Source organism: Dioscorea cayenensis, chromosome 3 (assembly GCF_009730915.1).
Source record: "Dioscorea cayenensis subsp. rotundata cultivar TDr96_F1 chromosome 3, TDr96_F1_v2_PseudoChromosome.rev07_lg8_w22 25.fasta, whole genome shotgun sequence".
NCBI classification, from domain to species: Eukaryota; Viridiplantae; Streptophyta; class Magnoliopsida; order Dioscoreales; family Dioscoreaceae; genus Dioscorea; species Dioscorea cayenensis.
The window spans coordinates 12,873,632-12,945,720 of NC_052473.1; the positions used below are offsets into that span (position 1 = coordinate 12,873,632).

Below are 72,089 nucleotides of genomic sequence, written 5' to 3' on the forward strand. Positions count from 1 at the left end.
GTAAGGCCACAGCGAGCCAGGGGATCTAAAAACAATTCCATGATGGTTAAGTTAGTGAATGTTGTTGGGGAAATGGCCTCTGCAGTTAGGTGCTCCACCCATTAGCTCGAGATTTTGTATGCAAAGGTAATGGAGGTTCAAGGATTCACCCATTCAAAATCTTAAAGCGGGTGTTCAACCCATCTCATGGAGATGGAAAATGAGGCCCGTAAGTTCATGGCAAAGAAGATTGAGGTGCGCAACTTTTGGGTTGAGAAGTTCCTCGATTCATGATGAAGACTACTTTGGGGGGTTTTAGATCATTGGACAAGTGTGGACCTAACTAGTCTCTCGACTACTTTTCATCGCCTTATCTTCATCCACTAGTTAAGTTTTTGCACCATGCTATTACCCGTATAGTACAAACATGCCACTTGAACTTTCATGTGTACCCTATTTTGTTGAGTTTTCTACTCATGTTGTGCGTAGCTATTATAAACTATGGATTGTTTTTATTGGTATTCATGTTTAACTTTATGTGTGTGTTTTCATTAGATTCAATTCCTCTTATCATATATCTATCATTTATTATTGCTTTCATTTATTACTATTTATTAATATACCTTGACTGAATGTTATCAAGTTATTACTCTTTACTCATTTACTTTTAATTCCCTTATCCTCGATGAATGTTATCAATTTATTGGTTTCATTTATTATTTATTTCCATGCCCTGATTGAATGTTATCACTTTGTTTGTGCAATTTCTGCAGGAGTTGCTGTTATGGCTATGATAATGACACCAGAACATTGTGCACTGAGGCATTGGTTCCTTGCATGTTTATGTTAATTTTCAAACGACTGGGTGCACTGGTGAGGCAATGCATTGCAGCCGGAAGGCATAACCAGTTCTGGTAAAGTGAGTCAATGGTGTGTTATCTGTTTGCTATTGTTGTTGGGAATGAGTGTGGCGGGGCGGTGGATATCCAATACCTACACTGCAGTCAACTCATTACCAAATATGAGCATCCAGTGGCATAGGCCAACTCATTGCGTGTTTGGTCTACTTTTTTTTTGTTACTTTTGTTTTGAAGTTCATATGGGACCCTATAATGCCAATGAAGTGTTGTATGCATATGTTTTTGTCACTTGAGCCAAGATGACAAAATGAAGTGGACACTGGATGGCAAAGCTTGAAGAGCGTTTCGAACTAGCCTTTGGTGTTATCGTTGTTGTTAGTAGAAAACAGGCATTCAATTAGTTACCTATGTTTTCGGTTTTTGTTTATTTTCTTAAGCTTTTTGACTCACTAACTAGGAAGTGGGCATGGTTGTATATTATAATAGTTGATCATGTATATAAAAACTCCATCAATAGTTGTTTTTCAATGAAATATCAAAGTTGTATCTATTTTCATAGTGCAACTTTTACATTTGATGTATGGTCATGACTATGCAGTGAAGCAACTACAAACAAACAAAATTAAAAAAAATAAAAATTAAAAACAATTACAAAATTAAATTTAAAATTCAAATATATGGCAATATTTAAATAGAAAACCAACAAATGAACAAAAATTTAAAAATTAAAAATTAAAAACAATTACAAAATTAAGTTTTAAAATTTTAAATCAATGATAAAATTTAAATAGACAACACCAACAAACAAACAGCCAAAAAATTAAAAATCGAGAAACAATGATAAAATTAAGTTTAAAAATTCAAATCTATGACAATATTTAAATAGGAAACCAACACAAAATTTAAAAATAAAATTTAAAAACATTACAAAATAAGTTTAAAAATTTAAATCTATGACAAAAAATTTAAATAGAAAACCAACAAACAAACAAAATTTTAATAAAAATAAAAATAAATAAAAATTATAAAATTAAGTTTAAAATTTAAATCAATGTTGAAATTTAAATAAAAACCAACCAACAAACAAAATAAAATATATATCTATATATATATATATATATCTCTATATATATATATATATATATATATATATATATATATATATTAAAAGATTCAACTCTAACACATTCTTCAAACATATTTGAAGGGTAAGCTCACCATATCTTGAAGTGGTGAGTTGGATCCCCACTCGTGCGAACCAAACACCATGAACTCCCGAGCGACCAATTACGCGACTTTCACTTTCATTTTGTCCAAAACACAAGCCGGTCACTATTCTCCACTTCCTATTGCAACCAAACACCTTTTGACCTACCGGGGACTTCACTCGAACTCTTTACTTTCCACTTTGAGTGCCACTCGGACTTTGGACACTCGATTGGAACACTTCTAAACCAAACATGCCCTAAACCACCAAGAGCTCCTTATGTCCCGCATAGAGACTGGGAGATCAGGTAACCTAAAGAGTCACAGAAAAGATTCCAAACAGAGTCACAAAAGCGACTGAGCGAAAGAGATGATCAAACAGACTCAGCTGTCCGCAGTGACAAAGAACACCGTAGTTGTAGGGAGCTTGTGACATCGTACCGAAAGCTAAATTTTTCAAGGAGGGGATCTTATTCCTCCAAACGACCCAATTGAAGATGTTGACGCTTCACAGGCATAAGAATTCCAAATGGCCTTGGAAACCAGGACAACAAAACCCCTCCCCGTCGATCGGGGAAAGAATAAAAAAGGATTTGACAATAAAAAGCCCTATTAGATGTTAAAATCTACCATTTCCCATCCTCCTCCTGATGGCCCTCATGTAGAGCAAAGCGTTCTAAAAAACACTCAACCTCTGGATCCTCATGAATGATTGCAAGATCTAACGTTGATAAGCTCCTAACAATCTGTGTCAGGGAAAAGCCGTCTCTCGAAAACACCTCGAGCTAAAATATTCATTGGAGCACGCCCAAATAACCATACGTTTCGCAAAATAATGACCGAGCTCTATTCTAAATAGTTTGATTGATACACCCCCTAAAAGCGGGAAAGTAGCTAAAGATACCACTCCAGAAGAAGGATACCTGACTCGGATGTCAGATAAACAAATTCAATCGAGCTCCATAGGTTATAGTGCATGATCGACTAACCACACCGGTTCCCATCATTAATCAACTTCTCCACCATTTCACGAGAAGCGGCGAGGTTAAAGTCATTCAAGTCAAGGATACCCCACCCGCCTAACTCCTGTGGTCGACAGATGTTCATCCAACATACCAACCGACATTTGGGGTTATCAATGTCTGGACCAGACCAGAGGAAGTCTCTTCTAATACGGTCAATAGCCTTAATAACCCAACTCAGTAGGCGAAATATGGACATCCAATAAGTTGGAATAGCAGACAAAACAAAATTCATCAGGGTCAGTCTACCACCCATCGAAATCTGGCGAGATTTCTAGGAGTTTAGGTGCCATGAACTTTTGCAATGAAGGCTTCCAAATCTTACTTCCACGGCCTTCTTCCCGAAATTGGAATTCCCAGATAAGTGATCGAAAGCAGACCCACCACACAGCTGAGGATCAATGAAGCAACAGAATTCGGGAGTTGGTCTGCTCTCCAGGAGAAGAGACAAGTCTTACAAAAATTAGTTTTCAATCTGGACAAACTTTCAAAAAGATATAACAACAATTTGATGATTCTGAGGTCCTCTAGAACCCCCGTGGTCAAAATTAACAGATCATCGGCATAGTGCAGGTTACACATCCGCTCCTGGTCACCCAAAAGGACCCCAACCAGAAACCCAAAATTCAATGCGTTCTTAAACATAGACCTAACCACATCCGTAATAAAACAAAAGCGAAGAAGGAGAGTAGGGGTCCTCCTACCTCGGGTCCTGACCCGAGTATCTCATATAACCGCTTTTGAGAACCATTAACGACAATAAAGGCCTTGAGGAGCAAACTAAAGATTTAGTCTAGCCAACCCAACGCCTACCGAAGCCCCTCGCCTCTAGCAAATCTAACAGAAAATCCCAATCCACTATGTCGAGGCCTTAGAAAATCAACCTTCACTATATAGACTCGCAGCTAGCGCTGTGGCGACTGAACATAAGCTCCTCAATCGTCGGCAATATTGTCGATAATGCATCTATCTCTAATGAAGGTCGATCGAGAGTTATCCACCAACGAACACAAGACCTTTCTCAATCTTGTGGCTAAAATTTTGGAGATGATCTTCAGTGTAGAGTTGATCAGATTAATGGGCCCATGAATCGAGAGGGAAGACTTGGGCTCTCAACCCATAGAATTAGAGTGATATAGGCCCGAGTTAATCATTCACGATTAGCCCTTCAGTAGAAGTCCTCACAGGGACATATAACTCCGTCTGACCACATCCCAAAATCGCTAAAAGAAAAAAAGAGCTAAAAACCCTGTTTCGGTCCAGGCCTTTGTCTCGCACCCAATTGAAAAACCACTCCTTTGATCTCATCTAAGGAGAAAGGGGCCTCTAGGTGTGAGAGATCCACCGATCTTTAAAAGAAAGAAGATGCTACCAATTAATCTTGCACCTATTTTCTCTCTGCTGTCAAAACTGGTATCTGAATCCCGTGGCGAAGATCTGACCAATATCCCGAGTATCTACAAACTGGGTCCTCCTTGGGTTAAACTAGGAATGAAATTCCTAATCCTTTGCGACTTAGCCACAACATGAAAACATTTTGTATTAACATCACCTTCTTTAACCAGTTCACTCTAGACCTTTGTCTCCAATAGATCTCCTCACATTTTCTTGATCTCCTCGAGCTCTCGCAAGAGGGAGCACTCTTTAGCCAATTCCTCCGTGCAGACAGCAGTGGTTTCCTCAGACACATATAGGGAATCTAATTCGTTCGGCAGTGCAAGCTTTTTGAGCTTAATAAAACCAAAGCAGGTATGGGCTAATGTCAGCATCTTTTTCATCCACGCACTATTTTTAGAAATAACAAAGGCACCTACAACGGTAGGGTGTCAACACTCCACCACTTGCTTGAATTAGCTCAAGGAACCTATCTTGCCATGTACCAAGCTAGCTCAAAGCGGAAAGGTCTCGCCTTTTGGATACATGCTTCCCAACTTCAAGACAAATAGGGACATGATCCGAACCCGACTCGATAAGGATGTCTAGATGCCCCTAGGAAAGTGCACCCCTAGTCAAAATTATGAGGTAAAAGATCCAATTTAACCCAAATAGGGTCCAGGATTGCCCATTTGTCCAAGTGAACCTTCTATCCATAGAGGGCGGTTCTAACAAGGATAAGTCGTTCAATAGGTAATTCGTTTAACGAATATCTTCCAAGCAGGGGGGTCCCATCATTTTATAATTGGCTAAAAAAATGGCATTGAAATCTCCATAAATCACCCAAGGACAGTTAACACCACTATAGCTCCTCCTAATATCCTCCCAAAACAAAGCCTTGGGATCGCGAGTGTTGGGTCCATAAACCGAGGTGCAAAGCCACTGAAGATTGTCTCTCTTGCAACGAAATTCTACCATCATGTAGAAGGAGCCAGAAAAAATCACCTTACCATCAAGGAGTAAACTATTCCACCCAATAACCATCCCTCTCGCCAACCCACAAGACGGCAGGAAGGAAAAGTTATCCATCCTATGTCCCCCAACCTCACTCCAAATAGCATTGGTGAGCTCCACCTGCTTGGATTCTTACAAGCAGCACACCTCCGCACAGTGCAAAAGAAGAAAATATCTAACTAAAAAATGTTTGGCTGGTCTACCCAGAACCCTAACATCCCAAGAGATAATATTCATAAAGCACCAAATAAGAACAAGTGCACCTAGGAGGTCTCTGCACACCCTTTGGAAGGGGCAGATCTACACTTTTCTAACATGCGAATATGAGTAATGCAATCATCTCTATGGGAGCATGAATCGGAGAAATGAATACCACAAGCAAAACAATAGCTATCAATTTAACGGCCGGGGTAGGGGGGATAGAAGAAGTACCTTCGCGAAGCTCATCGCGAGTACATTTCTTCTTCACCGATTGAGGAGGCTCAGGAACAAAACCCGCATCTTCAGTCCATCTAGAGAATGGCTTCTTCTATCTCTCGCTTCTTCTGGCCTCTTAGGATTGGACCTACTGACTATCAACTACCTCAGATCGCAGACCATGCATTAGGGATCTAATAGTTTTCTCAAATTTAGATTCAGATTCATCAATATTGTAATCAACTTCACGTAGATCCCCTCCAGAAGCCAAATCACCTAGAGAGAGATCCTTATTGGGATCATCATCGGTGCCATCAACTGTGATTAGACCAACAGTACCATCGGTATCAACAACTGGGTTCAGACTGGTAACTGGAATAGAAGTATCAGGTCGATCCACTTCTAATGGCAACGACAGAGAGATCTCCTATCGGTACCAAGGACCACTATCCGGCGATAAACTACTACTTAAATCCACTAGGAGGAACTACATCAGGTAGTTTCGAAGTGATACGCAAGTCAGACCTAGGGACCCCAAAGAACAAGTCCCCATAAGGAGCATTAGAAGAAATCATAGAACTATGTACCTCCACACCCTTGTTAAGACAAACCTCAATCAAGCCACGACCCATATTGGCAGACACCTTATTTTGTGAAATGGGCTTCCCATGCGGACCATCATTAACCAAATCAGCATGGGCCGGATCATGAACAAGAATACTAGGCTCGAGTCGGTCCGTAATGGGTCCGATCTAATTGGATCCACCGAGCTAACAATAATTGGGTCCGATCCAATGGGATCCATAGAGCCCAACAAAGATTTCCCTTTGTCAAGAAGAATTATAGAGCTAACCTTAGCTCCATTATCATCCACTTTGGGCTTAGGAGAGCCCAGATGTATCTCTCCCATATTGGAGCCAATATCACGTGAAGAGGAATCTTTCTTCAAGATCCAAAAATTAGCATCCTGTTGGCCCATTGTATGGTCAACAGGTCGCCAATGATGGTTAAACTAAGAAGGAGCACATCGCTCGTGCCTGTCTAATGGAGGGTCGACACGTTACTCGCGCTTATCCAACGAAGGGTCGACACGTCTCTCCTTTAGTTTCCCGTGCAATCCTGAATTATCCACACGTTCTTTCCAAATACCAACAATCTGACCACCAACCATATTTTGCCCATCAGTCCGATGTGGTCTCTAGCTCAAGCGCCTGACCTCCCCGACGTTATGTGGCAGTGCCACCGTCACTGGACGTCGGTGACCATCATCCTCTTGGGAGTTATACTCCATCGTGGGTAAATGACTCCACTATTCAGCGGAGAAATGAGAAGCTTTCGTTTGAACATCACCAAGTACTCCATCCTCTCCGCCTTTGGGTAATCCCGTCGTATGAGTGACTGCTGGCGGTTGCACCTCCATGGACGATGACTCCACTGTTTGCCGAGAAGCCCCAAATGTAGATAAATTCACCGCCAGGTCCTCCGCCGAAGGAAGGATCCAAGGAGCTTTCCCCTTATCAACAACACGTTCAATCGGGAGGCTCCGTGACTCAACCCTTATCATCAATGATTAAGAGAAGATAGCGCCTCATGCCGAAGCGGAGGTCCAATTCTACCGGTAATGTAACTTCCAAATGACGACGAACCAAGGCAGTGGTAAAACTCTTGTTAGGTTTAGACATCTTAGAAACCGCCACAAGCTCACAAACTAGTATGATAATCTCAGAGATAACACTCCAACACCATCCATGCATCGGCATGTTCCAGATGAGCATCTATTGGTCGAACCCAAACGCCCTCCTAAGCGCACCAAAATTAGCCGACCAAGGAGATATAGACATAGAGCATAAGCCTTGCTTCAAGGAAAGCTCAAAAACTCCTAAAGCACTAGCCGATTTCACCTCCTCAAGGCTAGCCATCGGCAACAAATAAGCATCGACATTTATCGGAGTAATAGGGCCCAATCAATCGGGCGCTAAGAATAGAGGGATAGCTTCCTCTAGGACTTTCACTGATCCGCCCACTGGCAGAGTGAGAACACCAATCGATTCCAAATCCTCACGGATACCACCGACCTCCGGGAGGAACAAAGATCGACTAAATTGCACTTTTAGAAGGAAGAAAAAAGGCTCGCCGACTTTGAAAGAAGATCCTGGAACTCTCGACAACACACGACTCCCCAAGATCTCCTCCTAGGGTTGATTTTGAGTCGCAAGCGATTTTTCTCCCCGTGAGGGGCTCCTCCAAGGTTCCAAGGCGCTGATCGCAACATGATCCGTGCACTCACAGCCGATAAAACAACCCGATGATGGCACTCAACAATGGAATGAGAAGATCTAAAACATCGTGCGCACTTGCCACTAGACGCGGGCGACTGAGGTCAGTTAACACCTGCCACCATCTTGCCCAGAATGGCCTCACCGTCACCCTGAGGGCTAACACTCTTCGTTTCTGCGATCGAACAAAGGTCCAACCAAGGTCACCCTAACTCCTTCCCTTAGGCGACTGCCATGTCACCGAGCATGAGGGTTTAGTTCTCCGGGAGGCGATCCCTCGAAATGAGGAGTTAACGCGCTTGCACATTAGAGAGGTTCTGTCATCATATACCCTTCCCACCATGATCTTCGCTGCCAGAAGCCTTCCGAGAAGCCACACCGCCACAGTCGACCACTCCAGAGATCTCTAAAGAGTGACATTTCCCTCCCCATCTTTGAGTTGTCAATTGTTTCTCCCCTCAATGTTTTAAATAGAGAAACACAAAAATAAATAAGAAACTAAGATATTAAACATCAAAAACAAATATTATATAAAAATGTTACATATTAAATGAAACTTATGTAGTCACGCGTAAACACACAATATTAAATAAAAATATATACTTAATAAACAGGAAGCACATTTCGTAAGAGGGTCAAAATTAGATTTTTTAAATAGAATAATCTGACGGCATGAGTTGCAGGGACTGAAAAATAAGTAAATTGAAAAAAGGACTATCTGAGAAATTAAAATGTCAGAGAGATTGAAGCGGATATTTAAAACGTTGTAAGGACTAATAAATAATTTTTTTAATTAGTAAAATAACTACATACGAAATTTATTCACCAACATGTTTCAAAACATCACATCAAGCCTACTAATCGCCTAGGTGACCTTTTAAAAATACTAAGAGGGCGTTTGATTCACAGTAATGACATATTACCATGGTAATGAGATTACCGTGGTAATGTGATCGGGAATGTTATATGTCCGGGAATGTTGTGGTAATGTGAAATTACTATGTTTGGTTGAAAAATTTATATTATCGATAATCTTTCAATACCATGTTTGAGTTAGTCATGGTAATCACCTCAATGAATATATCAAATTTACCAAAAATACCCTTTACATATAAGATTTTTGAAAAATATAATTTAAATTATTTAGATAAATAAATAATTAAATTATAATATTAAAAAAATTATTTTTCACAATTTTTAAAAATAACTTTGTATTTACTTAAAAATACCTCTACGTATAAAAATTTTGAAAAACATAATTTAAAGTATTTAGATAAATAAATAATTAATTAATAATATCAAAAATTTATTTTTACAATTTTTAAAAAAATACCTTTGTATTTACCAAAAATACGCCTACATATAAAAATTTGAAAAAAACTTAATTTAAAAGTATTTAAATAAATAAATAATTAAATTATAATATCAAAATTTATTTTTTTAACAATTTTTAAAAATACCTTTGTATTTACCAAAATACCCCTATGTATAAAATTTTGAAAAACATAATTTAAAGTATTTGGATAAATAAATAAATAATTAAATTATAATATCAAAAAAATTATTTTTTTCCATAAATTTTTAAAGTACCTTTTGTATTTACCAAAAATACACTCTATGTATAAAATTTTTGAAAAACATAATTTAAAGTATTTAGATAAATAAATAATTAAATTATGATATTAAAAATTATGTTTTTACAATTTTTAAATACTTGTGTATTTACCAAAAATACCCTCACGTATAAAAAAATTTGAAAAAAACTTAATTTAAAAGTATTTAAATAATTAATTAATTAAATTATAATATCAAAAAAATTATTTTTGTACAAATTTTTAAAATATCTTTTATTTACCAAAAAATACCTCTACATATAAAAAAATTCACAAAAACTTAATTTAGAGTATTTAGATAAATAAATAATTAAATTATAATATCAAAAATAATAAGGGAAAAATAAAAATTAGAGAGTGTAAGAAGGAATTGAATTAAATGAGTAAGAGCATAATTGGAAAAACAAAAACATTACACATTACCACCAACTTAAGAATCCTGGATGGACACCTATTTTCGCTGAGAATCACAATACTCATCTTATTTTGGTAGTATTCACTATGTAATCTCACATTACAGCTCAACATTCACCGATGCTACATGATCTAAACATGGTAATCTCATCCGGATTACCACTGATTCCCGATATCGAAAGATTCACTGAACCAAACACCCCTAGAGGCCGCTTTGGTTCGCGGTAATGTCAGAAAGATTATCACGTGCTATGCGAATACGAAAAATATTACCACGTCTAGGGTATAACTCGCAGGTAAATGCGGATAGTGAATATCACATTACCAACTTATAAATATTACAAGAAAGTGGTAATCTTATTACCACTAAATTTGGTGTCTCATCTTGATTACCATGGTAATCTTATAATTTTTTATATTTTAACAAATTGATTACCATGACAACCAAAAACGGTAATAAACTATTCATGTAATAAGAGTTCCCAACCAAACACTGGTTATATTAAATTATCAGTAATATTTCCAACCATATAATATTCCAACTCTATATCGCTACTAATCTCATTATGCAGTAATATACTCAAATCGATTATTTTTATTTGTACTTAAATACAATTATTATTGTTTAAATTACAAACAAGTTATTCAACTAAAAAAATAATAATAATAACATATCTAAAATAATTGACGTTGAAAAATTATTTTTTAATAATTAATAATAACTTAACATTTGTTTAAAAGATAAGATATTTTTATTTGTGTGATTGTTTACAAACGAATGGTGTTTACAAGATCCACGTATCAATTAGGTCATAATTGATATATTATATTATATTATTTATTTTAATAAATAATTAATATATTATATTTTTATTATAATAAATTAGTATATATTAATTATATTAATTATTCATAATTAATTACACTATAATTATATTTTATAAAATATTAAATAAAAATATGATTATAGTGTAATTAATATTAATAATATAATATATAATTAATATATTATATTATATTAATTATTTAATAAAATCTAAATTAAAAAATCTCTCAAACCAAATACAAAATTTTTAATTTAGCATTACAAATACATCCAACCAAACACTGAATTTGATTCTCCTGAATTTTCAAATACAAGAATTTATAAATACAAATTCACTGTATTTTCAACTACATCTAACCAAACGCCCCCCAATAGTATTATGTTAAAACTCATGTTTGGGAATAAATTTCTCTTCCGGAATATAACCCAGCAACCGCAACCTAACACCTCGTTGACTATTAAGCATTAAGAATCAAAAACAGTGAGGCAGAGGGAGAAAGAGAGATAGAGAGAGATGGGATTACATACGATGCAGCAGCAGCAGCAGCAGCAGCAGCAGCAGCTCCCCATGGTTAATCTCTCGGGCTGAATCCCAGCCAGCCCCACAGCAGTGACTGGGACGCTGCGCGCACGGCAGTGTTCCAGGCACTGGAGAAGTTCGGCTGCTTCCAGGCTGTGTACGACCGGATCACGCCGGAGCTGAAAGGTTTGATCTTTCGTGAGGCGATGGAGGATGTCTTCAGTCTACCTCTAGAGACTAAAATGGGCAACAACCCCAAGTTTCCTTAGGGGATCTCATCGGCAATCTCCCAGACATGACCTTTGAGAGCCTCCGGGTGGATGAGGCTCCGGCCTTGGATGCCGCCGAGAGGTTCACACACCTCATGTGGCCGGAGGGCAACCCTAAATTTTGGTAAATTTTTTTCCTTTCTATTTTTCTATCTTTCTTTTTACCAAGTCTTTTAATTTGTAGGAGTAAAATTTGAAGAAGTAAAACATGCATATGGAAGATTGTAGAAGGATACAAAAATAAATAAATATTTTTGTTGTTTTCAGCAACATAGTGTGGAGTTTCGCCAAGAAGTTACAGCAGTTGGAACGAATGGTTATGAGGATGATTTTTACAGAGACATGGGTGTTGAGAAGCACATGGATTCTTTCACTGTGGAATCTGAATTGCGGGCTGCGATTATCAAAGTATTGGATTTCTCCGGATCAAGTGTCCAAGAGCGGAATGGGTTCTCATACTGATGTGAGCTTTTTAACCATCGTTTGCCAGCATGAAGTCCAAGGGTTGAGGTGCAAACCACAGAAGACTCTTGGATAACTGTTATGCCATTACCAAACACTTACACTGTCATGTTGGGGGATGCCTTGGAGGTAAGATGAGCATATATTGTTCTAATAGTCTCACATAGTCTAAGTACACAAATGGTTTCTATAAGGGAAGATACGCAGACAAACATGTATGTTTCTGTTGATTTATGTTTAGTACTTTTGTGTGTGTCTAACATGTTCAATGAAAATGGTAGGCTTTGGACAAACGGAAGACTGAAAGCTCCTGTGCATAGGGGTGACAATTACAAGCAAGGAGACAAGATACTCTGTCCTTTTTGGGTCTCGACCAAGGGATGGGGGCTCTGTGCAAAACCCCTGGAGGGAGTTGGTGGATGAAAAAGCCATCCTTTATTGTTTTAGGCCATACAATTATAGTGAATACTTAAAATTCAGGTTTTCTGAAGAAGGGACGAAGGCAAAGAATGCATTGAAGGCATTTTGTGGTGTTGGAGAAGTGGAAAAAGAGTAGTGCTGTCAATTTTAGATTTTCTGAAGGAAGAGAGAAAGCCGAAAATGACTCGAAGACATTTTGCTAGTTTCCGGAGGTGGAGAAAAGTAAAGTCTAATTTATTTTCCATCTGATATTGTGATGTTGTGCATGGAGAACTGCTACTGTTGTACTATTATAAGTTGAAGATACTTGTTTGGATGAGGCGTAGTGAACCTTTTTCATAAAAGTAAGGTAAGAAGAGGGAGGATTAATCCATATCTTGTTTGCAGGCAAAGGTAAAGTAAAAATAAAAGCAATGTTGATAAAAAAGGTGAATTCCAGCTTCCATTGTCAAATATACCAGCTTACATAAGGCTTTGTTTGGTTGGGGGAGGAGGAGGGGTGAGGGTGTGTGGGGGTGTGAGTGTTGCTTTGGTTGAGGGAGTGAAGGGGGTGAGAGGGGTGAGGAGGGTGCCCCTCACCCTCCTCACTCATAGTCCACTCCACAAATCGGGGCTCTTTGGGGAGTGGATGTTTATTGCTTTTTAATTTTTTTAAATAATGCAAAATCACCATTAACGCCTTCACCTATATGTAAATTCTATCAGATCCTAAGTGATTGCTTTGTTTGGGGTTGTGAATATGTTTATCATGAAAGATATTTTTGTTAAATATGATAGAGTATGTTTTCCAAAGTATGTTTTTCACCATAAGTTTATAGAAAAAATATGACTAAAAAATAGGGTATGTTTGAATGATCATTGGGATGTTCACATTTTAACCAATATTTTCATCAATTATAATCGAGATGTTATGACTCATCATATTTTTTCTGAATAAATATTTTTTTCCCTAATTATCATGTGTGTTTTTATAATGTTTATCATATATTATATATTGTGTTATTATTATTATTCTACAATTGATTATTATATATATTATTACCTATTTTTATTGTACAAGGGCAAAAATAGTCAAATACACATTACACTCTTTCTCTCCTCCCACTCCTCTTTTTCAACTAAACAAAAATAAACTACTCCTCCACACCTCCATGAACCAAACACAATATTTTCTCAAACCCTCCATACTCCTCCCTCACTCCCCTCACCCTCCTCCCTCCTCCGAACCAAACAGGGGGTAAAAGAGCTTGTTACATTGATGTTTACTCATCATCGGGAGCTAGCTGTGAAGACTTTACAGGAGTATGTGTACATTTTAGCTCGTGTGTAACCTGTCACTTTTGTCTTCATTTGTCTCACTTGGTCAGAGAAGCCCAATTCCCCCTGGAAAGAGGATTCATGGGTTTAAGACTCAATCGGTGGAATTTCATTTGAGATGTACATTCTATGATGATACTGATATCTTCTACCCAGTCCTTTTCTGTTCTTATTAGATATTCCTGTTTCCTACTGTTCTCAGCCAGCTTGTCTGGTTACAATTTCATCTTCTTGTTACATGTTAAAAGTCTCTGAAACTGGTTGGCTGGTGAGTGATGACCCATTTATGTATCATTTTGATAACTTATTTGAATGTGAACTGGTTTACATTTCTATCTTGTTTAAGTCATTTGAGATTGAAAAAAACCTCTATTGTCAGTTGATCTTCATGAATTTAGTTGTATTTGCATTTTGTTAGTATTTTATGTTTAACATATTTGTTTGAGCCTCTCTTTTGTAGGAATTGATGAATTTATTTTATTTGTCCGATTCTAGGTTTAAAATTTTTTTTATGTAGCATGTTTGTATAATTTACAGGGATATAACTTTTATTTTTATCTTGACTTTTTAGAAATGAATTAGAATTGAATTAAATTGTTTCAATATTTTTAAATTAACTTTAGAAATAGATTCGAAAACAAAAAAATAGTTTTGTTTCTAATGTGGTGTTACAAAAATAAAACAAAAATATTTCGCTTTTGAAATCTGCTTTCTATCTTTGTAACATTAACAATTATGTTTCAAATATGTTTCTAAATTCGAAAATGGAATTACAACGGAATTTACAAACGGATTACCAATAGACATTATTTCGTTTAAATTTTCAAAAGTTAGAAATTGATTGGTTTTCGCTTCCAAATCTGCTTTCTAAATTTAAAAACGAAAAACTAAGCTTTTTGAAACAGATAAATTCCATTTCAAATCTATTTCTAAACCTGAATTAGCAACGGATTAGAGCGTAAAAAATGTTGTTTCTAAACAATAACTTTCTTATAGTGTAATCAATAACCTCAATTAAGTATGCTAGAGAAATGATAAATTATATAAAAAATAAGTTTAGATAAATATGTTCAAATCTTTCCTACAACCCCATATATATTAATATATATGTAAAAAGTTTTATTGTTCAATAAAAATTATAAGAAAAAAATTCCTGTAGATCTCCAATAATGGAAGGAGAGGAAGCTCAATGCAAGGATTTCTTTTTTAAAAAAAAAATTTTTGTATTCACTTCCAAAATATAAGGATATTACTAATTATTACAAAGTTATTATAAGCGTATTTTCATCTATAAAATTATCAACTCTTCTCAAACTTCTAGAAGTAGACGTGAAATGAGGTGTTTTCAAGCCCTCCATTTACCTCCTAAATTTTTACCTTCCATTTTTTTCTTCATGTATGCACAATAGCTATGCACTGTAACATATAATGTTGTAGTATACAAGTCACTGTATTGTCAAATTCTCTTTTACTTCAGAGCATTAGAAAAATGGCTGGATGCCTTCATTTGCTATCAGAATTCATCTTTGCCTTTAATGTATGGGCTGGGTTAGACAAGAGAATTAGAAGAGAAAGAAGAAGAAATGGGAGAAGAGAGGAGGCAGACAGAGAGTTGAAGGAGCTACTACCGAACAGCCGGACTTAGAACATGTTGGAGTAAGAAATCGCCATAGGCAATGTGATGATGATGATGCTAGTGAGTTCATAGGGTACATATGGACTCTACGTGGTGGTGCTACTGCTAATTATGTTAGGTACTTGTTTATGTGGTTATTTGTGGTTAAGGAGCCGTGGAAGGAGAGGAGGCAAACAGAGTGTTGAAGTAAGGAGCTACTACCGAACAGCCGGACTTGGAACAGGTTGGAGTAAGAAATCGCCATAGGCAATGTGATGATGATGATGCTAGTGAGTTCATAGGGTACATATGGACTCTACGTGGTGGTCCTACTGCTAATTATGTTGGGTACTTGTTTATGTGGTTATTTGTGGTTAAAGAGCCATGGAAGGAGTTCTAAATTAAAGCTTCAAGAGTCTCGCGAGGAGCATCGAACACTATAATTTATAAGTGATCTAAAAGTGATCTAATAGTGATCTAATAAGGTATTTCGGATAAGTATTTATTTTTAAATATTTAACAATATTTGTTAAATATTATAGAGTTTAATCATAATTCACTTTGGTGGAGAGTACATGTGTTATAGAACTCAGCTCATATGTATGCTTTGTACATATTTGTCAAAAATAAATAAATAAAAAATAAAATAATTGTAAATGGCCACGTGCAGCTACTTTTAGTAGTTTAGGAAGTTCAACAAGGTTCTGAATTTTTGCACATTGTGACAGTTATATTTTGAAAAAAATCAGTATCTTCCTAATATTTCTCTTAAATTGGGTGTCTTCAATCTTGGATTTTTAGTTAAATTTTGACTAAAAAAAAACTATTTAGTTAGAAGCATAAAAATGTCTTATACTCCTGAATTTTGTTTAACAACAATAGATAAACTCATCATTAGCATGTAATTAAATAAAAATTAATGATATCACCATTTATATGTAATTAAATGAATACTTTTGGATTAGTTTATACTAATCTCAAAAAATTATGATTGGTTTATGCCAAATCAATCATTATAATCCATAATAACAATTAGATGTATTTCCAATACGCAAAATTGAAAAAAAAATCTAAAAGTATAACAACAAGCGGATGGTTTAATGTTTCTTGTAAATTAGGCATTATGCCAATAATACACAAAAAGTAACTAAAAACACTTATACCAGGCATTGTACTAAAGAAATTATACATGTAAAACTAAATTAAAATTAAAAAAATTTATCCAAAAAAACACCTATTACAGCCCATGTGTATCTTTCTAACGAACTAAGCATTTTATTTCTAAAATTAGACATATCTAAAAAATCAACAAAATACATAATTTTTATTAAAGCGACCTAAAAACCAACTAGACCAAAATATAAATAATAAAGTGCCACTGCATTGCCATGAGTCCATAGATTTTTTAAGTTATTTCACCTCCTCAATATCAGTATTTTTTTTTTTAATAAACACGCATGACAATTGACCATGTCCCATTCAGCAACAAAAACAGACATTAAAAGTCCAATTTAACACAAAGATGACAACAGGGCGGCAAATTATTTTGCAGGATTCAGTACATGAGAACTACTTCACCTGAACCATAGCACTTCAAACACAGAGCTAGTTCGCCATCATATAAAAAATGAGGTGGATACCATCCTCATGATCGAAGCCAAAGGAACTAGCATACCTCGATCCAATGCACATTACAACTTCGACGGAGGTGGATACCATCCCCATGCATCATTTGAGATGTATTCAGTCACCTGTTTCACACTCAAGTAGTTTTCGAGACCCCTGTGAAAAAATGAGGGAATAAGCATGAATGATGTATATTGACGAACTCTCCCAACACCTTAATTGACAATTAAGAACACTGAAAGTACACACCATTCTCCGAGTTCACGCCCAAATCCACTTCGTTTCGTTCCCCCCCAGGGTGCTTGGGAGAAACAGGGCTGTGAACAATTAATCCATACAATCCCAGATTGAAGAGCCTGCGAAGAATGCTATCAGTCTAAATTGTCACAATGATTTCAAAGTTTGATCATGCTTTATACAATAAAAGAAAATGATTAAACAATGTTTATCAACCAAATGAGGGATTGTCTTCTTTGCTAGACATCTTTGCACTACTATTTTTTCAAATTTATGCTCATAAAACAAGGCAAAGAATTGAACACAAGAAGGAACAAAACATGAACGAAAAAGAAATAGCTAAGTGCCAATTATGGTAAAAATAAAATGCAGGGTAAAAACAAGTAGAGCCAAAAATCATTGAATACGGCTTTCTGGATCAGCACAATGAATACACAGTGGATAAAGTAATTATGGGAAACTCACCCAGCAAGCTTTCATTTAATGAATCTTCAGGATCAACTCTGTTATTTTCCAAAAAGAAATATATATCTATATATATATATGTATATATAGCTTAAAAATTCTACACCTACCTCAGTTATCGCTGGCACCTTCCAGCATCTTTGGAGAGTACAGCACCACCCAATCCGTAGCTGAAGAAAAATCATAGAAGAGGAACAAAAAGGAATCAGCTCTTTACCATTTCCACAGTCAGAGATCTAAATAACCACATTATGTTACATAACAAGTAACTCACTGAGTATCATTTGCAATTTCAATAGCCTCATCTTCTGTTTTGAATGTTTTAACACACAATACAGGACCAAAAATCTCCTCCCTCCAAACTTGCATGGTGGTATTCACACCAGCTATGATCGTTGGCTCAATAAAAAATCCCCTTCCAAGATGCTGCAGATAGCTTTCAATTTTAACAGGACAAGAACAGTAAAAAGATGACATAAATGAAAATAGAATATCATTTACCTGGGGCCGCCCACCGCCACATAGAATAGTGGCACCCTCACTTTTTCGCTGTAGAAATAAATTTGTTTACCTTCTCATACTGAAATAAACAGGAAAACCATGAGATAATCTACCCAAGATAAGACTTGTATGATTATCAGATAATAAACGCCTCAAGAAGGCAGATTTTCAATGCAGGAGTTGAAAAATAGTTAAGTAAAAGAGCTTCCAAATCATCAATATTATAAGTAGACAGAAACTGAAATAATTGGCTTCCAAATCATCAATATCATCAATATGACAATGTAGAAAGGATCAGAAGTTGTTTGACCATTTCTCAGATAATAAGTATAGCCTTCTGTCAAATAAAGAATCCATATATGTGGTAAACCTTGGCCTAGAAGACTCCCTTCCCTTAACTTTAATGCTCATAGGAGATTGAAAACTGGTCATTGGGGATATCACCACCAATGTTTTTTCAATTGATCAACCGGCAAATCAATAATACCTTTCTGCATTTGCTTGTCCATTAAGTATCAACAATGACAATTTTAAGACAAGAAAGGTAATTTTCCCAATTTCAAACTAACTCATACCTGCCCAGCACTGACGACAGGGCCAAGCCTGCAACCTTCTTCAAATGGATCAGAGATCTTGATGCTCTTTGCCCAAGAAACAAGTCTCTCTATGAACTCATTTGCAATGTCCTCCTGCAAAAAATTACAAAGCAAAATTGCATGCCTATAAAAAACAATTATTTATAATTCAAGTCACCAGTCAAATAGGGCAATATGGATACTAGAAGGTTTAGTTTAGTACTTCAATTAAAAATTAAATCCACAAGTATCCTATATATTATTTGTCACTATATTTACCCTACAAAATAAAAAAATTCTTGATAAATAGATAGCGAAATATGTGATGCTTCACATAATGTAATCAAGCAATTCCAACTATTTTGCAGTGACTTTATTGATCTTTTCACTAGTTATGCCATCCTATCGATTATTGCAATGGGATTTTAACAATCCTCCCAGCAACTTCCATCCAAATAATTAGCCACAAACTCAACAGCTTCCTATTGCAATAACTAGAAGCTATCCTCACATGTCACAAGTCTAAAAATAGCAAAAGAAAGGAAAGGGTTCAACCTATGACTCTATAAAGAAATGGTATCAAAGGTAAAATGAAAAATAACCTATACATCAAGGACCCAGGAAACACTCAAATAAGTTGAAGCTGTACTTCAAAAATTGATCAGCACAGTACAAATGGAGGAATCATGATTGATTGTTGATGAGAGAAAGCTATTCAAGCTATATATAGCAGCTGCCAACTATCATTACATATAATTGATTTTCTTAAAGCAATTTTCAAAACTACCAAAGCTATATCTAGCTCAGCTAAATATTAATTTCAAGCCTTATCAGTTAGCTCATACTACGCTTGTTTATTAAAAAATTAAGCTAATCTTAAGCTAAGCAGAAGTCCGACTCAAACTGCTAATTTATTGACCAATAAGTATGAGCTTTTTTGACCATATGTTGCTACTGAATTGTGAATGAAATGAAGCATTGAACAAATTACCTAAAAATAGCTCCTTTTAATATTTATTCATCTAATTACCTGCAGATATTGCATAATTTGGATTCTAATTAACTTCTTATTTTCTTATAACTGAGATTCTTCAGCAATTTTCCTGATTACCTGCATTCACTTGCTACATTGTACCCATATGTGCCTGTTGTCACCAATGTCTGCCATTAAATGCAGTGGTTCTGGCATTTGACTTTGACATCAGCCTTCCTTAAAGTCCAAAATATAGGTTCAACAATTAAATTTTCCCAAAAGACAACTAATAGGTCGAGTACAAACACCATTAAAATTTTAAACTGTTGAAAGCTAATTGAAACTAAAATCAGTTCTAAAGTTATTGAGACTTATAGTAAATAAATTGCTGCTTGACTGAAACTTCATAGTTTCACTACACCAGTTAATAAAACAATTAGCTCTATAACAGCATAATCTAAAGAACTGGACAATTTGTAATCTCCGAAATTCAATGATGATTTGAAAATTAAGCCATAGAATAGAAGAGGGAAAAAGATTCAAACACATGCATTACCAAATTAAAACCTTGCTAAGGTAACATCATAATCAGGGCAGCGCTTTCATCATGATACTTGCACTTACATGGACTAGAAGGCGTGAAGTTGCACTGCATATTTGACCATTTGTCCAAAAGCACCCAAAAAGAGCCCATTCAACAGCTGTATAAATTATGAAAAAAAAATCAATGAAACTAGTATATAACGTTTATAGATGATTTAGGCTTACTAGTATAAGATTAATGTTTCCAGCAGATTAGCAGTCTTTAAGTCACAATGAAAGAAAAATGCCAGCCAACGTGAAGTGCCCCAAAACAATATGCATTAATAATGTGTAGTTCAAGAGGCCTACCTTTCTCAATGTCCACATCTTCAAATACAATGATGGGACTTTTACCACCAAGCTCCAACGAAACAGGCTGCCATGGAGAAAAAAGCAATCAAACAACCAGATAATGTAAAGTACTTATGAATTGAAAGAGAACAAAAACAAGCTTGTATAGGAGAAGTTTCACTAAACATATAACACCAGAAGGAAAGGATAAAAGAAGACAGCATAAAAACTATCAACACCAAATCAATATAGGAATATGTCAAACCTTGACAATTTGTGCAGCAGCAGTCATGATCTTTCTACCAGTTTCTGTACTCCCAGTAAATGCAATCTAAACAAGAACAAATGCAGTAATTACACCCAAAGGAAGAAAGAGGTGGGTTCTCCGTTGATTCACAATTTGAATTAATTAAAGTACATATATGTATTAGGCACCTTGTCCACAAGAGGATGAGATGCTAAAGGAGCACCAGCTTCAGGACCAAACCCTGTCAAAATGTTTAGAACACCAGGAGGGAGCCCTACTTCTCTACAGATATCAGCAAGTTCTAGACAAGTCCTGATGATGAATGCCCATTTTGTTATTTATACTATTTAGAACAAAACATAGAAAGCCATAAGCTCTTTAATCTTACACTGAAGCCAATTCAGAGGGCTTTAGTATGGCTGTGCAACCAGCTGCCAGGCAAGGAGCAACTTTCCATGTAGCCATCAGTAGGGGATAGTTCCTTCAACATATGATTAGCATGTCACAAATAGCACTATCGGTTGACGATATGAACAAAACCAATAACATTTGGTAATCCCATACAAACAGACTCTTTATCTAGCTTTATTTATATGTACATTTTCATAAGCAGATATGCTGAATCTTAAAGCATAACACATACAAAATCACTTGCAGGAATCATAGGTCTAGCTTCAAAATAGAAATTATTGTACCTATTACAACTAATGGCTTCTACGGCCATAAAAGCTTTACATTTAAGGTTCTAACTTACCTCCAATAGGCTTGATTCATGTTGAATCAACCAAATTGATCTGAATTTAACAAAAAATAACACCCAGGAAAAACTAAGGATTTGGGCTTACCATGGAGTAATTAATCCAACAACTCCAATGGGCTCTTTTAGAACATATGATTTGAATGTTTCCATAGGAAGAGAGATTGGAGCCCTTTGCTTTCCATCTAAGGCTTCTGCAAGATCTGCATAGTACTCAAAACAGCCAGCAACATCATCCTGCACATGAGCAGCAAGTAAGATATCTATCTAGAGAAACTCATATTTTACAAGGTGGTTGAAGCTATCAGGTGTACCACGTCCCATGCGGCTTCATCCAAAGGCTTCCCACAATCAATTGCCTCTAACTTGGCCAGCTCAGGCTTCCTTTCTGTTATCTACAACCAGTGGAGAAAGAACATCCTAAAATGACAAGCATTTTAAATGATGTACAAAGGAACAAAGTTGGGAGATGGGATTTGCAATGACTCTCTTAAGAGGGATTAAGGACTTTCAAGTTAAGAAAGCCGAAAAAATTTAGATATGAAATAATATGAACAAGCTATCAATGAATAAGTCGATCAATAAAATCTGAATATAAGTTATCAAAAAGCAATAAGCTGACTCAGTAAATGAACGAATAAAGTTTTAAGTTTCAATATCATCCACCTTTTTACTGCAACGTAATTCTGCATTTAAAGCCACAACCAGCATGAAACACCAAGCATCTTATGATACTCAACTCACAAATCACTTGATTTTAATTCTAATTGCAGGCAAACTCCGCAATAGTTTTGCCAAATTTGAGTAGTTCTCCACATAGCTTTATACCATTCAAGTCCATCACAGAATTGCAAAAACCATGTCCTTCCGAGATCAATTAAAACATCAAAAGCAAAAACTAATGCTGAGCTTTCTTGAGGGTAACTTCTTAATTATGTCACAGGCAAACTGAAAATTGCACCTCAAAGAAATCCAGAAAAAACCATTGAGCAAGAAAAAAACCAGATCATGCCCTAAAAAAACTACTTTGTTTTCAATAGTATGTTTAGCAACGGAGAAATTATGAGGATCAGTTGCTATACACTATCACTTAATATTACTCGTGAAAGCTACTCCACTTAACCAAAGTGGAAAGAGGAAACAAAGGAATTTTATGGATCAAGAACTAAACTCGTAAAATTAAACAAGCTCATAATCACTATGCTATACTCCACTCAACCAAAAAGCGAAGAAAAATCAAGACTTGATTTTTACAGATCAAGAAAACTCCTACAACTGGACAAACTCATAATCACCATGCTAATGGTCCTCCACTGAACCAAAAAGGAACTAAAATAACACATCAAGAAAATGATTTTTACTGATCAAGAACTAAAATCTAATAACTGCACAAGTTCATAATTGATCAAAATAAACACCACCATATCCCTCACCCGATCCAGCACAATAAGCAACAGCGAACCCCGAGATCCTTCTTTCAAACCAAAACACCAAAGCAAAAGCCTGGATTGAATTACCTTAGCAGCGATAGCTCGAAGATACTTAGCCCTGTGAGCACCAGAGGCACGCGCCCACTCGCTGCCTCTGTTCCTGGTTAGAGCCCTCCGAGCAGCATCCACCGCAATATCCACATCCTCCGCAGTGGCTGCTGGTATATCCCCTGAAAAAAAAAAAAAATTCAATCAATCCACCATCAAATCAATAATCCAGCAAACTAAAAACAGAAGAAGAGGGTGGAGGGAGCACCGATTGAGGCTTCCGTGGCGGGGTTGATGATCGGAATCCGCTTGCGCTGGAATGGCTCCTTCCATTCGCCATCGATGAAGAGTTGCCTGCGAGGAACCGAGATCGACATGATTGGTACTATTCCTATCACTGATTGACACTTCAGACTTCTGACACTTTTTATAGGCAGCTATGTTGATAATTGTGATTGATTTAGGGAAAATTACCTATAAATCCTTTAAAGTTTTTATTTTTTATAAACAGTTCCTCTGATATTTCAATGTTTCAAACAGCCCTTATATTTTTCATGTATTTACTCATCCGTCCTTGCTGTTAACTCTATCAAATTTATTTTATGTAATACAAGAAACGTAAGAATCCAAAAGAGGGATTTGAAATAAAAATCTTCATGCATCAATGCTTTTGTCTTATCACATTAATATTTTTGTAATTTTTTTTTCATATTTTTTTTTTTATAAAAACCTTCGTACCTGTCTCTTTGAAAAGAAGCAAACTCCTCTCTCCTCCTTTTCTTCTTCACCACAAAAATATAAGTATATATGCCATAAATCTATGAGTAAAGCTCTTCTCTTCTCTCTTTTATCTCATCCTTTGTGGAGAGAAGTGCGGTGTAAAGATGTTTCCAAAATTAGAGGACCATAAAGCTATGAGCTCCATATCCTTATATGTTTCTCACATCTCAAGTCTTATAATAATTACCAATGTTATGCAGAATCCCAGAGTTATTTAATTCTACCTATTAATGGAGACCTTTTTTGTGAAAAGATACAAAAAATAAGAACGTGTTATAAATTACAGTCTTTGAATCCAGGGATAATAAAAATATAATTTTTAGAAAAAAACTAAAAAAATAAAAAAAGTAATCCAATAAATGATGGTTTTAGATTGTCCAAGTGGATATTTAAATTGGAGCAAATTTTTTTATACAATAATAATCTGCCATAATTTAGGTAAAAATTGAATTAATTTTTTTCTTTTTAAAAAAATGAGAATTTTTTTACATTAAATTGATGAGGAGGGAGTGGCAACTCGATAGGGACAAATGAAATTTCATAATAAAAAAACACAATTTTTTTGAAGAAAAAAATTAAAAAAATTAATATTAAATTCCTTCGAGAACTCCATCAAATCTGTGCTAGAATATCAAATTAAAATTTATATCCCCAAATTGAAAGCCATAACTCTAAAAATTTCAGGAGCACTTTGTGCATGTTGGCTCAGTGGAGCACAGCTAGCTTGTTAGATGCATAGAAAAAGGAAGCAAGAGGGGGTGGTAGTGTGGATGGCAGGAAAGTGCAAAGTCAAGATCGACCTCGATGTCATCGACGCCGGCGCCTAGGAGACAGAGCTTAAGCTTCCAGCCAATGCATGCAACATCGCGAGCATCCCCCGATGCTACGAGAGATATTGGAAAGTGGTTGAAAAGACACACTCGATGCTGTTGTGCAAACTCTTGCACATCAGATCGAGGAGACCATGGTGACAATGGCTCTCGTTCTTAAGATCGTCTTCTCAATTGTGACTTTCTGGCAAGTGAGCACCAAAGGTAGCATATGCGAGGTGGATGATGACAGTGACACCATATGTGTGTGTGAGAGAATGAGAAAGATAGTCGGGTTGAGGAGGGAGAGGATTCCATGTTAAGAGTTTAGAATGGAAATGTAATTATTAGCTACACAAATTAATTATTTTTAAAATTTTAATAATTAATATATCATTGGCTGGTAAATTAGAGAATACTCATTCAACTTGGGCCATTTTGGTCATTTTAATGCTTCCTTAACACCCTTACCATGCATGTGATGGGAATACGGATTGAAAAGTAAGAGCAATAAAAAGGAGAGATTTATTAAGAATATACAGACTTAAAAGGACCATTTATGGATAACCAAAATATAGAGGGGCTATCTGTTACTTCCTTATATTTTTATTTATTTATTTATTTATTTTATATACAAGTTATGATAAATACGTGTTAAAGTTGATTAGACGAGCACATACATCAAGCAAGCTCAATAAATACCTAATAATTTTTTGAATTTGTTCACATAATTTTTCCGAAACAAATAACCTAGACAAACAATATGATAATGATAGATTACCAAGGTGTTGGCTGACCTTTCTTTCTCTTTTCTTTTACGTACATTAGATTTTTATTTTCGTTATTTATTTATATTTATTTTCACCGTAAACAGATGTGCTCGAAATTGGACTAATCATGTTCGTCTAGTCATGTTTGTGTTGGTGTTTATTTCTTCTAATTCTTTGTGCGGTTGATCATTGCAATTTGATTGGTCAACATCCACATTAATAACAAAATAATAGTATATAAAAAAACATAAAGAGAGTATAATATCACATCCATAACAAAATAGCAGCAAATAAAATATAAATATATATAATAAAAAAAGATATAGAATTTTGTAGTAGTTGCAAATGATCTACTTTATTGGTATCCTTTCTGGTAGGCGGAACCAGGGCGACGGGGCTTGACCCCTTTAGCACCGGAAAGGCCACCATTAGGTTGGCCTTGCCGGAGTTTGTCCGAGAGTCTCAAGAAAAAACAAAAATATATTAATGTAGTTCTTCACTTCCCCTTATCTCGAGTCTCGAGACTCGCTGCGGAGTCTGACGGAGGCGATGCGGAGATCTTGTGAAGTTTGAAGAAGAAACTCAAGAGTGGATTATGAATGGAATGAGTGTGGATGGAGAAGAATAAGAAGAGAAACGGTTGAGCGTTTTCAAGGAGAGCCAGTGTGGTTTTTGGGATATTAAGCTTCTATAATCGCGTTGGAATGGGAGAGTTAGGGGGCGTACTCAATTATGGCAATTTATTGCATGCATGTGAAAAAAAAATAATTGTAATTTTTAAGCACTAGCTTATACAATCGGAATTGTGGAATGGAACTCACACAATTATTTAAAAAGTTGTTAGTTTTTGAAAATTTTTAATAAAATTTTGAAGCATATTTTTAAATTTTAAATAATTATAATTCAAATAATATATATATATATATATATATATATATATTTTTATAATTACCCCTCCGGTTGTTTTACTCCTCCATTTAGAAAACTTATAAAATAATATATGTTATTTTTTTAAAAATTTATTGTTCTTATTTAATATATTTTTACAAGTTCGAATAAATTATAGTCTTTGAGGTCTTTGTTAAGTCTCTGAGGTCTTCTACTTTATTGGTAATCTAAAATTTATAAAAATTACATTAACTTTCCAAGATTATCTTGTTAAAAATTTATGATTTTTTTTAAATTCAAAATCAAATGAAATATCGCATATGATTTAATCTTAACAAAGCTCAGATTTTCATTTATATTTTAAATTATATTTTAAATTTTATGAAGAATACAAGTGTAATTTTAATGAAATTCTAAATCAAATGAAATGTTCACTAATAGTCTTAATTTGAATTTTAATGCTATCAAAGTTTGGATTTAATTCAGATTTTTTTATTAAAATTTAAATTAAGAATTTTGAATTTCAAATAATGATTTAATAACTTTGCCATTCAAAATCTAAATATTTTAAAAAATCAATACAAACCTAAGAAAAAAAAATCTATATTATAGAGTTGACATAGAACAAGAGGGGATGGATGATATCAATAGAAAATAGCTATATTATGATGCATGGCATGATGCATATTTTATAAATGTTGGGGACTTAGGAGTTTCTATAATGTTTTCAAAAATTACAAACTCGGCAAATGTAGCTACTTTCTCTTAAGCACCTGCCTCACATTTTTAGTACCGAAGCTGACATTGGTTCTAGTTCGAGTGTGTACAATTAGCTATTTTATACTTTTTTTCTAATATATATTCAAATTTGTATGGTTGTTTTAATCAAAAGTTATGTTATCTCACTATATTACATTTCGAGCAATTGGCTTTTGAATGTAATTTTTTTGTTTACATTTTGAATTAGCCCCTCCTATTAGTAAATCCTGGTTCCGCCACTGATCCTTTACATAGAGTATTGGTGTTTTATTAAACGATTACCTTCATGATTGTACTGAGACAAAGTTTTTATGTGAGAGACTTCAGAGACACCAAAGGAGAAAAAAACAGTTAGATGATTCCATCTCAACCATCCGATATAGCTTGGAGTTTTGTAGAATTCCTTGATGAGATAGCAGGAGCAGGTGGCTTTGGTGAGGAGAGGTCCGCCAAGGCTCCTATGAGTATCCCTCACCCTAGTATTGTCTTTTTAGGGAGTTTTTATTTTGTCTTGGTAATACACTCCTAATACACTCCTAATGGATCAGTTGTTTTGTCTTCTCCCCATGTTTTGTGTTGTGATGTTCTCTTTTTTAAGTCTTATGTATTCTCTCAAATTTGTGGTTTCTCGTTTGTTTAATTTTTGCTTTTATTCTATTTTTTTATATAAATGATGTTAGAGTAATATATCACTTGTACTTATACTATATACTTATACGTATACACTTACTCATGTATTCATTCTTCTTGTATTTATATGGGTTGGTTTCACTCTAATGAACACACATTCATTTCTTCATTCATACTTTGTCTATCATGGTATCGAGATGCTGGGCCGATCTCCTGGCGTCTTTGTTAACTCTCCGATGAGTTTTTGTCTTGCTCGGGAATTCTTTTTCCGTCTAGTTTTCATTAGCTCCCCGTCGAGCTTTGTTTGCTCCCTGTCAAGCTTTGTTAGTTTCGTTAGCTCTCCCTTGAGCTTTGTCAAGACTTTGTTGTCAGCCTTCGTCTTCATGGTATCTCCGCCGAGCAGCAAACCATTGCCAATGTCCTGTCAAGCTTTGTTAGCTTTCTATTGCGTTTTGTCAAACCACAGTCGTTGAATTCTCGGCAACTCCCAACCGGTACAAGCTACGCTGCCGCCCGATGATAACTCGTACAAGCTGCACTGCTGCAGATGATCGCTGGCGACAACTCCCAACTCGATGACCCGATGATGCATGCTCTCCCCGATGAGCAGGGAGCCGCCCTAGCGATGAGCCGACCAAGAGACATGCACCATCTTTTTTTAGGCACAACTTCGAGCATATCAAGTTCCCAAGCCCTTGGCATTTTCTCCTTGTTTTAATTCTTTGCTTTTATTCCTCTCTATATTATATATTATCCTATATATTATTATATATATATAACAAAAATTCTACTTTTCCGGCTTAAGTCCCCATTTGACCGTTTCCTTTAGTCAGATTCCTAAGCAGTATCTATATATATATAGTTAAATATTTATATATTTCTATATCTATATCTTCATATATATATATATATATATATATATATACATATCTATATATCTATATCTTCCTATATATATATATATAAAAATGACATCATCTTCTCCACATTTTCTATCTACCATTGATGTCAAATTAAATGGTTCCAACTATCGTGAATGGTTTACTACTGTACGCATTGCATTACTTGGTATGGATTTGTTTAGCCATGTCGACGGTACCTCTCCCCAACCGACCACCCCTGATGCTTCCTGGACACTTGCTGATCGTCGAACTATGACCATTATTTGTCAGTCTTGTGAGATTGATGTTCGTATGGAAATTGGACACCTTCCCACTGCTCATGCAATGTGGGAACACTTAGGCCATATGTTTGAGCATTCCAGCTCTGCTCGTCAGTATGCCATTTTGCAAGATCTTACTCACATTCAGCAACGCGAGCGATCTGTCAGAGAATATGTCAGTGACCTACGGTCCCTGTGGCGTCAGATTGATTCCTTAGAGGAGTCTACTTGCCTAATATGCACATGTTGCAAATCTCGCACTCAGTCTCGCCAAGTACAGCGCACCTTCGAATTTCTGATGCGTCTTCGTCCTGATTTTGAGGCTGTTCGCAGCCAATTGCTTAATCGAGACCCTCTTCCATCATTTGACGATGTTATTCGTAGTGTGATTGCTGAAGAAACTCGTCTCAGCACATTATCTCCACGGCTTCTCCCTGCAGACACAGTTCTTGTTGTGACCTCTCCATGTTCCACTAAAGTATCCTCTGGCCCTTCTGTGTCACCAGCGCCTGCTTCATCAAACACTTCTCGGTCTTCTATTATCTGTCATTATTGTAAGCGTCATGGTCATATGAAGAATCAGTGTCTGAAGCTTCAGCAACGTCATCAACCACAGCCATCACAGTCTCGCCCTCCTTCTCGATCTCCTGCTTTCTCTCCTCATGCTGCCTCTGTCTCCGCTTCAGATTCTCCTTCCTCTACTGACCTTCTTTCTCAGGTTGCTCAGCTTACAGAATAGATTCATGCTATGCAGCGCGTTTTGCCTTCTAACGAATATATTTTATTCACTTGTTTTTCCAGGCCGTGCAAGTACTCGTCCACTGATTTAACAAAATAATAGTCTCTTTAGAGAAACTTTTCACTGGCAATTTAATTAAAATACAAAAAAGAAAATTATCCAGCATTCTGACAAATTCATGTCTTAAATACATCCAAAGCTCATTTTTCTCTTTCTATAAAATCCCTATTTTTTTTTCTTTATATTTGCTACAACAACACAATAGAAAAAGACAAGTCCTAAAAACTTTTCATAACATTGAAATCTTCGAAAGAAGAGGCACCATAGTCCCTCTTGTACCATTGTACGTTTTTTCAATCTTATGTTTGGTTCATGGAATAAAAATATTCTCATATTGATTTACATGCTGTTTGGAAATTTATAAAAGTGAGATTACTTTGATAAACATATTTACTTGAGTTGTTTTCGATCATATTAGGATATTGATGAGTTATTATATTGACTAGTTTGGTGTGTGAGAAAAAAATACCTATGAAAGTGACATACATAAGATGCGAATTACGTCAATATCTTTTTATATATAGTTTTTAATAATAAAACAAACAATTTTGGAATACACTATATAAATATATAAAAAGCTAAAGCAAGGGGCGTTAGTTTGGGAGTGGAGTGAGAGGAATGACACACCTTTGAAAGCGGTTAGAAATTAATATCACTTCCAATAGTATTGGTATTCATTTTTGTAAAAAAAACCCTCAAATGAAGGGGAGTGAAGAGAAGTGGCTTATATAAAATTTCAATTCTTTTATTGAGAAAAAATCTTCTTCAACTAACACGAGTGACCCATATCTATAGCCAATAAGAGCTTTGCTCACAGCTTCACAAGCGAGGCTAGCTGGTGAAAGTCGATAACGCTTAGTTGGTGAATAAGCCTTCCCAGACGTGGAACTCTTGCATTAGACGAAGGAAATAAAAATGTATAGAAAGTTAAAAGTCTTAGTTGGCCAAGCCTTAATTAGGAGTTTATTTAGTAATTCCCTTCGGGTATCATCTTGTTTTAGCTGATCTCAGTATCGTTTTTTTTCCTTCTGATCCTGCTATCACAGCCAAGGGGAAAGACGAACTCAACTATTTGGTTCCATCTATCACTTTGTAGAGAACGCCAATGATCGGCCTTTCAATCATCAAAATTAAAGAAAAAAAAACAGTTGAAATAGAAGAAATGGGAGGGAGTTAATCCACTTCAATGATTCCCTCGCCCCTTTTCATCTTTCCCCCAAAGAAAAATTAAACATATTTTACATTTAAAAATTAAAATAAATATTAAATCTCCAATGTTCTAATTGAATAATAGAATTTGATTAAATTACCATTACTAAAAAAGCTATTAATTAAAATTGTTGTGACATGAATTAATTTTTTTCCACCATGTTGATCCTTATTGAAATTATATTTCTCCTTTGTTGTATGAAATAGCCATTTAGAACTTATGAACTTTTACAATTTTCAGAATTTAATTAGTCTTCAATTTATGCTTGTTATTAGCTTGCATTCTTTATTTATTTTATTATTTATTTATTTAATATAATAACTGCCTGTGTGATCTTTAGCCATGTTTTTTTAGGGAAAATTACTGTTCACCCCTCGTCATTTTCAAAACTTCCCAAAAACCCCCTCCAACTTTTGCACACCCCGGACAGCCCTCCGTTATATTTTACATTCTCTTTAACCCCCCGCCGGTAAGTTGAAGTGGGTCCATGATATGAAATTCCTTTTTTGCCCTTGAAAAGGAGGGAAAAATGGCGCCCAATCATATCATGTCCGAACTTTATGCATAGTTTTCCAATTTTGTTTGCCTCCTGCTTGCTTTTTCTCAAACAAAGTTTAGAAGGCTCATATCTTGTTCTTCTTGTTCTTGTTCTTCTTTTTCTTCTTCTCATTTGGTGTACTCAATTTTAGCTCTTCTGATTAAATTATGGAGAGTTTTTGTGCTATTGCTAGATACAACGGGGAGGGTCTAGTGCTAATGTTCACGGTGCTGACTTCTTGGGAATGAGTGTTAGCTGAAATATGTGCGCGATGGGGTCTCGATATTTCCCGTGTCAGGGTGAAGTTTATCACACCCGATGGACATAAAACGGTTTGTCTCATGCGTCACGTGCACTCCATCTTCAAATGTACTGTTGTTGATCTTGTTGTTGAGACATATGATGTGGCATCGTGTCCTACTGAAAATGAGTTCTGCTCGTTGTAAGTTTCTTCTCGTTTATGTTTATATAGTTGTAGAAGCTAATTATTATTTAATTATCCATGTCTATGTTTAAATTTATCAAGTTTCCATTTAAACAATATTATCTCCGTTTAACTTATTAACTTATTGTTTAACTTCTCACGTCAAATACAGTGTCGTCGACAAGGAGACCGATGATGTGGTATCGTATCCTACTGGAAATAACGGTTTTTTCCATGTCACCTTCGGTGTTGTCGACAACGAGACCGATGCCTGTGACGAGAAGGCAACCTGGGCGTCCTAGACGAAAGAGGATCAAGTTGTAAGCATCCGAGGACGGTGAGTTGCGTTGTAGCCATTGACACTCTTCCGGTCCGCAAGTTGCGTTGTAGCCATTGCCACGCTTCTGGTCACAATCGCAGATCGTGCAATGAATCTGTTGTCGAGTAGGCATTGTGTATATACTTCTTAGTATTGTTTAAATATTGAACTTTATATTTAAATACATCTGTTACCGTTTAAATATTGGTTTCTCTATTTAAATTTTTTTTTATCGTTTAAACTATATTTTTATCCGCTTAAAATATACAACGTGATGGTGCCAGCGGTTCCCCAAGTGTAATTAATGCACGCTCGGTTACCCAAGTGTTTCCACTCCCGTCGCACATAAAAATCGGAAGCCGAAGCCGCGACGATCTTTCGTTGGATTTCGCGATATAAATGGGAAGGAAGAACCATTTTCGTTGAACATACTCTACTGGCGCAACCACTCCTCTTCCTCTTCTTCTTCTTCTTGTGTGATGGTCATCCTGTCGAGTCGAACATTTGGTGTTCATGACATTCGCTCCATTCAAACCACATTTTTTTTAGATCATAAACTTTTTTTACTGGGGATGTGTCATGATTGTTTTTCCTCTTGTCATCCGTAAACAACTCTGTAGGTGAAAAACTTTCTTTTTTTCTTGCCCAAAGGCGAAATGCTCGCCTTCTTGCTCTCAGGTAAGCAATGAGCGCAAAGTACGTTTCGCCTTGGGTGAAGAAAAAGAAGGTTTCACTTACAAGTTGATTGCGAGATGATTACGGAAGAAGGTTCATCACATATCCTTTAAAAAAAGAACTTGATCTATAAAAAAATGTGGTGCGACTAGAGCGAGTGTTGTGGACACCCTATTCAAAAGGTATACTTGGGACGATTCCGAGGTCCGTGATGAGTTACGTCGTCCGTTAAGCGGAGAGTTTGAAGCTTAAAGCAGAGAATTTTTTTGTATTGTCTTACATTCTATTTTTTTATCGAGATTTGTATTTTAAGTAAAGGTCATTGTAATTACTGCTGATATTTAATAATAAAATGAATGTTGTATTGTATTGTATTAAATGTATTTTTATCAGAGATTTGTATTTTAAGTACATTTCATTGTAATTACGTTGATACTTTATAAGAAAATGTTAAACTGAGAAAATGAAATTTAAACAGAGCAAAATAAAGTTAAAGGGAATGAATGTTATCAGAGATTTGTATTTTAAGTAAGTTGATATTGAATAAGAAAATGAATATTGTATTGTATTGTCTTAAGTGAACATTTTATTTTTATCAGAGATTTGTATTTTAGGTACATTACATTGTAATTAAGTTGATATAATACAATAAGAAAATGTTAAACAGAAAAAAATCAAGTTAAAGGGAGAAACTGATACTTAAACGGTATTTTAAACAGAAACTTTGTTATTTTAAATAGAGAGTTTGTTATTTTAAATAGAGAGTTTCAATACCTTAGACTGGGAGCTGATGAAATGCCGAATGCTTTAGCGGAAAATATAAGTTGTTAAACGGTAAACTCTCAATTCTTAAACATTGATATCATTTGTTAAACAGAGACCTATATTATTAAACAGAGATACAAATAGTTAAACGGAGACAACAAAACTTAAACTGTAAAAACTCATTATTTAAACGGAGACCTCATTTTTACAACTGCAACCATATCAACTGAAAGGGTAAACGTAGATTATAAACATTACACAAATCACAACAATCAAAAACCATTTCGATCGTGTACTACGGATGAAAATGTAAAAACAAAAACAAAAAAACCATAGCGGAGAGATCTCCCTCGAGACTAACAAAAACCCCGAGCCGATAAATCCCCATGCGAGGCTTCAATGTCTTCCAAGAAAAAAACAATATCACAAAAACAAAACCGAAAAAAATGTCTTTTTCGTAATAGAATAGTTAACAAAAAACTATAATCAATACATTAGATTGCAAAGTGATGAAATGCCGAATACTTGCGCGGGACTTCTCCTTCCAGACCCCGGTGGAAAGGGAAGAGCTGGAGACGCAAGTTGAGAGAAGACAAATGGCTGGAGATGCGAGTTGAGAGAAGACAAGTAGCTGTAGTCCTAAGAAAAACCCACCCACTTCCTCTCACACCGCCAAAATGGGTGCAGCCACGACTTTCCGTGCAAGGGCATTTTCATCCATAAAATTTAAAAACACTCCGTTTAATGCTGTTACGTACTTTGGGGGTTTGAAAATCATGGAGTGGAAAAGGATGGGGTTTTTGGGGATTGCAAAACTATGGGGGGTTTTTTGGCAATATGGCAAAGTTTAGGGGTTTTTTTCGGCAATTCTACCTTTTTTTTAAAGTATGGTCAAGCTACCTGAACATGCATACATTTTTTATTGTAATAACTTAATCATAAAGTAAACATCCAAATCACACACCTATGAAGCTACGGTGTGTTTAAAAATATGTCTAATCTAAAATTTTAAAATAGAGAATATACCCAAATTTGTTTAGTAATATTAATGATTCATACTTTGTATACCCAAATTTGTTAGGTTTGGTAACTTGACTTTGTTGGTCTGTTTTACGTTAAGATATTGAGAGATTTCCTTTATTTCCTTTTGTTTCTAAGAAGTTTGTGTTCTTCCTAGAGTAAGAGGGGGAAAAATAGTTGTATTTCTTTCTTTAAATCGATGGCATGCATGTGTCCAAGTAGTAGATGGTTGATTCATTTTTACTTAAAATTAGGAGAAAGATTTAGTGATTATGAGTTTAGTGGCTTATATTGTGCCTAGGGTGTTAACTTGGTAGGGATTCCCCATCCCCATCACTGACTCTTGACGGGTAATAGTCTCTTCATCTCTGTCCCTTGATGAGAATACAATTATCAATTTTGGTTTTTTTTTAATTATTTAATACCAATCCACCCAAGAGATAATATAGAAACTTACAAAAAAATGCTCCTTTGTATGTTTATCAATATAAGAAAAAAAAAGATAAAATTTATTATACAATTAGAATAGAGTATAATCTAATACATAGACTTATAGTTTCATAGAGCTCAATAGAACTACTCAATATTTTGAATCCCAAACACCGAAATAAAATCCAATTCCTTTGTTTCCCATATTTTAAATAATCAAAGAAAGAAAATTAACAACAAACCAGTCACAAATCTGTCACATTTCAGACACTAAAACTAAAAATATACATTATAGAAGCTAATCTATTAATGAACTAAAAACTATACACTCATAAGAACATCTGTCACGCCTCGAACCCTGCTCATCGAACCAGGTGCAGCCGCATACTCACAAGGCCAAGACCAAGTGGGCACATAAGGTCTCAATATCTGTCTCACAAAACAAAAAAAAGTAAAACAAATTAACAACTTCACAAAAACAAAGGAATTCAAGGGATACAAATAGATAGGTTTACAACTACTGATCAGAGGAAAATCTAAAATATAAAAGTCGAAGCTTTAAACAAATAGCAAGTTCTGGGTTTACAAGAATAAGAACTATTTACATGCTAATGAACTGGTATTCACTCAACGGTCCCCACTAAGCTATTCACCACACACTTACTCATGATTTGAAAAGGAGAAAATAACTATTTATGAGCTTGAAAACGCAATAAGCACCCACTACAAAACATACCAAGATCACATAAAAATTTCACAAATTTCAAAATCACACTTAAGAGTGACATTGTATAATAATTATCATATATAAAACCCAGAAATCAAAATATTTCAAACAAATATAATTAAACAAAATGAACGAGCATATATTTTGCCAAATAACTAATGCTAAAACAAAACATCAGAATTCATATATTTAAACTCGGTGACCCGAGTCGAATTTCAGAGCTTATTTGTTTACCCTCGGTAACCCTGAGCCAGAATATCAGAGGCCGTTATTCTCCACCGACGGAATGGTGTGAAACTATAGTTTTCATGTCAGAAGTACATGTTGACACGATCAGTGTTTAACCTCCAGTGACAGGATTATTGCAAAGTTAATTGGGGACTACAAGTTGTTATATCAAGATATGTCGTGTACAAACATTTGTCAAAACAGAATAGAGAAATTCATTGATACCGTTTTTGAATAAAACATAATTCCAATTATTTCCCAAACTAAATATTTATATATGAATTGCAAATAATATATAAATAAACAATTGAGAAATACGCCAAAATAAATAATGCCATGTAACAAAAATAAAAAATAAAAGTGTTAATACTAATAATGAAATGATTAGATAATAACTTATAATCATTTAAAAACATAAATCAGTATTTTTCTCAAGTAATTTTAGAAGTACAAAAATCCAAGATTTTTCACGTGTATATATAATAGGATTTTTATACAGGATACTTGATTAATGCCCAAAAAAACTCAAAATCCCAAATTGAACAAGTTTCATCAAAATACCCTAAATTTGAGAATAATTTTCAAGGATCTAAAAAACCTATTTAAAACCAGCAAGAAAATTTAACAAAGTGCTATCCTAACCTTACTTAACTTCCAAAGCATTGCAACCACATCAGAAGGTTGTGCATAACACTGAAATTCTTAACCACCCAACCAAAGTGATCAATTCTCCCTACTCGAACAATTAAACCTTCCGTACCCTAACAAAGAAACTCATTAGAATCGAAATATATACAAGAAGGTTAACAAAAGCATGATTCAAGTAGGACTCATACCATTGAGAACTAAATTTAACATAACTTTTTCTATATTTTCCCAAATCACAAAATTCAAGATCCTAAGAAAAGTAGACATTTAAAACTATGATATATCTGAAATTTACATTATTTGGAGTACTACTCAAATTATATCATTCAATTGAATCTCTGATTATTTCTGCAGACATATAATTCAGACATATTTCTTTCAAAAATGTATATCTCTCAATATACAACTCTAATAATGATATTTTATTGAAACTCAGATTACTTAATGAGAAACAACTTACATATTTTTCATCTCACCCAATTCAGTGTCCATGATCATCAAAAATACCTATAAATCTTCATGTTTTGCACAAAAATATCATTCAAGATAGTTACACTAATAAGGCTATATCTCACAAACTATAGATGGATAAAATTTGATATTTTGCAAGTACTTAGCCAACGTCGAACTCTACAAGTTTTTTATTTTAGCCTCCTCCAAATTCTGCCTTTAAGACCCCTAAAATTGAAGAGGGGTTTCTTCTATTATCAAAAATGAAAATCTAAAACCTATCAAATCAATCTCAAACTCCTCAAACGAGAAGCTAACCTAGCCTATCTATCACTAACATTTGACATTAACAGATCAATATCTAGAAAACAACAATAACAATTCTACAATTTAGCCAAAGATCCAAGGAAAAGGACGCTTATGATGTAGCGAACGAATGCCAAGTAATGATAAGGTTAATGACTTGTTTAATCTGAGAATGCCCAAGTCAAACAACAAGGACTTAAAACCCTGTTTAGCCTGAGAATACCCAGGGATTTTAGAAGAAAAAAAAATCAAAGAAACACTTTTATTTCATCAAAATCATCTACTGAACTTAGCCCAAGGGCTTACAATAAATAGACCAAGGAAAATCAGTAAAATAAACCCTAAAAGGAGACAAATAAAAATTTTTGCCAAAATGGAAAGTTTTCAATTTATAGCAGGGAAATAAAAGATTTAACATAATAAAGCTAATGCCTAAAATGGAGTACAAATCCGAAATTCGTAGCCAAAGATACTACTAAATCAAATTTTTCCTAAAACGACAAAATCCATGTTTTCGAGGCCAAGATGATGGAATTCGTTGACTTGTTTTCCATCAAATAGGACCCTCAAAACACCAAAACTTCACCACTCAGAAAATTATCAAAATACCCCTGTTAGGATCTGTCCCATTTTTTCAGAAAAGTACAGGCTAGTTCCTCAATAGGTATAATACCTGAATTGGTCACTCTACTTTTCTCTCTCTTCCCTTTTGGTCTCTCTACTAAGAAATGCTCCCAAGTAGTCTCTCTACTCTTGAAAATGGTTCTACTTAGTCCCTTCTACTCTAAAATAGGCCAATTATTGGCTGTATTTTCAAGAGTAGAGGGACTAGATGGGAAGAGATTAAGGGTAGAGGGATTAGATTAGGTCATTTTCAAAAGTAGAGGGATTAGTGGGGCACATTTCTGAGTAGAGGGACCAAAAAGAAAGAGAGAGAAAAGTAGAGGGACTAATTCGGATATTATACCTTCCTCAATACGCCCCACATCATTCCCTCCAGGTTGAACAAAATTCACCCTCGAATTATCATCATCTGAGGAATTATTATAGTAGGGTACTAAGTACTTGACGTTGAACACATCTGCCATCCAGATATGGCTTGGTAGCTTGAGTCAGAAGCATTAGGGTTGATCTTCTCAATGATCTCTACCAGTCCAATCTTCTTGATGGACAACTTGTTGTACTCCCCTACAGAGAACATTTCTTTGGTCAGGACAGCCCACACATAATCGCCAACTTCAAACTCCAGATGCCTATGTCTTTTAGTTAGCACTTTCTTTGTACTTCCTTGTAGCCTTCTCTAAATTATCCTATACCACCTTATGAACTCCTTGTAACCCAACAACAAAGTTTCTTGTCTTCCCATGGAGTCTGGTCTTGTTAGGCACTGGCACAAGTCAAGAGGTCCTCTGGGAACAAACACATACACCACATGGAAGAGACTGAAGCAAGTATTGCGGTTGACTGCATGATTGTAAGCAAATTCGGCTTGGCATATTTTTTGGTCCCAACTGTTCGCATGTTCCCCAACTAGACATCTCAACAAGTTACCCAAAGATTTTTTAACGACTCGTCTATCCATCCATTTGTGGATGATATGCACTACTTAAGTTCAACTGGGTGTTCACCATCTTCCATAAGCTTCGCCAGAAATGGCTCAAAAATTTGGTGTCTCTGTTAGAAACAATCTACGAAGGTAAGTCATGCAAATGGCATATCTCTCGAAAATATAACTGAGACATGTTTACATCATTTATTGTTTTCTTGTAAGATATGAAATGAATCATTTTAGGAAACCGATCAACAACTACGAAGATAGAGTCATTACCTCACCATGTACGGGGTAATCCCATCATGAAGTCTATGCTGACATCAACCCAAGGTTGAGAAGGAATTGGGAGCGGCACGTATAACCCTGCATTAGTAGCTGTGCCTTTGGACACTTGGCAGATTTGACACCTCTGTACAAACCGTTCCACCTCCTTGCGAATAGTTGGCCAAAAGTATGATGCTTTAATCAATTGCAAGGTTTTGTCCCTCCATACATGGCCCTCACCAAATAGCTCCTTAATGATTTATGGCCTCAAGATACAATCCAGAATGCACAACTGATTACCATTGAACAGGAAACTGTCATGGAGCAAGAAATCGGTCTCCTCCCCATCTCTAACTCTATCCAGAACACCAGAAAAATAGGAGTCAGATGCAAGTAATTCACAAAATGAGTTAAACCCAGGTACCTCAATGTGCTTCCTGGTTAGAAGAGTCTTCCTCCAGCACAATGCATTGGCTACTTTATTTGTCACCCTGATTTGTGCTTCACCACGAAAGGTAAAGCATTCTAGATAAGCAACCCATGAAGCATGCCTCTATGACACTTTATCTTGCTGATGTAGATGCTTTAGCGCCTTGTGATCAATGTACAAGATAAACTCTCTATGAAATAGGTAATGACTCCAATGCTTGACGGCCTACACTACGGCATAGAACTCCACATCATACGTACTGTACCACATCCAGGCACCTTACAGTTTCTCACTGAAATAGGTGATGGGCTTGTTGTTCTGAGTCAGAACTACCCCTATCCCAACTTTGGAAGCATCAAAATGTAATTCAAAAGGTTGGTGGAAGTCTGGCAATATCATGATTGGAGATACAGTGAGGCGCAATTTGATCAGTTTAAACTTCTTCTCTGTCTCTTCATGCAATCCGTCAATGGAGCCATGATGCTACTAAAGTGAGGGATGAATTGCTCTGTAAAATGAGGTCAGCCCATGAAAACTACGAACCTCCATTAGGGTGTTGGGTCGCGGCCATTGCTTTGCTATTTCCACCTTGGACTCATCTACTTGTAGTCCCTCCCTAGTAATCATGTAACCAAGGAATGTCATCTTGGAAGTCATGAACACGCACTTCTTAGCCGTGGCATGGAATCATTCCCTGCGAAGCACTTCAAGAACATCCTGCAATCGCTCAAGATGTTCCTTGGGGTTAGCACTATAAATTAGAATATCGTCAAAGTACACAACAACATATTTTCTAATGAAATAGCCTCAAAACCTAGTTCATCACATGCATAAAAGTTCTAGGTGCGCTAGATAACCCGAAGAGCATGACCAACCATTCATACAAACCTTCTCACGTCTTGAATGTCATTTTCCACTCGTCATCGGGTTTAACAAGTATTTGGTGATACCTGCTCTTCAAATCCAGCTTAGTAAATATGGTCGCCCTATTGAGTTGGTCAAGACAAGTCATCAAAGCGATGAATAGAAAATCTGTACCTAACCATAATTTTGTTGATGGCTCTGCAGTCCACGCATATCCTCTATAAACCATATTTTTTTGGTGTCAGAAGGGTTGGAACTACGCAAGGACTCAAACTCTCCCGAATATGCCCCTTCATCAGCAATTCCTCCACTTGTCTCCACAGCTCCTCATGCTCGCTCGGGCTCATTCGATAGTGAGGATGATTTGGAAGGGCCACACCAGGTTCTAAATCAATTTGGCGTTGAATGTCACACAATGGTGGCAACTCATCAGGTAATTCTTCAAGAAATATGTTTTTAAAGTTAGCTACGATAGGCATCACGATTTCTAGAATTGCTTCTTCAATTGTAACCCCGCTCCCTATCAGTGAAAAGACCACATCTGACTCCTGTATCTCCTTCTCAAATCTGGCCAAGGTTAGTAAATTGATACTGTCCCTAGCAGGGTTCAATTGAACGGTATCCCTAGGTAGTAACACAATCTTCACTCCATCCCTTGTAGAGCTATAAGTATTGGTCCTACCATCATGCATGAAGCTCCGATCATATTACCAAGGTCTCCCAAATAGCAAATGACATGGATCCATAGCGACCACATCACACTAAATGGCATCCTTGTATTTTAATCCAATAGAAAAAGAGATCAAAGCACATTGAGACACGGTTACCTTACCCGCTTCTTGAGCCATGCAAGCTTATAAGGCTTAGGATGCTCCTCAGTTTTGATCCCCAGTATTTGAACGATAGTTGCAGACACAATATTCTCGCAACTACCTGCATCAATCACTAAACGACATACATTTCCCAAGATGGTATAAGGAGTTTGGAATATGTTGGTCCTCAACCAATCCTCCTTGACAACTCTTAGTGTTAAACAAGACCGCCTAACTACCAATGCAGCACCCACATCTCCTTTGATAAACTTTTTGGTTTCCTCATCATTTGGTTGCTCATCCACAACCATTTCTTTTTCTTCCTCCTTGAGATCGGTCGCATCAATGAGAAGTACTTTCTTCCCGGCCACCTTCTGGCATTCAGATAGCCTATGACCCACTTCTCCACTAGTAGCCTTGTTGGAAAATTTTGTAGTGTTGGCATTCTTAGTAAGCCCTCCTGTTTCAACAAGGTTCATGCCACTAGGATGCTTGTTGTTGCTACCATAGCCACCAACAAAACTAGGGTTACGTCACCATTGATTCTCCACCTGTAGAGTCCCTCAAGTGTGCCATAGATACAGAAACATGATCAAACATATTAACTGTATCCTGAATTTGTACCCTCAAACCTCTAATATTGTATCGTGCTAACAACTGATCCTCTATCTCCTGGATCTCGTTCCTTGCCACGAGTTGGTAAAATCCAGTGGTATAGTCATCTACCAACCTAGTGCCTTGCTTCAAATTTTGAAGTCTTTGGTACATCACTCTCTGGAAGTTGTAGGGAAGAAATTGTGCACGCAGATGCTTCTTCATCTTCTCCAACGTACAAATTTTCTGTTTTCCTAGCCTGCTTCATGTAAATTTCAGTTGTTGCCACCATATAGTTGCTCGGTTCTGAAGTCTGGTCGCCACTAAAGGTACATGTTTATCTTCCGGCACGCCTTTGAACTCCAAAATTCCCTCCACAGTCACCACCCAATCAAGGAATGCCTCTGGTTGCAAGCTTCCATGGAATTCAGGAATCTTTGTGCGCATACCCGCCTCCCAGCATCTCTAATCATACTATGAGAGATCCTTCCTATATCAAGTCACCCCTTCGCTTGGATCAACATTAGTTTGGGTGAAGTTTGGTACCTGATTGCCCATAAGCGCATTCATCCTTTGGTTTAGATGTTCTATTAGATGCTCCATTTTTCAATCCACCATCTGCTCCATCATCTGTCCCAATTTTTGCTACAATTGGGTCATTTTGATTGTGCTCATATATCTCTTGAAGATTCTGCTCACGCCTAGGTGCCATGTCTTCTCCACGAACGAACGAACGAAAACTTTGTTGTCAACTGATGCAGTAAACGAATGCCAAGTAATGATAAGGTTGATGACTTGTTTAGTCTGAGAATACCCAAGTCTAACAACAAGGACTAAAACCTTGTTTAGTTTGAGAATACACAGGGATTTCAGAGGGGAAAAAAATCAAAAGAAACACTTTTATTTCATCAAAATCAACTACTAAACTTAGCCAAAGGGCTTACAATAAATAGACCAAGGAAAATCTGTAAAATAAACCCTAAAAGGTGATAAATCAAAATTTTGCCAAAAATGACAAGTTTTCAATTTATAGCAGGGAAATAAAAGATTTAACAAAATAAAGGCAATGCCTAAATGGCATACATATCGGAGATTCGTAGCCAAGATACAACCAAATCAAATCTTTCCTAAAACTACAAAATCCATGTTTTCGAGGCCAAGATGATGGAATTCAACCAAAAACCGGCATGACTCACAAACAAATCTAGTGACTTGTGCTCGTTGAACCATAAACCATCAAATGGGGCCCTTAAAACACCAAAACTTCACCGCTCAAAAAATTACAAAAATACCCCAGTTAGGGTTTGTCTTATTTTTCCAGAAAAGAATAGACTAGTTCCTCAATACGCCCCACATCAACTTACCTCAACAATAATAGTGAAACAATCCTTGACGATGAGGCCATTCTCCTGTCCTCGCCGCTGACACCACACTCAAAAAGGGAGATAATGATGAGGCTAGGTCTCTCTCTTTTTTCCTAAATAGTGATCTAAAATGAAAAGAGGCGAAAAGATGGCTAATGTTTCAAAAACTGAAAAAAAAAAAGAATATAAAAAGATTTTAATGTAACCGCCTAGCATTAACATTTAAAATTAAAATAAAAATTTAATTTCTTGGTGGGGCCCACAACATCTTACAACAAATTCAATCAAATTTAACAGATGAGATCTATAAGACTCATAATCAACTTACCATTAATTTGTTCAACTCAAAAATCAACTCCACAGTTTTCATCATAATTCATCTATACTTTCATTCTCATGATGACCATCAACTTGAAATATAAATCAAGCAAATATAAGTTTCATTAAAATATCAATATATCTATAAAATTTAATTACCAAAATAATCCCTCTACTTTTCTCGCTTCACTTTTTGGTCCCTGTACTTGCGTTTTGGTATTTTAAGGCTCTCTACTTTTGAAACTGAGTAAATTTAGTCCAAAGCAAAACATACATCAATTTTGTTGTCTAATTTAGTAGGGTGTAACATATTTTTGGATTAAAATATTATTAAAACAATTAAAAATATGTATTTTAGCATATGTTTGTACTCTTAGTAAATGTCCATGTATGGCCGCATATGTATGTGCACATCTTGGCATATCTGTGAAGTTATTTGACAAATGTTTATGTGAATAAATCCTCATACACAAATGTATATAATTAGATGGTAATCTTGAAAATTTTAGATACTGTCTCATTTTGGTATTTTAGAGAACAGTGGGTATATACATGATCATGTTTATTTCTGGGAGAGTGTGTTGAATACTTCACTAATATATCATGTTGCTGGATTACGGGGTGTATTTCTGGTAGACTCAGTACTTGTCACTATATATGGTTGTGTTTTTGAGAGAGCATGTTCATTAATTTCTAGTAGACTCAATATATGGTTGTATTTACGAGGTGCATTTATAATGCCATTACATATATATATATATATATATATATATATATGATATTCTCATTTGGAAAACTAAGAAATCCTCTTTGATTTATTTTTATATAGATCACTATACTCTGACATTTCAATAATCTGATTTTGGTATCTAGTAATCTAATATATGAATGTTTGCTTTGATATTCTGACAATCTGATTTTGGTATTTGGTAATTTGGTATTTAATGGTCTTCTTTGATATTCAGACAATTTGATTTTGGTATATGGTATTTAATGGTCTACTCTAATATTCTAATAATCCAATTCCAGTATCCTGATCTAGCATTCAATAATTCAACTCTGATATCCGCTTTCTAATATTCTGATAATCTGACTTTGTCATCTGGTATTTAAAATTTTGATAATCTGATGATGGTATCTGACAATCGGACCCTAATGTTTAAGAAAAGAGAGTGCTCTGACATATATGGGAGAAGTAACATATTTTGTGTATATGTTAAAGGTATGATTGCTTTGGATTTTGTTCTAAGGTTTTCTTTACGTGGTAGGGTGGTTGATTAGAGTATATATTGTGTGGATGTTGTCTGACATTCGGGTTTGGGTAACTAAGAATTGATTCTATATATGGCACATTTGGGAGACCTAGATTATTTTGAAGAAGATGATCAATATTATCATATTGACTTCTGAAATATCCATGAAGTATTAAGTCTTTGTATGAATTTACCTCGTGAACCTTCTTCGTTGATTGATACTTTTGTAAATATTTCACTTATATTGAACATTACTTCACTAATAAAAGAAAGCGTGCCCTTTTTGATTTTTTTGAAGATGGGTTTACATGTCATTTGAGGTATTGCATACATCATGGGGCCCATCCCCATACATAGGCAGCCTAGCTATTGACATTCCCATCTGTGTTCGGGGCATGACAATTGAATATTTTCTAAATCTCTATTTTAATATTTTTATTTTGTTAGCATCAATAAAATTAAGTGGTAATTGTCAAAAACCCCTTGACAATTTCCTTTATGGACAATTACCCCTCCCAACTTTTAGTATCCTCAAAAACCCCTCTTTTTCCTCAATGACTTTTCAAAACAGAGTTAGTTAAAATTTTCATGAACGATATTACCCTTGCATGGGAAGTTGTGGACAACCACCATATAGTGCGAAATGACCATCATGCCCATTATGTAACTACTTTGGCGCTTGAAAAGAAAAAAAAAACATAAGATAAACATGTTTTTTTTGGGTAATCCGGAGAGAACTTCATCTTTATTGGTGGAACTTTTTCCCTCTCTTCGGCCTTTCATCTACTTGCAAGAGAGGACCCGCACTTCTTTCTCTTGTTCACTAAGCATTTGATCCCCAAGGATACTGTGTTATGGAGAAAATAGTTACTGGAAGCAAGCTTCTTTAGGACCTATGTTGTCATTCCTTGAATGCAAAGCAGTAATAAGTCATTGAGAATTTGTGTTATAGTTTTACATTATATATTATTATGTATCTAATTAAGTTTAGTAGTTTCTGTTTAATAGTTTTGGGTTTCTGTTTACGAATACGCTTTTTACGTTTAACAATAGTCATTTTTGTTTAAGTTATCTTGTTTCCGTTTATCAATCCCGGTTTTTGTTTAAGCTAACACATTTCTGTTTAATAGTCTTGGTTTCTATTTAACAATAGCTTTTTGATTTAAATTACCTTGTTTCCATTTATTAATCCAGGTTTTTGTTTGAGTTAACGCGCTCATTCATTGCAACATAGATCACATAAAAATGATCACATGACAAGCAACAATAACCATTCAATTCGATTCTAGCCAAAATCAAACAACCAAAATTACTAACAAATCAATAAAATGATCCAAAAAAGATTCGATCTTAAAAGTCAAATGCCAAAAACATCACCAAATCAATTAAACAAAATAGAAAAAAACAAGAACAAGAACTTTAGGGAATCGGAACGTAAAAGAGCCACCTTTTCATTGATATATGGATCAATCTCTCCGGCTCCAAGTTGAATAAGGCAGCTGAGAGAAACGATGCAGTTTTTCACTTCCGAGCTTTGCAAAGCGAGGGATTCATAACCCAGTGAAGGGAGCGAAGAAGGGGAGAATGATAGGGACACAACCCCGCTCACAACCTCTCATTTCTCTTTCTTTGCTTCTTTAGTATTAAATGTGCATCTAATTTATCAGCTTATTTGCATAATACCCCCTTAAATCCTCTCTAATTCTCAATTAATTCTTGTTCTATAAACTTTAGACTATTTTACCGTAATCTTTTAAATCATGTAGATTTCTATCAATATTTCCCTATGAATTTAGAAATTATTACCCCCTCAAATCCTCTCTAATTTTTAATTAATTGTTGTTCGGGTTTCAAAATTATCTTTATTTAAAATATGATTTTATAAAATATGAATTTGAATATGAGTTATTAGAAGTTGAAGAAGTACATTAAATATAAAGATAAATTTTAACGTTCTACGTTTAAAAATTGTTGTATTTGTTTAAGTTATATTGTTTCCGTTTATCAATCCCGATTTCTGTTTAAGTTAACACGTTTCCGTGTAACAGTCTCGGTTACCATTTAAGTTTACTCGTTTATATTTATCTAACTACATTAAAGCGCATTGTTAAATGTTTTACTTTTCATTTGTTGGGTTTCAATAGTTTTACATTATATGTTAATGCGCATCTGATTAAGTTTACTAGTTTTTATTTAATAGTTTTGGTTTCTATTTATGAATACATTTTTTACATTTAACAATAGTTTTTTCGTTTAAGTTATCTTGTTTCCGTTTATCAATCTGAATTTCTGTTTAAGTTAACACGTTTCTGTTTAATAGTCTTGGTTTCGGTTTAACAGTAGTTATTTTTGTTTAAATTACCTTGTTTCCATTTAATTATCCGGGTTTGTGTTTAAGCTAGCGTGCTTCCAACAATCAGCCTCATGATAAACATTCTGACAATTTCAAATTTATCCATACAAAAAATGGACATAAATTGGATGAATAGGAATTAAAAAAAACACACCATGTACCAATTCAGAAACTCCAAGGGGATCGACATAAGCCCTAAATCGGTCCTCCATCTCAAGCCTCTTTCTCCCTCTCTTACAAAACACCTAATACCTCTCACCCTCCTCATCCTCCTTCCGCCCATCAAATTTCTTCGGTTCTCCAAAGCACAGCACATCCCCCATTAGTATATCGATCCTAGCCGACCTTTTCCTCTTCAAGGCCGAGCCGAGGCCGAGCCTTTCCCACCCAACTCCGCCATCAAACTAGAAGGCGAACCTGAAGAATCCATAGCAATAGAAGGAGGCGATGAAAACGGTCGAAGCCCACTAGAGATGCGCAATGAGGCTCAAGGTCTTTCAAAAAATGTTTGAAAAAATTGCAAAAAAATGGGAGATTTGATGGTTAAAAGTACAATTTTCAAGAGTAAAGATTGAATTCAATTAAATGAACTAGATAGAATGAGCTGCAGGGGGCAAAAATTGAAGTGAAACAAAAAGGAAGGGTTGTATGGCAAATTCAGAAGTTAGAGGGGCTATCTGGGAAGTTTTGAAACTGTTAGGGGGTAAAAAATAATTTTCTCTAAAATTAAACAATGAGAAAATTTTTTTACCCATAAGAAATAAAAAAACATTCACTCTAAACTATTATTCTTGACCAAATATTGGCCAAAGCTATCATCTGGATATATATATATATAATTAATTTTTTTTAAAAAATACTATCATCCCAATAAATGGTGGTTATTTTTTCAAGTTTATATCAATGTTCGAATGGTTATATTGTTAGTATATTATATATCTATATTGATGGATTATGACATTTTTAGAATAAGATAGATTTATACCAACAAAAGAAAATATGTAAGTGAATGCCTAATTAATTTTCATAGTTATAATATTTTCTTAGTATAAACATTATATAAGTATGGAATTTAACCATCATTGTTGATAATAACTAGTAAATTGTTAGAATACCATATGTTTATACCAACAGAAGGAAGCATGTAAATATATATTATATACATTTTAACAGTTACAAAGCTTAGTTGGTATAAATAGTTTATAACTATAGAATTTGACTATCACTATAAATAAACATTAATATATAGCAATTTTTGTACCAATAGATGAATATATGTTAGTACATGTTTGATTTATTTTGATAGTTTTAAAGTTCTATTGGTATAGTAACATATATTTATGAAATTTGACTGTAATTATAGATAACAATCAGTATATAGCAATACATATAGTAAGGAAGAATATCTGGCACTAAACTTCTAATTTATTCTAACAATTTTAAAATTCTAGTGGTATAAACAATCTATTATTACATAATTGGAAATTCACTATTAGAAAGTGTTAATACATAATAATAGTTATGCCAACAAAAAAATATCTAATAGTAAATGTCTTATTGATCTTTAAAGTTTCCTTGGTATAAACATTCTATAGCTACATGATTTGACTATCAGAATATCCATCAATAAATGTATGATTTATTATGGTAGTTTGAATGTTTTGTTGTTATAATCAACTCTAAAAGATTTAGCATAAAAGTAAACAACCCTTGAGTTGCATGAAATACCCGACACCAAAAAGGAAGGGTATCATTATCAAACTAGAGATAGAAGACCAAAATGAAGGAAAGGATATCACAATCAAATTAAAAACGATATAAAGATAAAAATGATGATCGAAGGTCTAGAATCTAGGATTCAAGATCTATTCAAAACAAGACTGAGGCTAGATCCATAGGGAGAGAGGAGGGAAGAGCAACTAATTGCCATTAGCAGTGGATCTCAAGCTGGCAAAGTGCAAAAAGAGAACCCAGTGAAGTGGGGTTTGAATAATTTTAGAGAACTAGTATTCAAGCCCTTTCGGTCTTGAAATGTTTTTGATCAGGATCATACCATAGATCGGACTCACATCGAAGAAGGCCACCGGAGCCATAGGCTTAGATTAGAAGAAGTAATGGTAGGACTTTGCCTATGAAGAAATGTGTCCTTTTTCTTTTATAGCTTGTTTATAGGGGGAAAGTTAAGACTATGAAATATTCCAACATATTTGATTTTCTAGATGAACTATGCCAAGTAGGTGGTCCCCTTGTATCACTTCCCTTTGACGAGAGAAAGTGATTCACCCAGGGGAGGGTAGGAAATGAAAAAGGATTGATGGTTAAGTTGTGAAAAGTGTGGAAAATACAAGAATCCCATATTGGCCTTTTAGTGTGTGTGTGTGTTTTTTAAATCCTCTCCCTGTTTCTTCTTTCTTTCCAAAATCCCAGCCTAAAACTTATGTACCCATTTTCCCTCAAGAAGAGATTTCGAATTGAGATTCCTTTGATTAATCAACTAGCTCCCATTGATAAGCCCTATACCTTCTTGGATTTCTCTTTGAGGTTGTTTTCTTGTGATCTTTGATTTTGTTTAGTTTGATATATGATATTGGATTTTTGATATGCTAAGAAGTAGATGATGGATTTAATGTTTAATTTAAGTGATTGGGTTAATTATATGGCAAAAGGAATGCAATTTAGAAACCTAGATCAAGGGCAAATTGCACGAAAAATGTATTCATACCAAACAGTTGAGTTGACATATATTTTAATTACAACTTTTATTATGTATACCAAACATTACAATCTTACTTTGCAGGGAAATTGATTGTAGTGAAAATTTTTAACAAATGAAAAACTTTACATGGACTGTATTTCACTCAAAGCACCAAAGGCAATGTTAGGGTTCTTGTGTTTTTTTAATAATAAAAATAATAATTGTTAATTCATAGTAAATGATAATTAATCAAAATTTAAAATTTTTAAAAAATTTGTTAAATACATTTATTCGAAGTATTAGAAGTAATTGAAGATATTGGGATACTCAAATAAGCGATATATTATCAATTTAAAAATTAAAATTTTATTAATATTAATATTAATATTAATATATATTAATATTAATTAAGAGGCTATTTGATAATGTTTTCGAGTTTTTTTTCAAACTTATTATTATTTTTGTAATTATTAATTTCTTTAAAATAATTGACAATGAATTTCTATGTATTTACAAAAATTATATATTTTATAGATTTATAATATTATAAAATATACATTATGACAAGATGTGATAGAAATATTATGTTTTGCATTAAAATGTATTTTTTAAAAATTTAAAAAATTATTATCTTTATTATTTGCATATCCGATTTGAGTGGGGGATAGCATACAAGATTAGAACATAAGATTGGGGTATTAATAAATCTCATAGCTTAAAAAAAAAAATCCATATTTATACGCTATTGCGAAAATGAAATAGCAGATATCATTTATTTAAACTTGGTGACCAAAGTTAAAGGTTTAAAATTCATTTAGTTTATCCTCGTGACCTGAGTTTCGATTGTTAGAGGCCGTTATTCTCCATCAATGAAACGATGTGAAACTATAGGTTTTTAACAGAGTTACATGTCAACACGGTCAGTGTTTAACCCCCAGTAACAGGTTTAATGCATAGTTAATTGGAGACTACAATTGTTATAACAAAATATTTTATGTCCGCAAAACAATAACTAATAAAATCAAGACTAAGAAAATAGGGAATTAACCGCTAAGTAAAAATCCTACTAATTTTATGATCCCATTTTTATAATATTAATATAATCAATTATTTAAACTTGAACCAATAATTTATAAAAATTATTAAATAACTGAATAATCCAGATAATTTTCAAGCAATTAAGAAAAATATAAATAACCAGAAAATAAATAAAATATTTAATAATTCAGATAATTGAGAAAATATATAATTAATCAAAATTTTAGATAATTAATAGATAATTTGAAAATACTAATAATTAAATAAATAATAGTTGACTAACCAACAGTAATTTAATTATCAATAATGAATATATAAAATAATTAAATTAATAAATTTAGATAGTGTAAAAATGATATACATACATAGTATAATTTATGTGTGGTTACCTGGAGCAATCCCCGAGCTTTAGAATCTACTCAGACACTAAAATTAGAATTCGAGCAAAGACCCTAAAACATGAACATTACACCTTGACTTAGATTGTGAGCCCCACCCCCGTTTAATCCTAGCCGTTGATGTTATATTTAATCCTAGCCATTGATTTTTATGTTTTCAGTTTTTTTCAAACCTTAGCTACAGCTTTGCCTACTTCTGATTTAGTCTTACAGTTTAAGAAAAAAAAAAAAAATGAGATCTAGATCTCCATCTCTTCCTCGTCACAACGTGGTTCCGTTAATGAAAACGAGTAACTCACCTCTGTGGGTGCTTAATTTTGAGTGGTTGAGGTAAGATCCGGATTTATTTTTGTTTCTCCTCTTTCTAATGCTTGTTTGTGATGTGATACTAGTTAGGGTTAGGGTTTGGTGAGAATGTTGATTTGTTTTCTTTAAGGATAAGATTTAGAAATTTCCTGTTAGCATAGCAAATATCCCTCTTTAATTTTGAGAGACCAAGATACAGAATTTGGAAGTGATCAAAATAGAAAATTTGTAGATTGGGGTCTTATTTAGCTTACTGCTAAATTTTAGAATTTTTGCGCAAGTATCCTGTAAATTATAAGCTTTAAACGCAGGTGACGTGGTCAAGATTTCTGTGCAGCCTTGATCTGTTTTTGATTTATTTCATAATTGTAAGTTCTTATTTAGACATATATCTATATAAAAAAGTTTTAGAAGATGATTTTATCTTTGGCTCTACCAAATTTTAGAATTTTTACCCATGTAATTTGTGAGATATGATCAGATTTCTTTAGATGTGCTCAATGGCATTTATGCAGAAAGCATGAAGATTAATCAAAGAATTTGAGTATCTTAGAAGTTGAATCAAGACTCATATTTAATAAGAAATTTGTTTAATTTTGTGTTAGTTATATGCTCTGAAATATTAATCTTATTTGAAGTTATATGTTGTGAGATATGTTTTATTAGAAAAGATATATCTGAAATTGGTTGGTTTGCATGTTTATGATTTTTAAAAGTAATTGCTTAAATTCTATAGATCTCAAATCATTGTGAGATTTGGGTATGTTATAGATGTATATGTCTAGTTTTTTCAGAAGATTGAAATTTCTAATTTTGATTAGAATTTGCAAACCTATGCTGATTTCAATCTTAAAGGTTGTAGGGGAATTGGTTATTAGTCTTGACTTTGGTAGCTTCATTAGTGTCTTGAAAATGTTTTTGCATTCAGTGAATTTTAGAATTTATTTTGTTTGTAATTCTGATGGGTTATTCCCAAATATAGGGTTTTTCAAGAAAACTCAATTGGTGTGATTTTGAAATATGGCCGTTCGACAGGTAAGTATCCCACATATAAATCCTATTATATGTATATACTCAAAAATTTAAGTTTTCTGAACATCTTTAATTTTTGAGAAAAATACCGATTATTTTGATTTATATTTTTAATTACTTATTTATTTATTATTTGCAATTCATATGTAAGTGTTTAGATTTGAAAATGAATTGGAATTATTTTCTATTTGAAAACGGGATCATCGAATTTATGTATTATATTTTGATAAATGTTTGGATATAACATATTTTGATATATATAGCAACTTGTAGTCCTCAACTAACTTTGTAATAAACCTATCATTGGGGGTTAAACTTTGACCGTGTCAACATGTACCTGTAAAATAGAAACTATTTTTGCCACAGTTCCGTTGGTGAAGAATAACGGCCTATGATAATTTTAACTCGAGTCACCGAGGGTAAACTTATGACCTATGATATTCTGGCTCAGGTCACCGAGGGTAAATCTATGATCTCTGCCATTTTGTTTTGGCAATAGTTATTTTTGGGACATATATATGCTTGACTTTTTGATCAGTTATGTTTTATTAAAAAACTTGACTTCTAAATTTGATTATGATAAACTTGTATTTTATTATACTTTGTTTGAGTTTTGAAATTTGAAAACTTTTATGATCTTGATATTTTTTTTAGTGGGTACTTACTGGGCTATTAAGCTCATAATCTTGTTGTTGAATTTTTTTTTAGATCCGGAGTGATTAGTACAACAAACATCTTAGTGAGTTAGTAGGAGATTGTGTTCTTGATTATTTCTAAATTTGACTTGTCATTTTGTTTATGTGAGTATTAGATTTATGTATAGAACACTAGCTTGTATTTGAGGTTAGAATTTTGAACTTTGTAAATTTTTGATTTTGACTTTTGAAATTACAGTTCTCTAAGATTGTACATTTGTCTTGAGAGAGGTTCTGAAGACTTGCATGCCTATTGTGCTATACATAATGGGTGTGCGGTCGTTTGTAGGCGTACTGGGTTCTACAAGGTGGGTTTGGGGTGTGACATGCTTAATTACATGAAATAACCATTGGTTAACAATCACTAAGGCTTTAAGAAACTAAATATTCAAGCACACCCATTTTCTATGACCAAGGTCACCACTACAAACACAATATGAACCAGTAGCTAGCAATAATTTAGATAACTATTCATAGCAAGGATACATAGTGAATCAAACTCACACATTAACAAGCACAGTATTTAAAAACATCCATCAATATATTAATAAGTGGATGGAAGCACTTGAAATCAATTCCACTTTATCCATCATATATATATATATATATATGATACACATAACTTCAACTAATCACCCTATGCAATCAAAGCAAACTAATGATTATGATTAACTTAACAACAATTCTATTGGCTAACCTAAACTAAATTTTAAAAAGAATAATACAATCTCTTTCAGCTCTTTCAATGCTGATAGATAATAAAGAAGTTGACCCACACAACTGAGCTTATAAAATTCACACATACAATGCACATTATTAAAACTAATGTTAAAAATCATGGTGAGAAAGAACCATAACCAAAGATGCTTTGAATTATAGGCACAAAAAAACACCGCCATGCACAATTCCAACTGTGCAAGTAAATTTGCAAAATATTGACAAAAACACTGAAATAAAAATAAGAGTTATGTGCATCTTGAAGAGTGACCTCTTGTAATTGACACATGTCAAGCATGATCATCTACATAATTTCAAGAACTTTAACTTAACACTTTTAGATCATAGCAAACTACACATGGCAAGGTTCAATGAGACCTTAAGTCTAATCAGAACAACAACAAGATCACAAGTCAAAGAAACTAGCTAGAGAAAACATCACAAATCTAGCAATGAAAAACAAGAAAATAGGAGCACTCCCAAAAATATCATGAAAGAAAACCTAGCATCCAGTTATAAGATCCTACCTATAGACCATTAGTTGATGAATCCTCATCGAAACTCCTAAATCCTCACTGCCAGTACACCATGAAAATTGAGATTGGAAAGAGAACTCTTCCTGGTTCCTCTAAAATTTAAAATTAAATAATGCTATGTGGTTGAGGGGATCGCGGCAGTGGCACGGGATATCAACGAATCAAATTAAATAATAAAAATAAAAAATAAATAAAAAAACCAACTCATATGACAACCTAATCTAATCTAACAAAAAAGATAAGAACAAAAACCGGGGTCCACACCTCAAATCTATGGTGGTTATGCAAAAAGTAAAGAGAGAGTCTAAGAGTTGATGAGGATAGAAGAGGAGGGGTAGAGATACATGGAGTTTTGCCTAAGTTTATGAAAGAATTCGATTCCCCCTACACGTAAAACATACCTGGTATACAGCCAATGCATGTCATTTATTATCATGTAAGCATGCACACACCTTCTTTTATTATAGGGGAAATTGGATTTCCCCTATATTTGAAATTTACATGGTGTGCCATCAATACATGTCATTTATTTTCATAAAAGCATACACACACCTAATTTATAAGGGAAATAGAATTCCCCTCTACACCCGAAATCTACTTGATATGCCATCAATGCATGTCACTTCTTGTGATACAAGCATACACACAATTGCTTTATGAAGGGAATCAGATTCCCCCTACACCTAAACTGTAAAAATTGTCATCTTTAATGCATGTATTTCATATTATGCAGGTATACATATAACTTGAGGTAAACTATACATACATGTATTCAAAATGAAAAATTATTTAATTTATAAATGATAAAAACCCAAAATTAAAATTAAAATATGTACAAAATAAATTTATAGGTTTTATACCTAAAATAAATAATAAATAATAAACAAATCTATTCTCAATACAATATTAAATAGGGGAAAGTACAAAAAAACCTTTGTGGGTTTTTAGATTTGCAAAAATAAGGAGTAAATTTTTTTTTTTTGATTCTATGATGTGTGGTTTCTCAAATTTGTAAAAAGAGGAAAAATCGTCCATTCATGTAAAAAATTGCCACATGGCATAAAAAACATGATTTTTCAACATGATTTTGTTTGATTTTTGAAATTTAAGTTTATTTTAGTAGAATTTTGGAAGAGATTAATAAAATTAAAAATTATATATATTTTTATGTCATATAAATTAGTTTTTAAATGAAATGATGATTTTGTCCATTTGAGTTAACACCTTTAATGGGCTTGGTAATGGTTTTTCCTCTTTATGCAAATCTGGAAAATCATACATCATAGAATCGGAAAAAAACCTCACTCCTTATTTTGCAAATCTTGAAAACCACAAGGGTTTTTTTGTACTTTTCCCTATTAAATAATAATAATAATAATAATAATAATAATAATTATTATTATTATTATTATTATAAAAATAGTTGATTTAGTTTTAAAATGTATTTGTTCATGTGTGTGCCTAAAAGACACAATTATATATAGATTTGACCAGAAGTGAGATTAAGGGGGGAAAGATATCCAAATATATTTAAAAAAATTAAAACAAATAGCCACAAATAGGTTTTAGAAAACACGCAAAATAGTTCACATTTTAATAATAATAATAATAATAATAATAATAATAATAATATGTTTTCTTAAAATAAATGTGATAAGTAATGTTAAAAAAAAGAGAAAATTGATTATTAGTCCCTGAAAGTTTTTGTTTATCCTAATAAGTTTTTTTGACCAAATATTATACTCTGCAAGTCCCCCCCTTTTTACAAATATTTTTATTTCATCCCTCCCGTCACCTTTGCCCGCTTTATAATTTTCAAAAACCCCACATTATCCTTTTCTTTTTGAGAGGGAAATTTGACGCCATGTTTTCCCAAAGCAGCATGGTGCTTGTACTTTGACATGCCTCAAAAATCTTCTTCCTTACCTTTTATCTTGTTGGAGAAGCTTGCATCTTCTTCATTTGATTTTCTTTTCTTCCTCCTTGGCATTGGCATTGAAGTAATCCTTCTCTTTTATCACCCATCTCTATTTCCTCATTTCTGTTCTTCGGCGGTGAGCTAACTTGGCAAAACTCTATCCCAAATAATGTGTGAAGGTATCTCTTAGATCCCCATGAAGGTGCATATCTTGGTCTTATTAATATTTTTTACTAAATATGACATTCATGGTATCACGTTTATCAGTCTTTCAACTATATTGGTTTTTCTTGATGCAGACTCTCCATGGATATGTTTTATAGTATTGCAAAGTATAAAGGGGATGGTTATGTGTTGGATTTCATTGTCTTGACTGGATGACAGACATTATTTGAGGAGATATGCACATATTTAGATCTCGAACCTCCTACAGTATGAGTAAAGTATATAATCCCAAACGAGCATAAGACAATGTGTTCCATTAGCCCAGAGGATGACTTTCAGAACATGTGTAATGTTAACTGGATATTCAAAAAAACCATGGTGGACATAATCATAGAGACTGTGAACGAAACAATGGAGGTCATCTCTACTTCACAAATGTCACTATAAATATCTTATTCTTTTTCGTTTTCAACTCATTTTTGTATAATGTGGCAAGGATTTGTATTATGTTCCGTTTTCACATATGTGGTCATTAATATGTGTTTGGGTATAGTATCATTTGTTTGGCATTAATTTTATTTTGTAGTCATTAGTTTTTGTTATTGCTGAAGCATATTTGCCATAACTATTTAGTTTTAAATTGTTGTTGTTTATTTATTTTACTAACTATTTACCAAATGCATATAACAAGGGCACTAACATTGCAACCTACATTTGCCGACGTTACCGCCAGTAACACATGTAGGAGCCATAACTATAAGCAATTATTCACAAGATATAGAAGCTGGAATTTTCATAGTTGGGCAGTACTTTGAAAATGCAAAGGAATTCAAGGATGCATTGTGCGACTTAGCCATTAATCACAATTTTAACTTCAGGTTCATAAAAAAATGATAGAGATAGAGTTACTATCACATGTGCTGCTAAGCTATGTCAATGCTGTGCCCATGCCTCAAGAGATAACAACCTCCCTACATTTAGAATCAAAACAACCCAAAATACTCATACATGTGGTGGGGTATTGGACATCATCTCATCCAAGGGCTTCTAAAAAATAGGCTAGTAGGCAAGTAATAAGGAAATTACGAGATTATCCTCTATACCAGGTTGTAGACATACAACGTGATATATTGCGTGACCATGGTGTTTGGCTACCATACAAAAAATCTTGGATGGGTATAGAGGTGGCGGAGGGAATTCTCCATGGAAGCGATGTTGCAAGGTATGATTTGTTGATATGGTATGCAGGTAAGGTTTCTGAGACCAACCCAAGTAGCATCGTTATCATCGAATGGGATGGAGAATGCTTTAAGCGTGGTTTTTGTTTTTTACTTTCATGCATCTCTTCAAGGCTTTTAAGTGTGGTTGTAGACCCATGCAATTCCTTGATGGCACCCATTTGCTAATTAAATATGGTGGCATCCTACTAGGCACAACCGTAAAGGATGGTAATTAGGTCTATTTTATCTAGATTTTGCTATTGATGATAATGAAAATGATGATAATTGGATGTGGTTTATTTCCACTTTGGGTTATGCAATATATGGTCAAGATGACTACCACAAAATTATTACATTCATTTTAGACCATTCTAAGGGACTTGTTAATTGATGAGTGTATTTCATATCATATTTATTTGCTGTCAATTTCTTCTTTTACTTGTCCTTTAGTATACTTTTGTGTATATGCTGTGCTATTCTGGGTATATTTGTTCTTTGTGTAGAATTCAGGGGCTCGAAGTAATTTGGAGTGAAATCGGGGATGAAACGAGCAAAGAATGAAGATTTCACTAAGCACTCAAGTTGAACACGGGCAGAGCATGGTCTTGCTCTATCCCCCTGATTATTTCATCCTGAAGATGACCCAATGATAATTCAAGCATGGGGGTGCTCTCAAGCCAAGCACGGTCTCAGCATGACTATACTCTTTCCCCTAATTATTCCAGTCTAGAGTTTGTTTTCACCCAACAAGGGAAGCACACTCAGGAGGCTCCTAGCATGATTGTGCACAAGTGAAGCATGAGTGGAGCACGACCGTGCTCCTCCCCTTGATTTTCCTAGTCGAGTACTTAGCCGATTCATTTAGAAATCTCAACAGGAAAGCAGCATCTCAGCATGACCGTGTTCAGATCATGTTGAGCCCCAAATCAGCCTTTTAACTCCAACTTTCTTGGGTTTCAACCTCATCTTTGTTCAGGGATTTTATTCTCTACTGGGAGGACTTCAATGAGGGTGAAGATCAAGCTTCACCACACCATATAAGGGGATCAAGGACGAGTCAGAGACACAAGGGAAGTGCTGTTAGCATCAAGGAAGATTAACTAGGAAGAATATCTTGAGAAGGAGGGAGTCATGTCTTCTTTTCTTAGATCTTTATCTGTTTCTTCCATGTTGTACTCATCCATGATGGGCTAACTGTCCACGATACCCTGGGATGTTGAACTATGATGCTTTGTATGCTTTGACTACTTAATTTTAATGTTCTACAGAGTTCTATTTGTTTCTTGTGTTAAATCTTGTGTTGCATAACTTGATGTGTTTGATTTGCATAGTTGCTTAGGTAAAACTTGGTGTGTGAATTGCCATAGTTGTAGTTGCTTTGCGTGATTACAAAACTCGATGTGTATGAAACCATAGTTACCTTAGCAAAACTTGGTGTATTTGGGAACCATAAATGTAACAATGCTTTTGAGCACACACAAGAACCGTAGAATGTACCTGGTAAGCATTAGAAGCATGTCAGTATACTATAGCTCATAGGAATCGTCCCAGGGTATTGCTTTCTTGTTGTTGAAACCTCGATCCTAATCTGCCTGATAATTCCACCTGTTCTTTCCTTTACTTGTTTTATTTTTTTTTCTTTAAACCAAACCCAATTCTTGTTTACCTAGAGATTAGAATAAGAATTAGTACTTTAAGTCCAGTCCCTGTGGTTCGATCACACTATCCCTCATGGGATACCACTGTATTACTTGTGTGTGACCCATACACTTGTGAAGAGTGCATCATTAATGTTATTACCAAGGTCTTCCCCTCTACCCCACATGGCTATTGTTTGCAATATCTCCAAGTAAACTTTTTGAAGGCTAATGGGCACCTAGGAAAAGGATTAAAAGATAAGTGTTGGAGCTTGATTGTCAAGATTGCGTATGCATGCACATCCTCAGAGTATGATGCAGTTGTGGGTACCTTGTCAGCGGCATCAACACAGGCCCATAATTGGTTATTTCAAAAGTTGGACATGATGCATTGGTGCAATTACTTGTTTAGAGGACAACATTGGGGCGAGATATATTTAAATGTCGCAAAGTTTTTCAATGCATGGATTAGGGAGGCACAACATCTATTTGTCTTAATAAGTGCTTGTGTGTTTAAGAATGCGAAGTATTCTTTCCTTATGATGAGCATGACTTTTATCAGGTTTAAGTGCTAATACATGTGTTTTTGTGTTCTTTTGTGTATGTAGGGTTGTGAAGCTAAGTATTAAGAAAAGAAGCCAAAAGTAGATCGTAAACGTACTATTTGGTGGAATTTTGGAAGCAACAAACACCAAGACACAAGTGGGGCTCTAAGATACGTGAATGTGTGCCAACCTCCATTTATTCAAGCTATTACAATGAGTTGGAGGGGCATGAAGGCAGTTACATTTGCGTATCCCAAGATGTGCAATGATAACAAGATCTTCACCAATGAACCCGTTTATTGAAGAAGCGACACAGTCTACGGCATAAACGTGTGCCCGTTTATGTTGTCTCAATGAAAAGTGGATTTAGGAGTGTTTTTGGTCGCTGGGAGGGAGGACACTGTAGAAGGTTACTGTAGTAAATCATTGTAGCAGTTACTGTTCACAACTAGCCGAAAATTAGAATTCCAGAGAAACCACATAGGCGTGTTCCACACGCCTGTGTGGAAATTCCACACTCCCGTGTGGAATTTCCACAGGGGCGTGTGGAACATCCACAAGCCCGTGTGGATGTTCGATTTTAGCCTATTTAATGCCATTTTTCAGCCCGATTTCAGCATTCTTTTCTCCATCTTTTCCCCAACTTGAGAGAGGGCGGCGGCTAGGGTTTTGAGAAGTATTAGCAAGGGATTTAGAGAGGTTCTATGGCTTTGACATCGCACTCCATTTGAAAGAAGGTTAGTGGGAGAGCTTTTGTCGGCATCGATCCAGTGAGGTGTATTCTAGGCCGGACAAAAGGACCTTTGGAAGAGTCGAGGCTTCTCCACAAGATTATCGTCACGACTATCGAGGGGATTTTCTATGGATTACTTGCTTTTACATTCGATTTCATTATTGATTGTAACTAGCTACATGGAGAGCTAAACCCCCTAGTGGGTACTTGGATTTGTGAACCCTATGATGTATTTGTTTCATTAAACCTTTAATTATGCTTTCATTAATTGATGCTTTAATTGAGTTCCAATCTTGGATGTTTGATTGAATGAATACTCCCTTAGAGTAACACTAGGGTTGAGAGTTCTTATTGGTAACCCTTGTGAGTGAGTGACATACCACGAGAGTTAGACAAAGCTAGATTGGAGAGGATTGAGAGGGTGAGTCGAGAGGTAGCAAAGCGTCCCCTTTCCCCTTTGACGTGATTTATCCTACATCCATTTCCTTGAGTTCTATGTGGTCATAGTAGAGTGAACGAGCTAAGGGATTACCTTCTGCTGGGGCTTAGTTACAAAGGTAACGGAGTGAAGCGTTGAAGTGATTTTAGCACCTAGGGCATAATTGTGACTAGGGACCTCTCACCTGGACCAAAGGGTTAGGTCTATATCTAGGAAGAGGGTTTATCACTTGGAATCCCTAGAACTCCATGCGATTTTATCCGAGTCCGAGGTGTTGAGATTGTTCGATTTCTCCTCTAGGATATGGTATAGAGTTAGTCACGATTGACCTTAGATTTGGGACCGTGTATTGAAGGATTTCCACGATTCATTAATGCATTAATTAGGAAGCATAATAGTTGGTTCTGTACTTGAAACAATTGTCCTAGGAGGAACAATATCCGAGTATTCCATTTATATCGATTGCCGTATCTCTCAATTTTATTGTGCCTCTCATTTTTATTTCTTTTATTTTTTTATATAAATCTCATTCATCATACCCTCGATTTATTCTCATAATAGTTAGATAGAAATCATTGTGTTTCTATTCACTATTTCCTATAGATATGATACCCACTCACATGGGATTTATTACTTCGACACCCGTGCACTTGCGGTTTACACGCATATTCGGTCGTGTCATGTCTATAACATGGTCGACACGATAAGGTATGCATACAAACAATTTAATCACAATACTATATACAGTTGTTATTCTATTTCAGCTGAATATATTTGCTTTCAAACATTCTCATGTAGTATCTATATTTAATGTTTGATTTTTGGCTTTTCAATGTGATTTTTAACCGTAATGAGTACTTTGTGCTTTTGTTGTTTTGTATTTGCTTTTAGTATATAGTTTTTAAGGTTGTTGTTCCTTTTTAGTATTTCTTACAGATATTAGTTATTTTAGTGTTCCTTATTTGTGTGTAATATTTACTATTGTAGCTTTGCCATGTCTTTTTTTATATTTACAGTAGTAGTGTTTATTCACTCATATGCACTTCCCACCAATATAGGTTCAAGATGATGAACCTAATGTACAAGCGGCTTGAGAATTGCATGAAATGGGAAACCCATCTTTGCCTAAAGATTCACAAGAAGGTTGAAAAGACTATCGAAAAAAGTAGGTTCTTAGTCATAGGCCGATCTGATGGTGATATTTTTGAAGTCATGGACAAGCAGGTCAACTATGTCAATTTACGTAATCGAACTTGTTCTTGTCGACATCTCAGTATTCATCCACCTATCTCAAAGAAGAGATCTGGATGACTGAGAAAAAGGAGTATAGAATCACAAGCATTTGGTGTTCGCGACTTACATTATACGAAGTCAATGCCACGAAGTTGGGCATAACAGGGCCACATGTAATGAAGTAATCACAGACTGACCATGTACATTGTACCCATCTCTTTTATTTTTTGAACACTACTGATAAGTGCTTGTGTGTTAAGAATGTGAAATGTTCTTTCCTTATGATGAGCATTACTTTTATCATGTTTAAGCACTAATACATGTGTATTTGTATTCTTTTGTGCATGTAGGGTTGTGAAGCTAAGTATTAAGAAAAGAAGCCAAAAGTAGATCGTGAACGCACTATTTGGTGGAATCTTGGAAGGAACAAACGCGAAGACACAAGTGGAGCTCTAAGATACGTGAATGTGTGCCAACCTCCATGTATTCAAGTCATTACAATGAGTTGGAGAGGCATGAAGGTAGTCACATTTGCGTATCTTGACTTGTGCATTGATAGCAAGATCTTCACCAATGAGGCCTTTGATTGAAGAAGAGTTGCGATTTATGGCATAAACGTGTGCCCGTTTATATTGCCTCAATGAAAAGTGTTGAATTGGAAGTGTTTTGGCGGAGTATTATACCAAATCAATGTAGCAACACACTGTAGCAGTTACTGTTCACAGCCAACTGAAAATCAGGTTTCCAGAGATTCCACATGGGCGTGTGGAAATTCCCCACACCCATGTGGAAATTCCACAGGCCCATGTGAAAAATCCATAGGGGCATGTGGATGCCCGATTCCAGCCCTATTTAAAGTCGTGATTCAGGCCGATTTCAACATCCTTTTTCCTATCTTTTCTCCAACTTTTGAGAGGCCGGCGGCTAGGGATTAGAGAGGCTTCGGCAAGGCTTTTATAGTGGTTCTATGGCTTTGACAACGCGTTTCTCTTGGAAGATAGTTATTGGGAGAGCTTTCGTCGGCACCGATCCAGCGAGGTGTGCCATAGGCTTGACAAGGGAACCTTTGGAGAGAACGAGGCCACTTCACAAGACCATCGACACGAATATCGAGGGGGTTTTACTATAGATTGCATTTTTTACTTTTGATTTCATTATTGATTGTATCTTGCTCCATGGAGAACTAAAACCCCTAGTGGGTACTTGGATTTGTGAACCCTAGGATGTATTTGTTTCATTAACCTTTTATTATGCTTTTCTTAATTGATGTCTTTAATTGAGTACCAATCTTGAATGCTTGTTGAATGATTTTTCCCTTAGAGCGACACTAGGGTTGAGAGTCTATATTGGTAATCCTTGTGAGTGAGTGACACACCATGAGGGTTAGACAAAGCAAGATTGGAGAGGGTCGAGAGGGTGAGTTGAGAAGTAGCGGAGCGTCCCCTTTCCTCTCCGGTGTGATTTATCCTACCTCCACGTTCCAAGAGTTCTTTGCGGTCACAATAGAGTGAAGGGTTAAGGGATAAACTCCGCTAGGGCTTAGTTGCACGAGCAACTGATAAGTGCTTGTGCGATACGAATGTGAAGCGTTCATTCCTTATGTTGAGCATTACTTTTCTCGGGTTTTTACACTAATATGTGTGTTTTTATGTTACTTTTATGCAGGTAGGGTTGTGAGGCCGAGTATGAAGGAAATAGGCCAATGTGGATCATAATGCACCAATTTTGGAGGAAATCTTGGTAAGGTTCAAACGTGAAGACATAGGTCAGGTGTGAGATGCTAGAGTGTGTGCCAACCTCCTCGTATTCGAGTGGGCACATCCATTTGGAGGGGCACAAAGGCGAGTCACATCCGAACACTCGCGATGAGAGCACTGCGCAGCAACATTGTAGCATATCTTGTAGCAGCGACCTTTGCTCACAGCCGGCCGAGAAACCAGGAGAAAGCGAGGAGAATCCACACGGGCGTGTGGAAATTATCCACGCCCATGTGGAAATTCCGCACGGGCTCGTGGAGCATCCACGCCCGTGTAGTCGCCCGATTCCGACTCCCTATTTAAAGCCGATTTAGCCCTGATTTTGGTATTCTTTTTCTCCATCTTTTCCCCAACTTGAGAGAGGGCTTGGCTAGGGTTTTCGAGGGGTATTGGCCAAGGTTTTTAGAGAGGTTCTCACGGCTCGAAATCGTTATTCCTTAGGAAGAAGGTTGGTAGGGGAGCTTCCGTCGAGGCGTATCCTATACCGGACGAGGGAATCCTTGGACGATGAGTAGAGGACTTTCCACAAGACCATCGACACGACTATCTTTATGGATTCATTGCTTTTACATTCTATTCCTTTGATTGTACTTAGCTCCATGGAGAGCTAAACCCCTAGTGGGTACTCGGGTATTATGAACCCTAGGATGTATTTGTTTCTTTGAACCTTTTTATTATGCTTTCAATAAATTGATGTTTATTGTGAGTTCCAACCTTTAATGCTTGATTGTATGAACATTTCCCCTAGAGTGACACTAGGGTTGAGAGTTCTTGTTGGTAACCTTGTGAGTGAGTGACACACCACGAGCGTTAGACAAAAGCTAAGTTGGAGAGGGTTGAGAGGGTGAGTCGAGAGTGCAGGGAGCGTCCCCTTTCTCCCTCCGGGCGTGATAGATTCTACCTCCGTTCCTCGAGTTCTTTGCGGTCATAATAGAGTGAATGGTCTAAGGGATGAACTTCCGCTGGGGGCTTAGTTGCGCGTGCAACGGAGTGAAGCGTTGAGGTGATCTTAGTATCTAGGGCTCAATTGTGGTTAGGGGACCTTCCACCGGACCAAAGGGTTAGGGTCTATAATTAGGAAGAGATTTATCACTTGGAATCCCTAGAGCTCATTGCAACTCTATGCGAGTGCGAGGTGTTGAGATTGTTCGATTTCTCCTCCGGGACATGTATAGAGTTAGGCATAGTTGACCTTAGATTTGGGACTATGTAATTAAGGATTTCCACGACTCACCATTGCATTGATTAGGAAGCATAATAGAGGGTTCTTGCACTTGAAACAATTATCCTAGGTGGAGCATTATCCGGGTACCCCATCTTTATCGATTGCCTTATCCCCTTCTTTACTTTTGCTCTCTCACTTGTTGTTTTTACTGTTGAGAATTGAATCATTGTCACACTCATTATCATTGATCTTTTATATAGCTAAGAATCGAATTAAGTATTTTTATTCCCTACTCCTTGTGGATTCGACACCCGCTCACCCGGGATTATTACTTCGACAAACCCGTGCACTTGCGGGATATAAGCAAGGGGACCTTGTCAGCAACAGAGTGAAGCATTGAAGTGACTTTAACACCTGGGGTTTAATTGTGACTAGGGGTCTTTCGCTTGGACCAAAAGATTAGATCTACATATAGAAATATGATTTATCAGTTGGAATCCCTAGAGCTTCTTGCAACTTTACACAGTGTGGGGTGTTGAGACTGTTTGATTTCTCCAACGGGACATAGTGTAGAGTTAGTCACGGTTGACCTTAGGTTTGGGACCGTGTATATAAGGATGTCCACCACTCATTAAGCATTAGTTAGGAAGCATAATAGTTGGTTATCCACTTGAAGCAATAATCCTAGAAGGAACACTATCCGAGTATCCCACTTTTATCGATTGTCTTTCCTCTCATTTATTTGTGCCTCTCTTTCTTATCTTTTTAGTTTGTTTGTATTGATCTTTATCCACACCATCATTGTTTCATTTCCACTTAGTTAAGTAGCAATCTTGGTGTTTCTATTCCTTATTCCCTGTGGATACGATACCCCACTCACATGGAATTTATTACTTCGATAAATCTGCGCACTTGAGGGTTACACGCAAGGGGCATTGTCAACTACCATCATATGTTGAATGAATGATAGTTATATATATTGCATATAAAGTTTGAAGTCTGTTTGACAATTCACAAATTTAAACAAATTCATCAAATAGTAAGCGGAAATAGGAAAAACCAAAGAACAAAAATTTAAAACTGAAGGTAATATATCTAAACATAGTAACTACTAAGTACCAAAACCAAAGAGCAAAACTAAAAACTAAAGGTGATCTATGAATAGTAAACTGAAAGTACCAAAAATGAAAGAGGAACACTAAAAACTGAAAGTTTTCTAAGAATAGTAAATTCAGAGTGTCAAAGCAAAAGATTAAAACTATGTATTGAAGGTGATCTATAAATAGTAAATCTAAAGTACCAAAACCGGCGATCACAACTAAAATCTAAAGACATTCATTTGGATTATAAGGCAAAGTAAGTCCACTAAAAACTGAAATACTATATCCTCTGTCAATTATCACAAAACAATAAATAAGAAAGTCAAATACAAAGTTGTTCTATACAATATTCAAGCTAAACTTAAATGTCTTATGTTCATTATAGTTAGTTCTAAATGAATAAATGAACCCAATGTTCTTTTTCACTTGTTTGCAGCTAGGGCCAAATCAATAGGTGCAGGTGCCTCTTCACTCATTGGCTATGTGGATCTATGTGCATACATGGGGCGTTGATCGCATCTTAAGGCAAGGGTTCTCTTGGGTCATTCATCGGCATCTTTAGGTGCTGGCTTAGTTGCAATCATAATCTCCAAAATATTTGTACATACATCTTTGCATACGGGCTCATTTGCAAGCACAACTTCCGAAAGTTAATTTCGAGGCTCCTCTTTGGGCATTTGCTCCTTACTCTGAGGCTTCCGCATAATACCATCCTCCACAATACGTGCAACATACTCTAGCCGCACATGCGGGATATCTGATTGGGGGTGATACAGCTCTTCATCATTTAACACTTGCTCCATAAACTGCATCAAATAAACTGAGAAATCCAAACTATCTATCTTTTGTTGTGGACAGTCCTGCACATGAGTTAGTGTGTTTGCCACATTTTCACTAACACTAAGCTTCTTTTGCAAATGCTCTTCAAATAGTGCACGCTGTTGCAAGAAGGAAAGATATGACACACACATTTAAAAACAAAATTAAAAACCAAAATAATCAAATGTTGTTATTACCATGGCTATTGCATCTCGATCATAAACATGTCCACCGATGGAGTCATAGTGCAAGTACTCCTTCTTAACTTTATCAAGAACAAGTAAGTGATAATGCTTATTCCATACGATTGGTATGAGGATTAATTCTATGGCAGGGAAATCTTTCTGCGCATGGCCCATCATTTTTTCCATTCCACCGAGAGAATGTTCATGCCTAGGTAAAGCAAGTATCATTGGTCAGGTGATTGTAGCAGTCATCTTATACACATTAGGCGATTTCTTCAAATTATCAAGTAACATGAGAATAAAGACATCAACCACATCGTCCAACACCATCTGTTTGCCATCAATCAATGTATACAGATGAGAACATGATGTGTGACCCTTCTCACTGGTCTAGACCAACGTTCTGATGTAATATAGAAACATCAATTAATTCGGTAGCTGATAGGGTGATGCATGTTCATGATAGTGCATATATATAATTAGAAACTAATGTGGTATGCCAAATAATAAATAGTAATTTTGAATATTATACGCTTAATGCTTAAAGTAAACATTATGTATTAATAAACATCAGCAAATTCAAATATTGATTACTCTAGCAGAAAAGTGGATTGCAACTCCGAATTGCATACTTAAAATTCTGATATAGAAAATGTGAACAATGTGCTTACTCGTCAATTTTTCGATTGATAAAAATGCTTAGTGATATTTGGTGTATCTTTTGTAGCTAGCAAAATATGGTAGGCCATTTTTTGGTTGAATTGAAATCGGTTCATGGGGTAGGTTGTTCTATCAATTTCTCTACTTCGCCTTCTGTATCTCCTTCATTGGGTATGCATATAGAGTCCCCAATTTTTAGCTATGCTAGCGATTCTATCGCATTGTCGATGTCCTCTACTGTTTGTTTATCCACTACATTTAATTGGGATGGAGTTGGTGCAGCTCATTTTCTATCTCTTGGTGCTGGTGCATCTTTTACTTGAGTAACTTTCTTTGGTTGTGTGGCTGTTGATGTCTTTGAAGCACGAGTGACATGTTTCTCTGTCTGAGCTATCTTTGAGGCTTCTTGCAGTGTTGGTTTGGTTGCTCGTGGCTTGGATGCCACTCTCTTGGCTCTTTTGGCTTGTGGATCCAGGCCAATGTCATTTATTGATTGGGGTGGTACAACATCTTCTTTCTCATTGGTTGAGTTTTTCCTTTCTTTAAGTATAGCAAGCTTCGCATGAAGTGCTATCACCTCAGCCATCAATGTTTCGTATTTGTTATCTTCCATCTGTTTCCACTTTGGACTCGAAGATGATGATTTACTGCACTCCCTTGGTGGGCTCTCTAACTTCTCACTTTTTTGATCTGTTATACGGGAGGCTTCTCCCCCTTGTTTCCTCTTACCTTTTGCTTTTAATGCCTTGATAAATTTTGGTGCTTTTGTTGCACAGGATGGATCCAAAGTTGTCCTTACAAAGTTGAGCTCAATCTTTCCCGAACAAATGAGGTCAACTTCAGATTGTCCCTCTAGCACAAGTGGGGAAAACTAGCAAATACAATGACAAACATTAACATGGGCATATACACATTATTCTCAAAACTGAACATCCAATAAAAACCTAAATACATGTATAAGATACAAAACTGTAATTGATATAAAAATAAGAACCATGAATATTAAAAGATTAAGTGTGATACGGAGCAGTAAATATGTATACTAATGACCTATGAGTAAAAACAATCAGAATGACTTAAAAGGAAAACAACAAAAGAAAATACTCAATGGATTCTAATTTGCATGCCTCTTTTCCCTTTAATGACTCGAGCAAGTCACGAACACCTGCTTGTTTCTTGATACTGGCTTTACCGTAATAGAGAATGTGTGGTGTTTTTCCAAAGTGGGTCTTCTTCCCAGCCCCATTACTTCATAGAACCAAATTGTAAATAAAACTATACATCCTTGCAAATACCTTATGCATGGTTGCTTCCAGGAATATCTGTCATTTACACGGCAGCTGCATTAAGCAAATCATCCATAATCCACTTGTGGGTGGCTTGGGCCCATACATATTGGTCTAGCATTGACAGGTTTTCCACATAGCAGGCTAACCATGCTGGAGATGTACATAGTGTGATGGGGAAAAGTAAGGATCCCATGATGTATACTAGCAAAAGCTTTACGAAACTATTTTCTTTCTTGCCTACCAGACTCATTATAGTCCTCGCCAAGCACTCCCTTGTTCGGTCTACTCATTTGGTTAAGAACTCTTCCTTGAGTGTGCAACATTCCTTTTTCCTTGTGAAATCTATTGCGACACCATCACATTTTAGTCCAAGTATCATTGAAACATTTTCAGGACTGAATTGTAAATGACTATCTCTAAAATTGAAGGTTTTGGTCTGTCCATCAAAAACCTGCATCAACGCATCCAATATAATACGCTCTTGTGCTATTGGCTCAATATCCATCAGATGACTAAATGGCGTTCGTCGGAGTAACTCCTAGTGTCTTCATGTCATCTTATCTTTCAACTGGCATACAATGTCCATGAGTGGTGCTAAGTAGCAACGTCCATTCACCAGATTTTTTGATTGGCTAACCATAACTCTTCTGATTGTACAAATAGTACATATACATTTGGGTGATTATTGCCAATGACACTAAACATATTTGTAAAAAACTGAATAGCAACACCAACCATATCCATTTAACATATTAAGTGTTATAATTTGAATGAACAACAAAGAACAAAATTAAACATTAAATGCTGAAAATACTGCCATACATAAAACAATTCCGAAAACCAAATTAATAAGATACAAACTACAAATGTATAGTGGTTTTGATATCAATGATTTATAACTAAGAATTTGCAAACACAACATATTGAGAAAATTCTGCAAACACAGCATATCGAGAGAATTCTGCAAACACAGCATAATAAGATTTAAATTAAGTGATTTATAAGAAACAACCTGCAAAGATTCTGGATAGGAATCTACTTTCTTAAACAAATATATATAATTTTGTTCGTTTTATCGCAAATTAGGGCACAAAGTAATCACACTAACCATTAGATAGAAATTACAAGATCAAATGGTTTAGAAGAAATATTGTTTCATTTACCAAAAAATTCCATGCTCCATCATAGAATGAACAATAAAACCAACTAACCTAACAGCGCGCAAGAACATAAACGAAAATAAACCCATAGAAAATATAAGCCCTGCATAACTACTTGTAATTAGGCGCACAAGTAGCGATATCACTCTAATCCTCTGCTCTTCTTCGTTATTCGGTGGTAATTCCTTCACCTCCGGTGATGATGGCTTTTGACTTGGTTGAAGATGAAAAGTCTTCACTTATCTTGGGAGAAGAAGAAGTTATTGCTATGATTGTTATTATATTTTGATTTTTTTTTATAAACTTCCCATTTTCCAAATCTTTCACATCAGTGAAAATTGAATGTGTAAGGGCAACATGGTCATTTCCTTTGAAAGTTAACAGGGTTATCTAGTCGTTGGACTAAATAAATATTTTATGAAACAAGAAGGACTTTAGAGGTATTAGGCAAAATCAAAGGGTTTTTTAGCCATGCAGTGGTGTTTCTTGGACCTTTTGAGCCATTCTTCTAAAAAAAATTACTTTTGTGAAATTTTTTCTTTAAATAAAAGGGTGTTTAAAAAAAAGGGGTGTTTCTAAAAAAAAAAACCAAAATTTTGTCTTTTAAAATGTTCCTTCAGCTACTAGGTATTAACATTGATTTGATTTGACACTTTAAAAGTCATTTGAGAAAATAAAGTTATCTTGAAATCATTTTGATAATTAAAAGAAAGGGTTAGATTGAAAAAAAATTCTTTAGATAATTACATATGCTAAAAGCACTATCTTATAAAGAATTGAAAGGTTTTTGGGAACAATATATTGGAAGGATCTCTAAAAAATTAATATTTTTCTTGTATGAAAAAAATTATAGGGTGTTTTACATTTTTCTTATCCTTATTTTTATCAGTTAGAAATAAATGTATTAGAGAAATATGCCTTGAATTATTTTATGACCAACCCAATTAGTATTATGACCTTTTTCTAGGGGTCAAGATAAACCAGAAACGGATTTTTTATAAGGTTTATAGTGGAAATGGATATGAGCCCTTCGATAGATATGAATTTATCATTATATATATATATATATATATATATATATTTATCATTATAGTGGTTTTATCATTAGACATACTTTTTTTTATGTATTAGTTCTTAAAATAATAAAAATATCTTTTTTTAGATGGGCATA

The 72,089-nt window shown here is 35.1% G+C and overlaps 2 protein-coding genes, 1 long non-coding RNA gene and 1 pseudogene across 3 annotated transcripts; 1 reads left to right on the plus strand and 3 right to left on the minus strand.

The window, feature by feature from the left end:
• The first annotated feature begins 11,583 nt into the window (after positions 1–11,583).
• LOC120250406 lies at positions 11,584–12,984 on the plus strand (annotated as a pseudogene).
• A 3,981-nt stretch (positions 12,985–16,965) lies between these two features.
• On the minus strand, positions 16,966–17,621 carry LOC120252963. Its single transcript, XR_005534180.1, has 2 exons — positions 17,480–17,621; positions 16,966–17,386 (listed from the first exon to the last, which is right to left on the minus strand). It is a non-coding gene; the product is annotated as an uncharacterized LOC120252963 (long non-coding RNA).
• A 426-nt stretch (positions 17,622–18,047) lies between these two features.
• Positions 18,048–23,761, minus strand: LOC120252955 (betaine aldehyde dehydrogenase 1, chloroplastic-like). Its single transcript, XM_039261173.1, is given in 14 exon segments — positions 18,048–18,102; positions 18,207–18,358; positions 18,434–18,478; positions 18,480–18,512; positions 19,009–19,122; positions 20,606–20,682; positions 20,873–20,939; positions 21,120–21,185; positions 21,290–21,413; positions 21,490–21,582; positions 21,947–22,095; positions 22,173–22,253; positions 23,376–23,518; positions 23,605–23,761. Coding segments are annotated over 14 exon segments (1,308 nt in total). The 5' UTR covers positions 23,714–23,761.
• A 14,968-nt stretch (positions 23,762–38,729) lies between these two features.
• LOC120250414 lies at positions 38,730–42,413 on the minus strand. Its single transcript, XM_039259237.1, has 6 exons — positions 42,146–42,413; positions 41,610–42,054; positions 41,043–41,349; positions 40,202–40,401; positions 39,765–39,844; positions 38,730–38,860 (listed from the first exon to the last, which is right to left on the minus strand). The coding sequence occupies exons 1-6, from the start codon at positions 42,411–42,413 to the stop codon at positions 38,730–38,732; spliced, it is 1,431 nt and encodes a 476-aa protein (XP_039115171.1).
• Positions 42,414–72,089: the final 29,676 nt, after the last annotated feature.

Bases quoted from the DNA above. Each gene is read 5' to 3' on its own strand.
- LOC120250414 (XM_039259237.1), bottom strand. From the start codon at position 42,413: ATGAAGAAGCATCTGCGTGCACAATTTCTTCCCTACAACTTCCAGAGA. The intron at 39,845-40,201 runs GTAAGGTGCCTG...TGTTCTGGATAG, and splicing joins ACCTATTTCAGTGAGAAACT to AGTTAGAGATGGGGAGGAGA. The intron at 38,861-39,764 runs GTATCTTGAGGC...TGTTCTCTGTAG, and splicing joins TCAGTTGTGCATTCTGGATT to GGGAGTACAACAAGTTGTCC.